Raw genomic sequence first — 72089 nt, 5'->3', positions numbered from 1 at the left:
AATTCCTGGAGGTTGTTCCAGTCTCCATGGAATTCCTCCACTTTATTATTCCTTTGAGCACAATAGTATTCCATCACCAACATATACCACAATTTGTTCAGCCATCCCCCAATTGAAGGGCATCCCCTCATTTTCCAATTTTTTTGCCACCACAAAGAACACAGCTATGAATAATTTTGTACATGTCTTTTTCCTTATTATCTCTTTAGGGTACAAATCCAGCTGTGGTATGGCTGGATCAAAGGGCAGATAGTCTTTTAAGTGCCCTTTGGGCATAGTTCCAAATTGCCCTCCAAAATGGTTGGATCAATTCACAACTCCACCTAAAATGCAATAATTTTCCAATTTTGTCACATCCCCTCCAACATTCATTACTTCCCTTTGTTGTCATGTTAGCCAATATGGGAAAAACTTTTTAAAAAGCAGAATTGGCCAAATCGAAAAAAAATACAAAAAGTAACTACAAAGATTGCCTTAAAAGGCAAAATGGTCATATGGGGAAAAGAAGTTTAAAAATTCATTGAGGGAGAGAACTCTTTTAAAAGTAGAATGAAGAAAAGAATGGAAAATGAGGTAGAAAAGCTAACTCAAATAAAAAAATAATGCCTTAAAAATTAGAATTGGGCAAGTGGAAGTTAAGTTAATCACTCCATGAGACATCAAGAAACAGTAAAACGAAATCAAAAGAATGAAAAAATAGAAGAAAATATCAAATATCTCATTGGAAAAACAACTGATATGGGAAATAGATCAAAAAGGTAATTTCAAAATTGTTGAACTACCCAAACACCAAATAAAAGAGAGCCAAGACATCTTATTTTAAGATTATCAAAGAAACTACGCTGATAGTCTAAAGCCAGAAGGTAAAATAGAAATTGAGAAATCAATTGATCATCTTAAAGCAATCCCAAAATGAAAACTCCCAAGAAAATTATAGCCAAATTCCATAGCTCTGAGATGGAGAAAATACTTCAAGAATCCAGAAAGAAATAATTCTTAATATTGTGGGGCTAAAGTCAGGATAGCACAAGATTTAGAAGCTTCTAACTTAACAGATTGTAGAGTTTAAAAGTCCAAGGAGGATGAAGGACTGCAACCAAGAATAAACCACCAAGCAAAACTGAGTATAACTCTTTATGGGGGGTGGGGGGAAGTGGATATTTAATAGAAGACTTTCAAGCTTTTCTGATGAAAAGATCAGAGCTAAATATAAATTTTGACTTTCAAATTCAAGTTTCAAGAAAAGCATAAAAAGGTAAACATTAAAGAGAAATCATAAAGTATTTAATAAAGTTGAACTCTTTATATTCTTATATTAAAAGATGATACTTGTAACTCCTAAGAAAATTATCATTAAAGCATTTATTAGGAGTATATATATAGAGAACATGGGTGGACTATGATGTGATAATTTTTTTTTAAATAAAGTTAAAGGGTAGGAAGAAGAGATACACTGGGGAAATGGAAAATGGAATGGAATAAGGGGAAAAATTATCCCATAAAAGAGGTGAGATAGGGAGAACTTTTTTTTTTTTAATGGAGGGGGACAATGCGTGAACCTTACACTCATCAGAATTATCACAAAGAGGAAATAACATACACACTATAGGAATGTAGGAAAGAAAAGGAATAAGATAAGATTGGGGGTTGTTAGAAGAAATAGAAAATTAAGGGAAGCAGTAATCAGAGGCAAAAAAGACTTGAGGATAGGCAGGAAAATAGAATGGAGGAAATGTAAATGTGAATGTAAATGAGATGAACAGAATCTGACCATGTTTGGTTCACAAAAATCTTACTTGAAACAGAGAGACACAATAAAGCCAACAGACTGGAGCAGAATTTATTATGCTTCAGCTGAGGTTTAAAAGAGAAAGAGAGAAAACTATCATGATCTCAGATAAAACAAAAACAAAAATACATCTAATTAAAAGAAATAAACTTAGAAACTACATCTTGCTAAAGGGTACCATAAAGAATCAAGTAATATCAATATTAAACATATATGCACAGAAATGTATCGTTCAAATTTTTAAAAGAAGCATTAAATGTTATTAATAAGATTATTTTATTATAAATGAGTATTTATAAAAATAGAAATAATACCTAAATTAGTTTACTTATTAAGTACTGTACCAAACTATCAAAAAAATCTTTATAGATCTAAAAAAAAATTATTTGGAAACACAAAGGTCAAGAATATCAGGGGAATAAAAAAAATGCAAAAGAAATTGGGCTAGCAGTACCAGATTTTCAAACTGTAATACATAATGGTAATCAAAACAAATTGGCATTGATTAAGAAATAAAATGGTGGATCAGTGAAATAGATTAGGTACACTATATATATATATATGTATATATATATAAATGACCATAGTAATATAGCATTTGATAAAAATTCAAAGTTTAAGAAAGGAATTCATTATTCAACAAATTTTTTTTAGAAAACTAGAGAAAGCTAGATATGGACAAACAACTCATACCCAATTCCAAGATAAGATCAAAATGTTAAATGATTTATAAATAAACAATAACATTGTAAGCAAATTAGAGGAAGCATGGAATATTTTACCTGTCAGATATATAGATAAGGAAAGAACTTATGACCAAACATTAGACAGAGAGAAGAATGAAATATATAATGGATAATTTTGATTAAATTAGAGTTTTTACACAAACAAAACCAATGAAGCCAAGATTAGAAGGAAAGCAAGAATCTGATAAAAAAAATTTATAACAAGTTTCTCTGGAAAAGGCCTCATTTCTCAACTCTGTAGAGAACTAAGACAAATTTATAAGAATACAAGTTATTACCCAATTGAAAAATGGCCAAAAGACAGTTTTCAGAAGAAATCAAGGTTTTATATGTAGTCATGAAAAATGCTTTAAATATCTATTGATTAGAGAAATGCAAATTAAAACATCTCTGAGGTACCACCTCATACTTATCAAATTATCTAATATGACAGAAAAGAGAAATGACAAATGTTGGAGGGGATGCGGAAAAATCAGGACACTAATGAACTATTAGAGTTATAAACAGATAAGGGGAAAGAGATATGGGTGGTTATTGACCTAGATATCCCATTACTAGAGTTAGGACCTAAGGCATTCTTGAGAGAGTAAAAAGCTGAGTACATATAAAAATATTCACGCAAGTTTTCTTATGACAACACTGGAAATAACAGAAATGCAATGAATGGGGGAAATGGCAGAGAAGATTATAATATTCTAATATATTGGATTGTATTATGTTATTAGAAATTACAAATGGAAATATAAAGAAAATAAGGAAAACATTAATAGACTAAAAGAGAAAAAGAATACATTAAAAAAGACCAAATTAAGAGGAAAAAAGTATCTAAGTAAAATAAATCAAAAGAGAACTCAAAAGCAGAGGTTTATATTAGCATACAAATATAATTTATATATTTCAAACAAATTTTTAAAAATGTAGAGTGCGTGGTTTTGCACATAATTTATGCATTTTAGTTAATTTTTTGTTGATAGTTGTGGTTACAAAGTAAAAATTAAATTTAAAATAAAAAAGAAATAATGAACAGAATGGTTTCAGAAAAGACATATGAACTGATACAAGGTAAAGTGTAAAGACTTGTAAAGATAATGATTGTACACAGTAACAGCAATATTGCAAGAATAATCAACTGTGAATGACTTAGCTATTTTCAGCAATTCAATGATACAAGTCAGTTCTAAAGGAACATACTCTTTTTTATATTCTTTATTTTTTGTTTATTTTTTTTTATTTTTTCCTCCATGTTCTCTTTTGTAACATGGTAATATTGAAATTTTTTTTGTGTAACTGTGCATATATAATCTCCATCAAAGCATTTGTCTTCTCAAGGAGTGGGGATGGAAGTGAGAGAGGGAATGAATTTAAAATTGAAATGTTATTTAAAAACATGTTAAAATTTGTTTTTACATGTAATTGACAAAAAAATAAAAAAATATTATTTTAAAAAGTTATTAAATGACAGACACCATATTAAGCTTTTGAAATAAAAGAATGTAAAGCATATGGCCCTATCCATAACTAAATCACATAACTAAATGGGGAGAAAACATTAAAGTCTATGTGCATACAAGAAATATACAATATTAATGGAAGACAGTCTGAGAAAGACTGGAGTAGAAGTAGGAAAAATCAGTAGAGGCATTTTGTAAAATGAGGTATTGGCCAGGGAAGCCAGGAAGCAGATGTAAGAGAGATGTAAGAGAGAATTCCAGGTATTAGGACAGCCACTGAAGAGGAGTGGAGTTTGTAGATGGAATGTCATGTATGAGGAACAGCAGGTAGGTCAGTGTCACTGGCCTAGAGGGAAGGAATGAGGGAGGGAAGGAATGAAGGAGGGAGAGAGGGAGGAGGGAAGGAAGAAAGAAGGATTAAAGAAGGGAGGAAGGAAGGGAGGGAGGGAGGAAGGATGCTGCTATTTGTTATGACGTTTTCTCTTACATTAAGCTTAAATCTTACCCATCTCTGACTCCCACCTATTGCTTCTAATTCTGTCCTCTGTGTGCTTACAAAGGGACTTCTGGTCAGTAGTCCATAGAGTGTTACATAGTGATCTTTCCAGACTTCCTGAGTTATGTTTAGTGTATCGGAGAAGTAAAATATTCTCCAAAATTAATTGGGGGATTTTCTAGTGAAAATCGTTGACATAAGGGCTTGATTTATTTTAGTTGAATGGGATGAAATGGAATTGATTTGTTGGTGGGTAGAAAGGCCTAGAGTCTGTAAAATTCTGTAGGAACAGCAGAGGGCATTAGAGGGTTTCTCCTAAAATAACTATGCAGGAAATGGCCAGTTAAGATCCTCCAAGAAGATTGTTCTTTGCAATGGGACAGGCACTAAGAAAAAAGGGAGGGAGAGAAGGAAGGAGGGAGACAAATAAACATACAGAAATGGATAGACACAAAGATAAAGACACAGAGAGACAGAGAAAGAGTATCCACAGGTCAGGATAATGAGGTAATTGACTGAAAAGGCCCAGGTGTAGAAAAGGACCAGAAAAATTCAGGAGGGGAAATCTTAAGACTCAGGGAGGGATTCTGAATCACAAAAAGATGTTACAAAAGACAAAGAAGCAATCTAGGACTGCATGATCTCTGCATATGGAACAACTTTTGGAAACAGAAAGACCATGGGGATATGTAGGAGGAAGATAAGAGATTAGTCTTGACTCTACCATTTCTTGCTATGGATAATCATGGACAGGTTATTTCCCCATCTTGGTTCTTGATCTCCTCACCTGTAAAATGATGAGGTTGGATTAAATAATTGCTATGGCTTCTTCCTAGAGCCAGTGAAACAATTTAGGATAAAATCCAATTGTCCTTCAAGCTTTGGAGGATTTTTAACTTCGTTAAAAATGTTTTTTTTTAAGTACAAATAGAAATAATTTTTGACAATTGTTTTTTGACATCTTTCAATTCAGATTCTCTCCTTCCTTCTCCCTCCCCAGGCAATAAATAGTCTGATATAGGTTATTTCAGTGCTTTCATGCAATACATGTTTCCATATTTCTCATGCTATGAAAGAAGATATATACCACACATACAATAAAAAAATGCATGAGGAAAATAAAGTGAAAGATGGTGTTCTTTGATATGCAATCAGAACCCAACAGTTGGCTTTAAATATCATTTTATCATGAGTTCCTTGGGGTTAACTTAGAATATTGTTTTGCTGATATTTAGTTTAGTCCTTCACAGTTGATCATCATACATACAATATTTTTGTTACTGTATTCACTGTTCTCCTGGTTCTGCCCATTTACTTTTCATCACTTCATATGTCTTTCCAGATTTTTTGGAATTCATCCTGTTCATCATTTCTTATAGTGGAATAGTATTTTGTTACAACCATGTACCACAACTTGTTCATCCATTCCCCAAATGATGGACACATCCTCTTAGTTTCCAATTCTTTGTCACTTCAAAAAGAGTTGCTAAAAATATTTTCATATAAGTAGGTCCTTTTCCCTTGTCTCTTATCTCTTTGGAATATAGACTCAGCTGGGTCAAAGGAAGGGTATGTACAGTTTTATGGCCTTTGGGGAGTGGTCACATATTGCTTTCCAGAATGGTTGTATTAGTTAGCAGTTCCCCCAACAGTGTATTAGTGTTCCAATTTTCCCCATATCTCCTCCAACATTTATCATTTTCCTTTTTGGTCATATTAATCCACCTCCAAACCTTACCTAATTTGGATGTGACATATCAATATTTGATGTTGGTGTTTTGGGTATTTTTTTCTCTTTAGACATCTCATGGTTGCGAAGTTTTATTTACATTAAACTAAGAATCTGCTTCTTTGCCAATTCCACCCAATTTTCAGGGGGCTAGTAAAATAAGTCTAACTACTCTCCAAGAACAACCTTCAAATATTTGAACACAAATTTCATATTCACTTATACTCAAATTTTCTCTTCTCCATGCTAAAAGTCTTCAGTTCCTTGGATAACGGATTGTACTATTAATGTTTACCTAAAATGTGGTTCCCAGAAATAAACACAATGCATCAGTAGTGGACAAATAATAATTGGACTATCACAACCAAAATCATCGCCAGGCTTCCCCCAACTTGGAATACAAGGGATTACAAAGGAAAATCAAATAAATTAAAATATAGTGATTAAATATTTTAAAAAAGAGTTCAGGAACCTCCATTTAAGAACTCTTGCAGTACATCTATCTATATTGTATTTATCTCATTTGTTATTTGCATGCTTTTTCCTAACATTAGAATATGAGAATCGAGAATGTCCTCTTACAAAAGGGACTATTCTGCTTTAATATATCTAATAATTAGTACAGTATTAGGAAAATAATAAGGACTTAATAATTCCTAAGTGACTAATTGATGATAAATGAATGAGTGATTGAGTGTCCACCATTACATAGAACAGACTTACTATGAGCTAGGCACTACAGCATAGAGCTTGCCCTTGAACTTACAATTTAGGGCTATCATATCATGAAGACTCTGAACATTTAAATGGAAGTTTCCTATTGAATTTTTTATTTCCTTCAATACTTTTTGAAAGAGTTAGCATTTAAGTCTAGAATTCTATAGATCTTCATTTGTAAAATGATTGGCTTAGAGTCCAGAACTTCACAGGTCTCTTCCATCTCTTTTATTCTCTAAATCTTTAAGTCTAATAGCTGCCCACGCTTGCTTACATAACATTTTTATGTTCATATGGTGATTTCTTCACAACAGTTTTATATAAAAGAACTGTTATATCCATTTTATAAATTTTGTTTCACATACAATGGAAATAATCTAAACCATTCAAATAAATTGTTGAACATAAAAGTAGGAATTGTAAAACAAAAATAGAATTGATACTGACTATAATTTAATCCAACAGTTTTACTAATGTAAATTAATTGCCACAACAAAGAGACTAAAAGAACCTAGAAAGTACTTAGTCAGCAAAAGATGACTTACTTGCCAAAATGAGAGAAATCCCAGCCAAATGCAACACCAGGTTAGAACATAAACTCATCTGTAAAGTTTTATGAAGAAGAAGATGAATGACTATAAGTAGTACTATTTCATAAAGTACAGAGAAGCTGTGGGATGATTTTTTTAAGTTTAAAGAACTATTGGCAAGAGAGCCAACTAAGCATAGTTATTTAAAAAGCAATTAAGGATGAAAATAAAAGGACTAAAAATGGGAAAAATGGGAACAGTTTACCAAAAATTATTATAAAAAAATTTTCTTCATCAAAGACAACAGAATTATAACACCTAAACCTTAATGTCTGTTCCAGATGCGTTTATAGAGGAAATCAAAATAATAAAGAGAAAAAGAAGGAAGGAGCAGCCAGATTGGAAAAGGTCTATCTAGAAGAGACCCATGCTGAAGTGACACAATTGTGAGACTGTATAGAGACTGCTTTAAAAAATATCATAAGGAGGAGAAGATATCATAATTATGTGTGGAAAAAACTTAGGCCATGTGAATGCCAATAAAAGCCAACTAAGAGATCATTAATATATATATCTATTTTCACATCTATATAATATCTTTATGAGAATCATCCATAAACTACTCAAGGGCATTTAAAGTGAGGCTATTAGATGGAAACAGAAAGTCTTTCACAAGTGATATTCAACAATGAACCACGTCTTTACCATTTCATATTGAACAGAAAGATGTAGAGAATATGCTGATTTTTAAAAAGCAATTGATAGTGTTACAATAATGTGCCTTCTTTCCATAGGTTAAAATCATTCAAGATTCCTTGGGAAACACAACTGACAGCTCTGTTCAAAGACCTCATTATGAAGATTAAGTGATACCTAAGACCAGGAGATGTATCCTTGATAAATATACTTGCCACTCTAATGGATGACATCGAGGAGAGACTTAAATTTGATGAGGGATTCCTATAAGGATCTCTAGATGTTTTTACTTTTGGATGACAGTGTCAAATGCATGAAACCCAAGAACATCGCAAAAACTCTTGAAAGAAATCTGGAGACACTCAAAGGAATTTGACCTGCCTACCTACATAAGAAAGACCAAGTAGATGAAGAATGACTGTTACTCAGACTCAATTATGCTTTCGTAAAGATGTCTTAAGAGCTTGTTCTTCAGAATATAGATATATACATGCATACACACATGTGTGTATGAATACATATTTACATACCATTTATATATCTGTATTGTGTATGGATATACACATGCACACATATGTACAGACAATACAAATAAAAAATGTGACAGAGTTGGGTTCATATTTGAATAGGAAAATTGGGTTAGATTCCCTCTTGGAAAATGAAAAGTTTCTTTATTGAATGCAATCTTTCCAATGAAATCAAAGGCCCAGGTTTATCAATCCTAACATTCTTACTACATGACAGAAAAACATGGACTACAACTTCCTTCAAAGAATTACAAATTAGTATCATGGGTAGATAAAGTAAATCATGGATCAATGAGGAAGTCCAAAGATAAGGTGGAAGTTAAAGACATCATCAAAGAATTTGTATGATAGGAAGAGAAGATGGGCTTTTTATGTGATAAGAAAAAAAGATGATAAATGGAGAATCAATGTACCCTAATGGTACTCTCACAGATTAAGGAGAAAGCAAAGAAGGCTGCCAGATAATTGTGCCATGATATTGGCAAAAGTTCTTCAGAATGGGTAGGAATGGATGGGTTCCTGTAGATATCAGGGTAGGTGATCGTGGCATTAAAATTAATGATAGCACAAATTCAGGATGGATGGGTACCTAGTTGTATCATGGCAGGGAAGGGGTGGGATATGAACTGATGAAATCACAGATCTCAATATTTCACAGTGTGGGAAATAGGACTTAAAGAGATTCAGTGATTTTTTAAAAAAAACTATCAAGCTTATTAAATGTTTGAGCTGATCCTTGAACTTTTGTCTTTTGAAATCCAAGCCAAGGGTATTTTTTCTTACTATATTCTGTCCATCTTGCAGATAATGCATATCTCTTTTTTATTCTCACTGCTAGTAGTTGAGGAAGGAGTGAAGGGGCAGAACAAACTAGTTTAAACCTGACCTAAATTCTGGTTATCCCAGTACCCCACTGTAATTTAGTCACTAGTGGAGAGTTTCTAACATACTGAAGATTTTGCCTTGGGTGCACTTTGACATAAAAGAATTATTTGACCAAACCTAAGCATGTTGCCCAATGCTCAAGATTGTAAGATTCAAGTCACATTCAAATATGCAAAATGAATGACTATTACAGAGATATGCTCTTTTCAGCTGTCTCATTGATTGATGTGGATCACTACACAACTTAAGAGGCCACAATGAAGACAGCTGGGTGAAAGAATTGACTACTCTGAGATCCATATTCAACTAGAACTTAATTGTCTTCAGGTCCTTCCATATTAGCAAAAGTAGGTAGTAAATGGCCAAAGTTCAAGATGAAGTTCTTATTGAAGAATATAAGAATATATAAGGCAATTTCTACCTCCTGCTGCATGCCCAGTCTCTCAAACTAGATGTGAAGAACATCCAGCAAAAAGTGGACCAACACTTCCAGTCAAGATGGCAGCTTAGAGAAAGCTAAAGTTCAGAGCTCCAGAAACCCTTCCTTACTGATCTCAAACTGAATGCTCCTAGGGCACCGGAATTCAAAACAAACAACATAATAGACCCCGGGAACACTCCTCCTGGACCTGGATCAAAAGGTACAGCCCCCCCAAAAGTCAGAACCTGAGATCACTCGGATCTAAGGGGTAGGCAAAAGGAAGGTCCCAGGACCCATCCCCCCCAACCCAGAGTGCTGAATCCAAGGCAGCAGCAGGAACCTCAGGGCAGCCAAAAGGGCCTCAGGAGCTGGCTATTCTGAAGGCCGCATCCTGAAAACAACCTGACCCAGTCGTGGGGGTACCCAGACAGCAGGGAAACAGAGAGAGACAGGGGGAGCCTGTAGCCCCCTGACCAGTTCCTTCCATGAGTCTCACCAAAGGTCCCTGCCTCAGGGCATACTCAGTCTGAGGATAATCCTATCACCAGCCCTTGGAGCTCCAGGAAGCCACAGCCCCTCCCCCTCAGAGTACAGGCTCCTCTGGCCAGCAAAAACATTGAAATACATCTGAGAGTGTCATGCCAGACACAGAGCATAGAAGTAAGGCAACAGAGAAGAATCGGGAGGGAACTGAGGAGGGTAGTAACACAGGAACACCAAAAAATCAGCAATTCTGGGCTTCCTGGGGAAGACAGACCATTTGCCTGGGGCTAAAGCCACTGAACACCAGACAGATAACAGAAGAGCGAGCACCCCTCACTCAGATAGAGATGGCAAACAGCACAGAAGCAAAAAAGCCTCAAAACAACAGGAAAAACAAGAAGGGGGCAACTTAGGACACATTTTATGGAGCAAAAATACAAAATTAAGAGGAGATAGAAGAGGAAACACAAGCAAATGCGCCAAAACCTTCCAAAGGAAATGAGAACTCTCCACAAACTTTTGAAGAATTTGAATCGAAAATGATAAAAAAGATGGAAGCCTTCTGGCAGGAAAAGTGGGAATTAATGCAAAAGAATTTCACGCAACTACAAACCGGTTTGACCAAACTGAAAAGGAAAACCAGGCTTTAAAGGTCAGAATTAGGCAACTGGAAGACAACGAGCAGGTAAAAGAGCAAGAATCAATAAAACAAAGCCAAAAGATCAAGAAATTAGAAGAGAACATAAAATATCTCACTGACAAGGTGACAAACTTGGAAAATAGAGGAAGATGAGATAATTTAAGAATAATTGGACAACCAGAAAATCCAGAAATAAACAGCAAACTCGACATCGTAATACAAGATATAATCAAAGAAAATTGCCCAGAGATTCTAGAACAAGGGGGCAATACAGCCACTGAACGAGCTCACAGAACACCCTCTACACTAAATTCCCAAAAGACAACTCCCAGGAATGTAATTGCCAAATTCCAAAGCTTTCAAACAAACAAAAAAAAAAACCCTACAAGAAGCCAGAAAAAGACAATTTAGATATAAAGGAATGCCAATCAGGGTCACACAAGACCTTGCAAGTTCCACTCTGAATGATCATAAGGCATGGAACATGATTTTCAGAAAGGCAAGAGAGCTGGGTCTTCAACCAAGAATCAGCTATCCAGCAAAACTGACTATATACTTCCAAGGGAAAGTATGGGCATTCAACAAAATAGAAGATTTCCAACTTTTTGCAAAGAAAACACCAGAGCTCTGTGGAAAGTTCAATATTGAAAAACAAAGAGCATGGAATACCTGAAAAGGTAAATATGATGGAAAGGGAAAAGGAGAAAATTGTTATCTTTTCATTTATTCAAACTCTCTTCTATAAGGACTACATTTATATCAATCTATATAATATATATTAATATATAGAAAATGTAATGTGTAAATAGGGGGAAAAGAAAAATCAAATAGAACAATCTTTCTCACACAAAGATTCACACGGGAAGGGGAAGGGAAGAAAACTCCTATAAGAAGGAGAGGAAGAGAGTTTTTACTTAAACCTTACTCTCAGGGAAATCAACTCTGAGAGGGAAAAACACCCAGATCCATTGGGATCTTGAATTCTATCTAACCCAACAAGGGTAGGGAGAAGGGAAAACCTGGGGGGGGGGGGAAGAGGGAGGGAAAACAAAAGGGGAGGGAAGGAGAGGGGGGAGGGGCAAGGAACAAAAAGGGAGGGGCTAGAAAGGGAAACATATCAAGGGAGGGGACAAGGGAGGTTAGAGCTAAAGAAGAAAGGTTAGAATTAGGGGAGGATATCAAAACGCCAGAGAATTCACAAGTCACAATCATAACTTTGAACGTGAATGGGATGAACTCACCCATAAAACGTTGATGAATCACAGAATGGGTTAGAATCCAAAACCCTACCATATATTATCTTCAAGAAACACACATGAGGCAGATAGATACCCAAAAGTCAGAATTAAAGGATGGAGTAAGACCTTTTGGGCCTCAACTGATAGAAAGAAGGCATGATATCTGATAAAGCCAAAGCAAAAATAGACCTGATTAAAAGGGATAGGGAAGGTAATTATATTTTGTTAAAAGGGACTTTTGATAATAAGGAAATATCACTAATCAACATGTATGCACCAAGTAATATAGCACCCAAATTTCTAATGGAGAAACTACTAGAATTGAAGGAAGAAATAGACAGTAAAACAATATTAGTGGGAGATTTGAACCAACCATTATCAAATTTAGATAAATCAAATAAAAAAATAAATAAGAAAGAGGTAAAATAAGTGAATGGAATCTTAGAAAAATTAGAATTAATAGACATATGGAGAAAAATAAATAGGGACAAAAAGGAATACACCTTCTTCTCAGCACCACATGGCACATTCACAAAGATTGACCATACACTAGGTCATAGAAACATGGCATACAAATGCAGAAAAGCAGAAATAATAAATACAGCCTCCTCAGATCACAAGGCAATAAAAATAATGACCAGTAACGGTATGTGGAAAACCAAATCAAAAATTAATTGGAAATTAAATAATATGATACTCCAAAATCATTTAGTTAGAGAAGAAATCACAGAAACAATTTATAATTTCATCAAGGGAAATGACAACGGCAAGACATCCTTTCAAACCTTATGGGATGCAGCCAAAGCAGTAATCAGATGTAAATTCATATCCCTGAGTGCATATATTAACAAACTAGGGAGAGCAGAAATCAATCAATTGGAAATTCAAATAAAAAAACTCAAAAGTGATCAAATTAAAACCCCCCAGCAGAAAGCCAAACTAGAAATCCTAAAAATTAAGGGAGAAATTAATAAAATAGAAAGTGATAGAACTATTGATTTAATAAATAAGACTAGAAGCTGGTACTTTGAAAAAACAAACAAAATAGACAAAGTACTAGTCAATTAAATTTTAAAAAGGAAAGAAGAAAAGCAAATTAACAGCATCAAAGATGAAAAGGGGGACATCACCTCCAATGAAGAGGAAATCAAGGCAATCATTAGAAATTACTTTGCCCAATTATATGGCAATAAATACAGCAATCTAGGCGATATGGATGAATATATACAAAAATACAAACTGCCTAGACTAACAGAAGAAGAAATAGAATTCTTAAATAATTCCATATCAGAAAATGAAATCCAACAGGCCATCAAAGAACTCCCTAAGAAAAAATCCCCATGGCCCAATGGATTCACAAGTGAATTCTATCAAACATTCAGAGAACAGTTAATCCCAATACTATACAAACTATTTGACATAATAAGCAAAGAGGGGATTCTACCAAACTCCTTTTATGACACAAACATGGTACTGATTCCAAAACCAGGCAGATAAAAAACAGAGAAAGAAAATTATAGACCAATCTCCCTAATGAATATAGATGCAAAAATCTTAAATAGGATACTAGCAAAAAGACTCCAGCAAATGATCAGAAGGGTCATCCACCATGATCAAGTAGGATTTATACCAGGGATGCAGGGCTGGTTCAATATTAGGAAAACCATCCACATAATTGACCACATCAACAAGCAAACCAACAAAAATCACATGATTATTTCAATAGACGCAGAAAAAGCCTTTGATAAAATACAACATCCATTCCTATTGAAAACACTAGAAAGCATAGGAATAGGAGGGTCTTTCCTAAAAATAATAAACAGTATATATCTAAAACCATCAGCCAATATCATCTGCAATGGGGACAAACTAAATTCATTTCCAATAAGATCAGGAGTGAAACAAGGATGCCCATTATCACCTCTACTATTTGACATTGTACTATAAACACTAGCAGTAGCAATTAGAGAAGAAAAAGAAATTGAAGGCATCAAAATAGGCAAGGAGGAGACTAAGCTATCACTCTTTGCAGATGACATGATGGTCTACTTAAAGAATCCTAGACATTCAACCAAAAAGCTAATTGAAATAATCAACAACTTTAGCAAAGTTGCAGGATACAAAATAAACCTGCATAAGTCATCACCATTTCTATACATCTCCAACATAGTTCAGCAGCAAAAACTAGAAAGAGAAATCCCATTCAAAATCACCTTAGACAAAATAAAATACTTAGGAATCTATCTCCTGAGACAAACACAGGAACTATATGAACACAACTACAAAACAGTCTCCACACAACATAAACTAGATTTGAGCAATTGGAAAAACATTAACTGCTCGTGGGTAGGACGAGCCAATATAGTAAAAATGACCATCCTACCCAAACTTATCTATCTATTTAGTGCCATACTCATAGAACTTCCAAAAAATTTCTTTACTGGTTTAGAAAAAACCATAACAAAGTTCATTTGGAATAACAAAGGATCAAGGATATCCAGGGAAATAATGAAAAAAATACAAAGGAAGGGGGCCTTGCAGTCCAAGATCTCAAACTATATTACAAAGCAGAAATCATCAAAACACTTTGGTACTGGCTAAGAGACAGAAAGGAGGATCAGTGGAATAGACTTGAGGCAAGTGACCTCAGCAAGACAATATATGATAAACCAAAGATCCCAGCTTTTGGGTCAAAAATCCACTATTCGATAAAAACTGCTGGGAAAACTGGAAGACAGTGTGGGAGAGATTAGGTTTGGATCAACACCTCACACCCTACACCAAGATAAACTCAGAATGGGTGAATAACTTGAACATAAAGAAGGAAACTATAAGTAAATTAGGTAAACACAGAATAGTATACATGTCAGACCTTAGGGAAGGGAAAGACTTTAAAACCAAGCAAGACATAGAAAGGATCACAAAATGTAAAATAAATAATTTTGACTACATCAAATTAAAAAGCTTTTGTTCAAACAAAACCAATATAACTAAAATCAGAAGGAAAGCAACAAATTGGGAAGCAATCTTCATAAAAACCTCTGACAAAGGTTTAATTACTCAAATTTACAATGAGTTAAATCGATTGTACAAAAAACCAAGCCATTCTCCAATTGATAAATGGGCAAGGGACATGAATAGGCAATTTTCAGATAAAGAAATCAAAACTATTAATAAGCACAAGAAAAAGTGTTCTACATCTCTTATAATCAGAGAGATACAAATCGAAACAACTCTGAGGTATCACCTCACACCTAGCAGATTGGCTAACTTGACAGCAATGGAAAGTAATGAATGCTGGAGGGGATGTGGCAAAGTAGGGACATTAATTCATTGCTGGTGGAGTTGTGAACTGATCTAACCATTCTGGAGGGCAATTTGGAACTATGTCCAAAGGGCGATAAAAGACTGTCTGCCCTTTGATCCAGCCATAGCACTGCTGGCTTTGTACCCCAAAGAGATAATAAGAAAAAAGACTTGTACAAGAATATTCATAGCTGCACTCTTTGTGGTGGCTAAAAATTGGAAAATGAGGGGATGCCCTTCAATTGGGGAATGGCTGAACAAATTGTGGTATATGTTGGTGATGGAATACTATTGTGCTAAAAGGAATAATAAAGTGGAGGAATTCCACGGAGACTGGAACAACCTCCAAGAAGTGATGCAGAGCAAAAGGAGCAGAACCAGGAAAACATTGTACACAGAGACTGATACACTGTGGTACAATCGAAGGTAATGGAGTCCTCCACTAGGGACAATGCAATGTCTCTGAACAATCTGCAGGGATCTAAAAAACACTATCCACAAGCAGAGGATAAACTGTGGGAGTAAAAACACCGATGAAAAGCAGCTGCTTGACTACAGGGGCTGAGAGGAAATGACTGTGGAGAGACTCTAAATGAACACTCTTGTGCAAATACCAACAACATGGAAATGGATTTGAACCAAGAACACATGTGAAACCCAGTGGAATTGTGCGCCAGCTATGGGAGAAGTGGTGGGAGGAGGATGGGGGGAGGAAAAGATAATGATCACTGTTTCCAATGAATAATGTTTGTAAATAACCAAATAAAATAATGTTTAAAAAAAGTGGAACAAACTTTCCTTGAACCATGGGCCTTCCAACTCTAGTTATTTTTGGTATTTGAAAGAATATGATGAAGAAAGTTGGCTGGGAACATGACTCCTGCTTGAAGGTTCAACTTCCACCTACTGTCATTCTTTTTTTTTGTTATTAAAATATTTTTTCAATTATTTATAGAAATAATTTTTGACAATTGTTTTCTGACATTCCACAATGCAAATTCTTTCCTTCTTTCCCTCCTTCCCCTACTTAATTAGTCTGATATAAGTTATCTTGTGCTTTCATACCTTTTTCTACCTAAATTCATCCTTTGGAGAAAAGTGAAATAGTGGAGCAGTAAATCCCATCTAATTGTGATCTATGTACCTTCCAGCTCATACTGCACTGCCGAATCTCCAGTCTCTTTTGGAAAATGAAGTGGCACCTCCTATTCAATGTGAACAATATTCTCAAAAAAAAAATGAACATTCTCACACACCTGAATATACTCTTCACTTACCAGTGATTCTAAATGCCTGTAGATCATCATCCAAACCCTATTTCACACCCTACTTCCAAATTCCTTATTCCCCTTTATCCTTCCCAATCCAAAATATCAACCAAACATCACCCAGCCCTTTCACTCTATTTCTATGTCTATTTCTATAGACAATAAATTTCCCTTCATCCTAACTCTTTTTCTCTCCTTTTTCCACCTACTTACTATTACTGAAATCTGACTCCTGTAATAATTAAAATGATTGCTGCCATAAAGTGTGGCAGTTAAAATAGTGGAAGACTTAAATTGTAGTTGATATAAGAGTGGATGAGTAAATTGTGACCACAGAAAATATGTTTTCACTACAGTGTCTTGTTTCAAATCAAATATATAAGGTGGTTGCCAGGGAAATATTCCCAATTATTCAATATACCCAAGTCAGCTGGGTTTTATAGAGATTTTAATTAATACAAATGAGGAATTAAAGAAAAAGAGAAAGAGTAAGAAAGGAATAAGTATGAAGGGCCTTAAGCCAACATGGCCTAGACTTGAGTCTTAAGAGAGAGATCAGTCAGTCCTTAATCACTCACCACAAGATCTGTCCAAGCAAGGATTCTAGTGACACCAGGCCAGCATCATCTCAGCTGCCTCCAGCAGCTCAATCCTCCCTCTGAATGTTTCTGAGCTCCTATTTAAAGGGCATTTTCTCCTATGTCACCTCCCCTAAGTCCTTATATCTACCAATCACAGTAGACGTTTTTCAAAGGACAGACCATTCTTAGTCCACAGCTAAGAAGGTGTGAATTTTTTTAGTAATTCACACCAGGAAAGCTCTGAGTAAGTTCCTCAGCTCTTTGTTCCTTGTAAATTTACAAGTTGCTTGACCTTTATAGGTACTTATCTTAAGAACTTTTTGCCTTATTATAAGTATGGGTTTAAGTACTTTTCATCGTTCAGAAAAGAGTTTACAACTTTATCTTCCCCTAGGGCAGACTTAAGTAGGTGAAGTAGAGTTCGCATATTCCTGATCTAAGTAGAGTTCACTGCCCAAATGGGGAATGATCTTAATCCAATCTTATGAAATAGGGTCTGGGAATTTTTAAGGCTCACAATCCCCCCCTGATGATCATTGGGAGACTAGTCTCCCCATTGATCATTTAACATAATCATCTTGTAGTCCTAAATGCATTTCTAACTATACATATATACACTATTCAATTTTCTAAGAGGAAATTAGAGTAGTGAGGGAGGAATAAAAAAGAAAGATAGGAAAACCAATGTTTTGCTAGGCACATTGACAGAAAGCCAAATTAGGGGCAGTCCCTTTTGCCATAAATGTGTACATTTACAATAAATGTTCAACCAAAGTTCAGTTCAATCAACCATATCCAAAGTTCATTCTTGATCTTCTTGATGTAGTATAGGTTTTCTAGCATCTTTCTGCAACAGTTCATTCTCTCGATTTAGGAGTTAGCAAGCTTCTTTCTTGAAGATCTTTTCTCGACCAAAATTCAAAATCTTGGATTTTTATGTAAAAATACAATCTCAAACAAAAAATCAAAAATCTTGGATTTTAAAATAAAATACACTCCCTTCTATGATATAGTCTCCCTGGCCATCCTTAACAGAACTGGCGGTACCTTCACGCATTCCTCTTGGCTCAAAGGTTGAGGCAGAAGAGTTGAAATGCTCTATATTTCCTACTTCCATTTCCAAAGTCTCTCTCTATGTCTAACACTCAGTAATTTCTCCTTCTTTAAGGTTCATGCTTTTCACGTCTACTATCCAATCAAAATCCTAGTAGCTATTATCTATAGAACTATAGATCACTCCCTTTCTCAATTAGTTTGGTATACAGTTCAATTTTTTTTTTTCTCTCCCAACCAACTCATCCTCATATTAGCAGGATTCAAAATACATTTTGACCCTCTCTAAACATTTTAACCTCAATTTATTTTCCATTACCTACTCCTCTACCTCACCTCAGCCATATACTACATGGTTGCAACCTTGATCTTGATATCACCTACAAATATACTACCTCCCTGTTCAAAATCATTCAATGTAATCATTCAATCAGAACTTCTTTCTCCAAAATTACAAATAATCTTTCTTGCCAAATCTAATGGTCTTTTCTCAAGCTCATTCTCCTTAATCCCTATATAGTCTTTGACACCTGTATGCATTGATCCATAAGTAAATGGGCAGAATTAGAGCAATAATATATGCAAATAATTATATTATTTAAAAAAAAAACTTTAAGTGACTTGAGAATTCTAATGAATACAAAGTCCAACCAGGATTCTGTAGTGTTGACAATGAAATTTGCTGCCCACCTCCTGAGAAAAAGTTTATGGACTCAGGATGAAGGATGAGATACATATTTTCAGATATAGCTAACTGGGATGTTGTTGTTGCTTAGCTATATGTATTAAAAGTGCTTTGTTTTTATTTCATTTTTTCAATGGAGAAGAAAAGAAGGAATGAAGAGAGGTAGGGAAGGAGAGATAGAGAGACAGAGGAAAGAAGGAGAGAAAGAAATGAGTAAGGCAACTTTTTATTTTGCTTAATGAAGAGAAAACTGAAAGATCAGATAAGGGCACCTTTGAAAGCTATACTCCTATCTTATATAGATTTTTCAGTTTCATGTATATTCCTCTTCTTCTATTATACTATGTATAGGGAAATGCCTCGTCTATTTGGTTTTGATAAATTCAGAATAAAAATAAATATTAGTTTAAAAATAAGTCCAGATTCTCCGTTTTCAAATCCATTGTTCTTTGTCAGGGAGTTTCCACCACCACCAGGCCATTTAGGCCAAATTCCACCATTCCAATGATACTGGAACAATAGGCCTCCACTGCATTGGTTATATCACTTATGAAAGTAAACCCTTCTTCAAGCCAGGTTCTATTTTTAACCTTGCAATCCCTTGGGAGAACACATTTGAAATGTTTGTTCACTTAATATTGATTTTTTTGTGTGAAGCACTGAATTTTCCCCCTCACCTTGGAATTATGGAAGCTACATTCAAATCTGTCTCAGATACTTACCATATGACCTGGGGCAAGTCATTTAAACTCTGGGAGCATTAGTGTCCTCCTTTGTAAAATGATGAGGTTAGAGCTGTGTTCTAAGGTTTTCTCTATTTGTAAACCTATGATGCATATAATAAGCATTTTTTAAAAATCAGTACTGAGTTGGTAAGTTGCAAAATGGGGTTTTTCAGAGGTCTTTTCTTTGCTCTAAGGTTCTCTATGGGGGGAAAATTATATTGATTCCCTCTGTTAACTGCTCCTGATCTAGGCACAAAGAGTAGGAACCATCCCTTATTGTTTTTAAAATTATTTTACAATTTCTGGTTATGTTTCTCCCCAATATAGCAAACCATAATTTGTAATAAATAATTTATGAGATGAAAAAGAAAAAAGAAAAGAGTTCAAAATACAACAAAAGAGGATATTATATTAACAACTCACATATGATATGTGTAAGGTCTCTTAAAAATTCTAAATAGATTTGATTTTTTAATGATCTTTATATTCCCTACAGTAACCCCATCCCCTGGCAGCAAGTCATTCCTTATAATAATGATATAAAAAAATAATAATAATAATAATAAAGACTTGATAGAGGAAGGAAAAAATTGGAATAATCAACATATCAAAAAAAATTCTAACATTAAATGTAATGTTCTATCCACAAAGCTCTGTATTTCTGCAAAAGGGGAGGTCTCCTCTACCCTCCTCTCTAAATCCTTTAAGAATTACAAAGCACCTTACCCATCCAATGCTGTGTGGTAGGTAGAAAAGGTATCCTAGCATTTGTAAATAATAGACTCAAATACAGGACTACAATCCCCACGAGCCTTTGCTCCACTTCCCCAGAATGCCTTGTAATCTCACCTGGGCCGAGATCGAGAAGGTATTTAATCTGATTCAAAGGCTTTTGAGGGCTCGTCTCTTGGACTTCCATTTTGGGGCAGGCATGGCTTTTTTTCATAATGTAGGTGAGGTTGTGTCTAGGCCTCTCTATGGCCTGGACACGTGTCTCTTATCCTGTATTTTCTTTAATCCTTAATCTTCAATAAACCTCTAAAAAATATAATACTCCTTGCAGAGAGAAACTAATTTCTACCTGCCTCAGTCTCCCCGTCTCCCCTAAATTTTAATCTTTACAGTTTTGGCGACCACTAGATTGGATGAGAACTTCTCAAATTTTTTAGCCTAGATGATGATTTTTTTTAAAGCCACGGTTCTCTGAGATGCTCTTTAGAAAACCATCTTGATCAGCTCCTCCAGCTCCTGCTTCTGCTCCTGGCCTCTCACCTGGTGCCCGAGCTGCGCTCAGGCTCCCGGCCCGACCCACCCCAGCGGTCTGTCTCTCACCCATCTGGCCTCCAACCCAGACAGCTCATCACCCCAGCCCCAGACCCACGAGCATGACCCCAGCCAGCTCATCACCCAGATCCTTGGAGCAGATTGCTGAGGACTCATTGGGACCAGCTGGTAACAGTATTGGCCACGTGGGCGGAGGGGAGAGATGAGAGGGAAAGGAGAAGAACAGGCAATTTTCCCTTAGGGTAAGCCTCTGAGCAAACAGGGGTGAATTGGCTCCACGTGGGTGGCCTGGGCTCTACGTGGACTGGGGCAGGAGGAGGGATCATATCAGGGGAGAGGGGAAAGAGAGACTAGAGGAGAAGAAACAAATATTTTCAAACAGAAACCTAAAAAGCAATGGGTTTAAAAGGATACCTTTTGACTGTTCTGGTAATAGCATTAACTTCACCTGCGTGTCAGGGAGAAGATTCAACTAACTTTGAAGGGGAAAATGGGTGGCCCAGGGAACTGGGAACCAGGCCCAGAGATGGGAGGTCTCTAGTTAAAATCTGGCCTCAGATACTCCCCAGCTGTGGGGCCCTGGATGGGTCCCTTGAATCCCATTGCCTAGCTCTTACTACTCTGCCTTCTGACAATAGAAATTTAAATGGATAAGAACCCCCAAGGAACTTTGAAGAGACTAAAGGCTATGTTCTAAGGCATTTCAGACTCCAATGGTTTATAAAAATCTCTGTATTCTATTGCATTTTTTGTTTAAGGTTTAACTTTGTGATTTTAAGTTCATATATTACTGGATTCAATATTATTCTGCTTGAACTGAAGGTTGATTGAATTTATTTTGAATGTACTGAGTTTTGAAATTCTGTTGTTTTTTCCCCTATAACTGTGCTGAACAAATATCATTGTGAATAAGCCCATTTATGAAAAAACAGCTTTTTTCTATTTTGCCGAGGATAGATGGACTTCAGAACTGGTTATAATTGTATTAACAACCTTTGGAAATTTTAATGTGCTAAATACCTCAAATGATGTGATTTTAAGGGTTTTTTAAATATGATTTTTGGAATTTTTTTTACAATCTGGTTATTTTTGCCAATTGTAGCTGAAGTGAAATTTATTTTATAACCCCCAACCTTCCCACATGTGAATGGAAGTTGGGCAGTTATTCTCAGGGCATTTGTATCCCTAAAAGCCTCCAAAAAGGAGCATCCCTTTATTTATACTCTTCAGCTCACTATTTTACTTGCACCAGAATGATATCTAGATTTCTTGATTATGTTCTTAACCCAAGATGAGTTTTACTTTGTTAAAAAATATGTTTATTACCAAGGTTGAAAGATTGCTATGTTTGTAAAAATTATGACAAATGTCCATCAATTCATAGGTTTTAAAAATTTCATACAGCAACTTATGTGAAATATGAAAGTGTGTTTGTTTGCTATTGTAATTAATTGGGCTATTGAGAATTTTGGGGAGTTTGGTAACTACATATTTGTACTACTGTATTTTTAAAAATGAAAAAAATTGTTAACCTTGTTCAATTCATTTGCCTTCTACTCACAGTGGAGCATGGCCAGATATTAAGAGGAAATGGATCTCATTTTTGGTGAGAAAGCCTTGTATTTTATATTTTCTTAGCTGACACAGAGTGTCAATGATTATAAGCTATATTTTTGAATTTTTTAAAGTTCTTTTATTATTATATTTTTCTTGCATGTGCAATATACTTTTTTCAGGTTTTATTTCATTTTTTCTCTCCTTTTTATATTTGAAGCACATGTCACCAGCATTAAGATTTTCTTTAACCTTTTGACTTTTCAGTAATACAAGTTTAAGATACATGTTAGAGCATGCCCAAAAAGCTTGTGACTATAAAAACGATGCCACTAATTATTTAAATAAATTATGGGACTCTGCTTAATGATTCTGTCTGATTCCAGGACAAGAGATATACACAAGAGCCATTTCATAGGGCCAAAGAAAAGCCAATCCAGGATGGATTGATGCACTTCTAGGCCAATACAAAGGTCTTGAACCTAGTGTGAAGACTCGAGGTTACTATGTTTATCATTGCTAGACATAGGCTTTCCTTGTGTCCACACTCACTCTGAAGATACTCACAGACGAGTATCCCCGAAACCTTGGCTCATATAATCTGGTCCCCTTTTCTGCCTTCCATAATGTGGTACCTTTCTGTAGTCCTGGCTACTGACTGGGTAAATGCATAAGTGCTTAGATCATTTTAATTGGGCCCTGATTGAAGGACCTGTTATAGATTTATTTTTCTTTTACTTGGAATTTTTACACATAAGACTTTGATAGTCTATATTTTCATCCAGAAATTTTTCTTTTCTTTTTGATTTTTCTGATGTCTTTTTAATATCTCTTGCCAATTGATTCATATACCTCATACCTCAGCCATGCATCCCTAACTGATTCTGTATCTTTCAATCACCCACAACACGGGGAAATGTAAAAAAATATTATTGTAAATTGCAAAGTTTAAATTCCTTTTGAGAAGAATTTTAGGTAAAGAAGATGCTACATCTCTGAATCCAGAAACTGAACTGTTGGAGAAGGCACCATGAAGAAGCCTCCAGACCACAAGCTGCACAAGATCAAAATGAACTTTGGGTGTGGTTGATTGAACATTTATTTGTATGTATACTTTCATGCCAAAGGGGACTTCCCCCTAATGGGCTTTTTGTCAATGCGTTCAGCAATTATTGTTTTTATTCTTTTTTTCCTTTTTTTCTCTTATCCTCACATTATTGTAATCTTTTAAGTTGATTATGTTTTTATGATCCTTTTGGGGAAAAATTAATTTTTCCAAAAATGATCACACGGGGAATTGTAAAAAATAGACTCAAATACAGGACTACAATCCCCACGAGCCTTTGCTCCACTTCCCCAGAATGCCTTGTAATCTCACCTGGGCCGAGATTGAGAAGGTATTTAATCTGATTCAAAGGCTTTTGAGGGCTCGTCTCTTGGACTTCCATTTTGGGGCAGGCATGGCTTTTTTTCATAATGTAGGTGAGGTTGTGTCTAGGCTTCTCTATGGCCTGGACACATGTCTCTTATCCTGTATTTTCTTTAATCCTTAATCTTCAATAAACCTCTAAAAAATATAATACTCCTTGCAGAGAGAAACTAATTTCTACCTGCCTCAGTCTCCCTGTCTCCCCTAAATTTTATTCTTTACATATTTAAAACTTAGATACCATCTAATATGACTTCTGCAACTTGAAGGTTAAAAAAAAATACCTGAAGTTTAACATGACTTGCCTAGAATTGTATAGATAGTATCAGAAATGGACCTTGAACCCAAATTCCTGCATGCTAGATATAGGCTACTTTCTGTTATATCATGTTAACTTTAGGAAACAGCTAAAAAATAAAAGGACAATTGTTGGACTTGGACTAGTGATAGAGGAGCTCTGAATGAGGAAAAGAAGGATAGACATCAGCAAGAAGATCGTTTTGATTTTAATTAGACATATATGAGAGAGATGGCTGGAAATCAGACAATCTTGCAGAATCAAAGCTGCAGGGGGAAAGAACAGGGAATGAAGAATTTGTTTTTCTTCTCTGGAAGACAGATAGGAGTTTATTTTTTAAGCATCTTCAGTTATGTCCAACTTTTCATGACCCCTTTTGGGGTATTCTTGACAAAGATACTAGAGTAGTTTGCCATTTCCTTCTCCAACTCATTTTACAGATGAAATAGGATTAAAAATCATACAACTTTTAAGTGTCTGAGGCTGGACTGAATTCAGGAAGATGAGTCCTAGTACTCTATCCACTTTGCCACCTAGCTGCCCAATCCTCGAATTAAAGAATAAAACAGTGCTTTGGAGAGACCATAGAGGACGTGAAGAGCATAGGACTTGAAGCTAAGACAACTGGTTTCAAATTCTACCTTTGAAATTTGCCAACTCTTGTATATGTGGATAAGCCACTTTACCTGTTCTAGATCTCTTTCCTTATCTGTTAAATGATAGAACTAGCACCTACATACTTCATAGTGCTGCTATGAGGCTCCTATAAGTTAATATAGAAGTCCTTTACTAGTCTTAGAGAGTTACATCAATGTCAGCCCTAGTTGTTGAAGAATAAAATAAGGCAGTGAGAAATATGATTAGAGGAAAGCTAGAAAAAATGATTTCTTTTATCTTGTTTTTAAATAAGTCTGCTCTTAGAAGGGATGATTTCTTCCGCGTGTGTGTGTGTGTCTCTGTGTGTGTGTGTATGTGTGTGTGAGTGTTTTAAGAGAAAAAAACCACAGAGGAAGAACTGAAGTGGAGACCAAAGCAAAGGAGAGGGGAGAATTCAGGTGGCAATCAAGAAGCTTTGTCTTCAAATCATCTGTGGCTAGAAACAAAATTTTATTCAGTCAAGTAGACTTGAGCAATTGGGACAATTTGATAAGATTGGGGTTGAACAAGCACTGATCAGCGTTGAATGGCAGTGACAAAAACTCTTTAGAAGTATGTGTGCACTTAGATGGAGCTATTAGATGGAGATAACAGGCTTAAATAAAAGGATAAGGAAAGTATAGAATAAGAGCAGTCAAAAATGCAAAGGGTTATAATAGGTTATGGGTATAGGAGAAAGTAGGGAATTTCTATACAAGGTACAGATGAAGAGGAAATAGATTAGAGGCATAGGGGTACCCAGTGAAAAGGCATAGAGAAGGGAGGTGGGGAATTGTGTAGGAAGAACTACAAGGACAGTATGACTTGACTATAGAGTCTGGAAAAAAAAAAGTAATAGATAATGAAGCTTTAAAGTAAGCCATAAGCCAGATGGAGAAGGACTTTAAAAGACAAAGTGGAGAGTTTTTATTTTATCCTAGAATCAATAGAGAGACACAAATTTGTTGAGTAAAGGAGAGTAATGTGGTCAGATCTACACTTAAGGAAATCTACTTTAGAGGCAATGCAAAGGATGGATTAGAGTGAAGAGAGCTTTGAGTCAGAGACCAATTAAAATGTTATTGTAATAGCACAAACAGGAAGTTATAATGAGGGGCTAACCTAAGGGAGTAGCTAGGTGAGTTACAGAAAAAATACAAATACAAGAAAGGTGGAATTAGAAAAGACAAGATTTGGCATATGAATGGAACCATGTAGAATGAGAAAGCAATGAAGCTAGCAATAGCTCTCAGACTATTTCTTTGCTCAGTATGTGGTGGTGGCTAGGAGGTGGGCTCTAGTCTACAATGGGCTCCTAAACAGTTATGGATAGGAGCATAGTCACACATGATCTTCCTGGTTAAAGGAAACAAGGGATAGCTGGCCTGATGTTGGGTTCATCTGACAGAATAGGGAAAAAAACTGTGGGTTTGGAGTCAGAGGACCTGTGTTCCAGAGACGTGTTTCCACCACTTACTGTCTATATGCCCTTATGTCAATTATTCACTCTGACCTCAGTTTTCTCATTTGTAAAATAAAGGGTTTGAACAAGAGAGCTAACTATCTCTTAAAGCTCTAAATCTATGACACTGTGAGCCCCTCCCGTAATCCACACAATGTAGCCCTTGGAGCATATGTAGCAAAGTATGCCCTAGAATTACAGTAGATCAGCCAGGAACAAACTCTGAGATAATATATTAAGAAATCACTGTGGGGGCAGCTGGGTAGCTCAGTGGATTGAGAGTCAGGCCTAGAGATGGGAGGTCCTAGGTTCAAATCTGGCCTCAGACACTTCCCAGCTGTGTGAACCTGGGCAAGTCACTTAACCCCCATTGCCTAACCCTTACCACTCTTCTGCCTTGGAGCCAATACACAGTATTTATTGATTCCAAGATGGAAGGTATTCTAAGCCAGACGGGTAAAAGTGGTTCTTGAAGTGAGCTTTGAAGGAAACAAGAAATTGGAGGTACTAAGGGATATTTCAGGCATAGAAGACAAAACAAAAACAGAATTGAGAGTTGTAATGTTGTAAGTAAGAAACTGTAAGAAAGCTGGTTTTCTTAGACTGGAGAATGTAAAGAATACATAACGAGGCTGGAAAAATAGGTTGGAGCAAGGTTTTGAGTGTTTATAAGTATTTAACAGAAGAATCTGTATTTCATCTTAGAGGAGACTAAGGAGTATTCATACAAGTTAGGAGGAGAACTGTTAAGATTAAAATTTAGTTTCTCTGCTAAAAGTATTATACTTTTAGAGGTTTATTAAAGATTAAGAAATAAAGAAAATACAAAATAAGAAAAAGCACATGCAATCTACATTTTGCCTGCCTGGTAGAGAGCCACATGTGCCCAGAAGCGGAAGCCGAGAGAGCCACGTGTACAGTCAGTTTAAATACCCCTTTTTTTCTCGGCCCAGGTGAGGGTTCAGGGAGATTAGAGGGAATTCTGGGAGCTAGCAAAAAGTTCCAAGGACTTCTGGGAATTGAAGTTCAGGGTTCAAATCTCCATTTTTCCAGAACCAAGATAGAGAACAGTGTCAGGAAAACCCAGAGAAAAGTATTTCCAGGAGGGGAGGATGCTCAACATCAACTGCTGCAGAGATGGCAAGAAAAGATCATTAAGATTTAGCAATTATGTCATTGGAACTTCCAGAGGTGAAGCCAAGATGGCAGAGTTGAACAGAAAAACTCTGAGTCACCATAAGAATCCTCTCCAACTGGTATTAAAATATCACCACAAAATAAACACAAGAGTACAATTGTCATTGGTAAATTTAGAAAAAGTAGTTTCGGTTAAAGGATGAGAATTGAATAAGAGAAAAGGGAATAGATGCATCAAGAATAGACAACTTTTTCTAGGAAACTGGCTGTGGAAGAGAGGAGAGGTCTAAGATCATTTTCTGAAAGTGTAGTAGGGTCAATTGAAGACTTTGTTTCATTTAGTATGAGAAGACTATGTTTCATTTAGTATGTATGTTTGGAGGTAGCAAGAAAGGAATAATACATAGGGAGAGATTAATGTTTAGATAGAGAAAGGAATCTGATGAATGTGATGGGAATGGATGAGGTCAAAAGAGGCTGACCTCATTGAAAAGAACCATCTCTTCAGCAGCAACTGGAGTAGAGAAGAAAATAAAGGACAACATCAAGGGGTTTTGAGATGTAGGGAATAGACTAAGAGGGATTCCCTGGTCTTGCATATAGTAGATATGCAATAAATATTTTTGAATGAAATTATAATAAAGGGGGAAGGAAGAAAGATCTTACCTAGTTTTTTTTGAGTATGCCTCAATGCTTTTATTAAGAAACAACAATTGGGTTTTGTTGGAATAAAAAGGCAAAAGCAAACACATTTCCTCTCCCATGTCTTAGAAATCCCTACGGTTGAATTGCCAAGAGTGACTTTCTTGAAAGCTAGAATTTGTAAGACTTAAATCAGATGTGGCTTTAAAACCTCCTATTAAATTTCATATGAGTTATTCAGAAAATAAGCCATACACAGCTGCTCTACAGAAGGCACTATTTTATCAAGAAGCTTCTGGTGGCAGCCCAGATCACTAGAGCAAAGCTGGAAGAACTTGAAATTTATATGACTGTATTAGATACCAACATATCTATAAAGATCAAAACACATTTTCCATGACTATGTAGCAAATGCAATGGGCACCCAGGAGTTAATATATCTGAAAGATGTGAAGAAAAATATTGGAAAAGACTTTTTTAATACCAGCTCCTAAAAGACACTGAATAATTCCTAGGATGAGATATGATAGATGGACTTGCAGAAAGATTTATATGACTAACTGTGAGCTGAAGGGCAATATTCAATGGTTTGCTAGCCATATTCTACTTAAAAAAGACTTGAAATTATTTGAAAGACAAAGTCAAATAAATAAATTAAAAGGTATTGACTTACCTTACTAATTTATAACAGTACTGTATCTTTTATCAAAGTTCCTTACCAAAAGGAGCACACAATGAAAGAGCAAAAGAATTCAAATTAAAGGAATGAATTGATTTTTAACATCCCACAGAGGAAATAGAAACCAACTCTGAACAATATATGGCTTAAATCCAAATCCCAAATCCTACATGAGCTTGTCATTTTCTCTATTGGCTGTTAATTTATTATTTACTGGATGACACTCTCCTTTCCCCAAAACTTTGAGAATACGGACTCCCTACTCCAATCCTTCACATTAGAGTAATGATAAGGAGGAGGAGAAAGGTAGCAGAACAATAGACATATAACAATTTAAAGATTGAAAAATACTTGATACACATTATCTCATTGAATTGCTATATATGAAGAAACATGCCTCTTCCTTGCCCAAACTGATCACTGTTTCATTACAGTCTTTCTGGTGAATACATCTGAGCCATCTGAGAACATCTGCCATAAGTACTCTCATTTCCCACCTTCTGCACCTCAAAACTTCTCTAGGTCCTTATCTATGCTTTTTTGCTCTGGTCTCAGGATGATGTAGTCCTTCTTATCCTGCCTTAACAAATCCTTTCACTCATGTCCTTGATCTCAGCCTCTCTGACCCTCTTAAACAGTGCATCCAATTGATTATTCTCTCTCTGTCATTAATCCTCAGGTCCCCTTCATGACTGTCTCCTTTCCCTTAGCTTTTAAAGACATCTCTGGCCTCTCCTCTCCTTAAAAAAGAGGAGAGAGCAAAGGTGGGAGGCAGGAAGAAGTGTAAAGAGGGATGGAAAGAAGGGGTAGTGAGTGAAAGATTGAATCTATATCATTTGTATTTCTGCATCAAATAACTTCTATACATGCATGAAGAGATTGGTTTTACTTCCAGAGGAAAAGGTGAAAAGGATCAAGGAATGCCTTTCCATTATAACCAGGTTAAGAGGGAGAATTCAATGGGAGGGAGAATTTGAAAATAAAGAAAGCTGTAACCTGTATTAGGAGTTTAGAGGGTAGAAGAATATTCAAAGGGATCCATCAATCAACAAGCATTATTAAAGACTTCCTTTGTGTCTGTTACTGAGCTAGGCACTGGGAATAGACAAATGAAAAAGGTCCCCTGGCCTAAAGAAGCTTACATTCAAATGGAGAAGGAAAAAAAAACTGTGTTAATATAGATTAGAAAACAGATATAACCAAAATACAAAGTAACCAAATTGGGGAAGATGCCAGAAGCTGAGAGAAGTTCCCCTGTAGATTGTAGAGCTTACACTAAATTGTAAAAGAAGCTCGGAGTTCTCAAAGATAAAGATGATAAGGGGAAAGCATTTCAAGCATTGACGTCACCCAATGTGGTGACCCTGAGGTGGGAGATGGATGTCTTATGATGCATAGATAACAAGAGATTGCCATGCACCATAGGGGAGAAGGTATTCATTGTCTGTGACAAGATGAAGATCTCTTCCTAGGGATAAGGGAAGTCACCAAGGTGTTAGTGAGAAAGAAGTCAACTCTAGTCACCCTGGTCATCTACCCTTAATAGCCTTGTTTCATTATTCAGAAGTGCATGTTATAATGGACAGAGCACTGGACTCATGGAGCCCATGCTCTGATGATTCCCAGTATGCCCAAAGTGTTGTACAAACTTTAGTTTCTTCAACCTTTTGGAATAATAGTAGTCTGGCTACCTACTTCACACAGTTATCAAGAGGAAAGTGATTTAGAAACCTTAAAGTACTAAATAGGGTGTCTCAAAAGTCTTAGCACAATTTTAAGCTATTAGAGCTTAAAATTATTTCATTATCAAAGCTATTTAATTCAAAGAAAAATATTCAGATCAAATCTATTTCACTATTAAAGTTTAAAACTATATTAGTGAGCCCTTAACGGGTATTTACACACACCATTAAAGCAGGAAGTTGTATGCCAAAAGTAGGTAGCATGTTTTTGTTGAAAGAGATCTGTACTAAGAAGTAAGAGTCTAGTGACAGTTCATTCACTCGTTAACTGGTGTGACCTTGCAGACATCATTCTTCTTCTCAAAACCTCCATTTTTTTTATCTTTAAAATGGGGAGAGTAATGTCACCACAGAGTTGCCATGGGAATTGAAAACTAAGAGAACTGTAAAATTTAATCCAGTATGCAAAAAATGCAAAGAATAATTATTTTGAATTGTTGATCTGTAAAAAAGGGGAGATAAACAAGCATATGGGGGTCTCTGATAGACCCAAAAGATTCAGTTGGCTGGTTTCTAGGACTCAGTATAGACCATCTTTTCAATCTGCCATTAAGAGTGTTTCAATTAAAAAAAAATTAATTGAATCCCACAAAACTCAAGTGCTATGTGGAAAACATAAGTCTTGCTCACTAATTTATTTATGCAGATTATATGTTTTTGCATCTGCTCACATGGCGATGGCAGATTCCAGCATTTATTAAATATGCCAGTGTCTTCATGTTGTTACAATACCTGTAACTTGCTAGATGAGTATAATTATTCTATTTTTACAAACTCTAATATGATTTCAATTGATGTCAGTAAGTTTTGATTGAATTTACTGCTGATTAGAGCCGATCATCTCTTTGAACAACAAGAAATTATGTTTCATTCAGTTCATTAGCAAGGCTGGTGTTCAGTTTATGAGCCATATCACCAATGGTAATTATCAAAGATAACTGATTTCTAATATGGACATTAATTACATAGATGGAGGGAAATTAAAATAGTTTACCCTAATATTTAAGAAAAATAGACTACAGACCTCGAATAAGTTTTCACTCTCTAAATTTTATTTCTTATGTCAATGGGTATAGTCTATGTAACTATAAATTGATTATTTTCACAGAATAATGAGACAGTTGTAATCCAGGTTCCTTCTTCTAGAAAACAGAATGATATAATAATTTAGAATCAATGAACCTGAGTTCAAATCCCAATTCTGGCCCTTATAACACTAAATTGCCACTACTATTACTGAGTGACTTTGGGCAGGTGATTTAACCACAGTTTTATATATCTTGGAAAGACATTGGCTGTGGACAATGAGTTTGCCCTGAACTGGACAGAAAGAAAGTAGACTGGATTATTTGGAAGTAATTGACCAATTACTCCCTGAAATAAAAGCCCATCTTTTTAAAAAACTATTCTTTCAGTAATGCTATCTGACTATGATTTATAGAATACTAATAGAATTCAAGCTGAGGTTCCCCAAAAAGCAATACAAAAAATATATTGTGAGCATGAATAGGTTGTATTGCTTTATAAGCCAAAATTGCACAAAAGGAGTGGAATAAAGGATATTATCAGACAAAGTTGTGGTAAAAAATACATGATGAGTTAGTCATATGTTGAGAATGCAGCCTGAGCTATACATCATAGCCTATGAGCTATATTGGGATCCATGAAATGTCAGGAGAATCTCATGTAGAATCTCATATCCCCTATGAAATATTTATGGAAGAATATGGACCAAAGCACCGATAACACTGCTTCGTACATAGGAGGTGGTTAATATTGATTGAATTTTCTAATTGGATTCTGACAATAAACCTATGATGAGTTAAGGATGGGAGAAAGATCCTCCAAGAATTTGCTGCTCAATTGCTCTAGCTTTCCAAAGCTTTTGCTTCCTCCCACTCCCTTCAACCCTTCTCCGGTTATGGCTCTGATAACATATTCTCCTTGACATCTAGAATCTTAAATTTTACAGGAAAAGCAAGACATGCACAAATAACTACAATATAAAATGGAATATTATAAGGATATGAGAGGTCCAGTGAAAGTATACTGTTGCTATTCAAGGTCTGGACAAGAGAGCAGGGATAAATTTATGGTATGAGGGATTGTACTTTATTAAAGAAATCACAGGTTCATCAAAGTCTAAGGACCCTTCCAGCTCCAATTCTCATGAAATCCATATGTTGCTATGAAGGGAACATGACACTTAGAGTTTGAAACTATGTAGAGTTTGCCTATAGACGTGAAACTGATTTTGGTTCATTTTAGTAGGAAGACAGAAAAAAAATGAAGTGAAAAGTTAAAGCCTTTCTTGTGATGTAACAACTAATACCCAGATCGGTGACTGCCTTATCTAGCCTATTATTTCAATCATGCTTCACTTTACTCCCTGCTCCTGAACATTTCTTTTCAACGGGCTCAATAATTATTTCTATGCACATGCTTTATCAGTATTTTTGGAAAAGATAGGAGTTTGATGACTCTAGGACCCTAACAGGGAGATACTCAATGCCCAGGTGAAGGAGGTCATTAGGTTGGCTAGATCTGAAGAGGCAGAGAGATAGAATTAATGCTCCTATTGAAAGGAATCATCCTGCCCCTAGAACAGCAACATTTGCCACCCTGGTTGCCTATTTGCCTTCATGCTAGGTCCAATTCTGCTTAGTTTCTTTTTGGAATGCCACCTTTCCCTGGGAGATCTAGGCTCATGTGGTCCAAGTGAACTCCCTACTGACATTATTAGGCCCTATATCAACTGAGTAGAATTTTTCTCTTGGAAAGAAGCAATTGTTAGGTAATATTTTCATATTTGGAAGGAAATGTTTGTTCATTCAGCCATATTTGATTCTTTATGACCCCGTGGACCATAGCAAGCTAGATCTCTCTATCCTCCATTATCTTCTGAGGTCTGTCCAAGCTCATGTTTGTTGCTTCAATGGACACTATCTATCTCATCCTCTGCCATCTCCTTCTTCCTTTTTAGAAAATGTATATATCTGTATAGTAAGGGGAATTGTATTTGTGAATGGATGGGTGGATGGATGGACATTTTTATGAGAGAACACTGATGAACACATCTTTGCTTTCCATATTTGGCCAAAATATAACTTTCTATATCAGTTCTGAGTCCTGCTACTAAGATCTTATGAATTAGATTATAACTAATATTAAAATTGTAACTAGACAATTTAATATAGTAGAAAGAACCCTGGACTTGCAATACAAGAACTGGTTTTGAATTACAAAGCTATGTGTCTTAGGGTCAAATCCTTAATCTCTCTGAGCCTCAAATTATTCATATGTAAAAAGGGGATATTCCCTGCCCTATGTAATGAAAATCCAATTAGATCATTCATGAAATAAACATCTGTTAAGGACTTAACAATATACAAAGCAACATGCTAAATATTAGAAGAGATAGTATGATGAATGACTTCAAAATGGTACAAACAATATTTTAATTTGGGACAAGCAGGATGGGGGAGTAGGGTGTTAGTAGAGAAGATCATCTGGGATGTAGCCTTGGGAGATGGGAGGAATGTGGAGCAGTGCTGGGTTTTTACTCTGCTGAAAGTGTGACTTTATCATACTTGTTCATTAGGAAGCTTATTTTGTAACTAGACAAAAGATGGATTTGTAGTGATGAAAGTGGATACAAGGAGAACAATCATAGGGCTATTGTAGTCCAAACAAATAATGATAAGGGCTTATACTAGGGTACTGATTTAGTGGAGAATAAAAAAGGAGTCAGATCCAGTATTCTAGAGGGAAAACTACAGTAATTAGAAAGTGATTGTATATCAGAACTGAGGGATTGAAAAACTGAAAACAGGTAAGAATGGCTTGGAGATTATGAACCTCTTTGAGTGAGGATAGTATTCCCTTTAAAAGGAATCTAGAAAAGGGCCACATTAATAGAGTATATGAGTTTCTTTTTGGATATATTGAGTTTAAAATTAGTTTGAAATCAAAGTAAAGATGTGCAAGGGATTGGTACCAATGTAGGACTGAAGTTTTGGAGAGAGGTTAGGACTAGACATATTAATTAGGGGATCATTTGCATGCAAGTGATCATTTTATTCAGGGAGCAAAGAGACAGAAGTTAGAAAAATTATAGGAGGGGATTACAAAGATAGAGCCTTGGAGGACACCTATGATTAGAAGGTGGAAGATTAATGACATATCAGGAAATAATACAGAGAAGCATTGGTCAGACAAATAAGAGAGAAATACCAGGAAACTAAAGGAGGAAAAAGTATTCCTTAAGAAGAGTTGGTCAAACAGTGTCAAGAATTACAGAGTGATCAAGGAGGATGAGGATGACATAAGAAAAAAAAAATAACCTTTGAGATATCTGTTTCTGTAGAGTGGTAGGTTCAGAAGCCAAATAGTAAGGGGTTGACAGAAGATTTGGTGGCATTGAAGTTTCTGCATTAATTGAAGATATATCTTCCTAAGATTTGGCAATAAAATAGAAAATCGATATAGAATGACATCGGAATACAATAATAGGATCCAAAAGGGGAAGGATTTGAGACTTTTGTTTGTTTAAAAATTAGGAAACCCTAAGCATATTTGAAGGCTGTTAGAAAGGAGCCATTAGAAAAAAAAACCCTAAAGGATATAGAAAATAATAAGGAATGGTCAAAAATAGAGGGATTCATTTTCTCAAGGAGAAAAATGGTGTCTTCTTCAAAGACTAGAGCTAAAAAGAGAGAATGGGTAATGATGAAGGTTCTCAGGTATGGAATAAGGCAAACTAGGGATCTCATGATGAATGAATTTGATTTTCTTACTCAAATAAGAGCCAAGTTTCTTTCTTAAAAGGAGTATGACTAGAGAGCAGGTAAGGGAGGAAAGAGGAAATTTTTGGAACAAAAACAATGTGATTGCATCAGCCAAGGAAGAATTCAAGGATTATATAGAAACATAAAGGACCCAATTGAGATTAGATAAGATGAATTCTTCCTGGATTCATGTGGCATGGTTTTGTGGCTTCTCTCTTCAGTACTAAGCACTCAAGAAAAAAAAAATATTGAAAAAGTAATAAGAATGATAGAAGAGAATGTTTGGGAAAAAAATATGAATGAAAACAAAATATGTTCAAATGTAGAGGAGAACTGAGGAGGTCATGTCAATTAGCCTTAATCTTCCCAATAATTTGTGTCAAAAGTTCATTTGCTCTTAAATGATGAGATTGAAGAGGAGTCAGGGGTCTAAAGAGGGAAAAAATATGAAAGTTCTTCTGGGGATTGGGATAGAGGGTCTAACTGGGAAGTTTGGTGTTTATCCCCAGCATGTGAAGACTGCTTCAGCCGAACAGATGGAAGAAACCAATAAGAAGGTTCAATGGCTGAGAGGGCGATGCAGCAAAGCACTGTGGAGTGCTTAGGGAGTGTTGGAGCACAAAAGGCAACACGGCCATCCAATGCAGCTGAGGAAGTCTCCAGGTGTAATGATTTTTCTGCCACTGGATTTTTTGTGCTGCTGAGAGAGTCTCTGTGCATCAACTTTTCCACTTAAATCTCATTCACGCACAAGTGTCTTTGTGCACTCTCATCTATACACAATAGATGAAAATGCACAAAGACAATCGTCATCCTCGGTTACCGAGAGACTACTACTCTACTCTACTATCTCTGTGTTTCCTTATCTATAAGATTAGACTAGGTACTACCTCTAATACCTCTTCTAGCTCAAACATTTTTCTACTTGTGAATTACTATATCAATGACTTGAATAAAGGATTACTAAAGAGCATTTGGAGCTCAGATGAAATTATACAACATAACTTTATCATGGACAAAATCAACACTATTTCATGATGCCACAGAATGGGAATGGAGAAATGTGATGGCAGAGGTTGTCCTTAATTGATCATGAGCAGGGAAAGAATGGCAGAAAGTCATGGGAATTTGGAGTCTAGAGCCATGGCTAAGAGATTAATGAAATAATTGACCATTGTTCTAAGATATGATAGGAAGGCTAGTAAAGTTAATGTAAGCATGGTGATCTGAGAAAATAGAGAAGATCAGAAGTTGTGACAAGGATAAAATAGGTTCAAAGAGGGAAGAGAGTTAGGTATGAAAAGAAAATGGAATTCCTGAGTTCAGTATGTTAGAAGTCTGAGGTAGGGTCATGCTGCTGAGCAGCTAAAGTGACTTAGAAAGAGCTTGAAGGAGAGGAACAATTCAAGAACCAGAAGTCTGAAGAGTTATAAGATAATAAATTTGAAAGTACACTGTAAACCAGATAGCCCTTTAAATACATTAGTGTGGGTTATACCTCGTAGTTGTGTCCCCCCCCCCCAAGCCCTCAAATAAATGCTCCCCTATAAAATGTGTAGCTTTCTGAGTGTAATTTAAAATATTCAAAATAAAGGCAGTAGTTTCTATTAAAGTGCCTTTACATGAATATGTTAAGATTAAAAAGGGAAGAAAAAAATCAGAGAAGTTACCCCCAAAAAGACTACAAAGATATAAGGGCTGAGATAGGAGACATGAGAGAAAAGATGGAGAGAGTCAAACTTTTATATAGTGTAGCAAAAATAAGACTCAAGGGACATAATTTTAATGTATAAACAGCTCCGAGGTAACAATATAAATTAATCAAGGGAATTATTCATAGTTTTAGAAGATGTTAGGCTAAGGAGCAATGGCCTGAAGCTACAGAGAGAAAATTTGGGTTAGATACAGTATGATGGGAATGTTCTAAGCAGAGAAAGTAATTAGGAAATGAAATAGACTCCCTAGGGATGTGATTGAGGCAACTTCACTGCCGGTAATCAAGGAGAAATTAGATATGATGTTAGGAAGGATAAGGAAGAAAGTAATTGTGAAGTATGCAAAGAATAGGATTGGGTGACCTCAGTTGTTATTTTACTCCTACTTAAGTATCGGTCAATCACAAGTATTTAGAGAATCATAGAATTTTAGAGTTGGAAAGGATCTATACAGATCATTTCATCCAAAGATTCTTAATATTTTTGTAATGTTATAGATCCCTTGGTCAACCTAGTGAGGTCTATGGATCACTTCTCAGAATATTGTTTTTAAATGCATAAAAGAAAAAAAAAACATAAGATTATAACCAAAACCAATTATACTGAAATAGAGTTAGACTCCAGGTTAAAAACTCCTTTTCTGATCCAATCTATTCGTTTTACAGTAAGTAAACTAAGAGACTGAAAGAGATGAATAGACTTGGTCAGACAGAATTAATGGAGAACCAAGATTCGTACCAGGTTTTCTGATAATGAGCCCAGTTCTTGTTTCTAGTTTACATAGTGAATTCCATGCCAACACAATTCTTGGTACTGATGAATACAGCAGAATAAAACAGCACCTTTAGCCTCAAAATGATCATAATTCAGTTAAGACAACGTCCCATTTCTCATTATTGTTGTTTGGAAACCAGCTCTCCTGGGAAATAGACTGTGCCAAGCTTGGCAGAAACCTTCTAGGTTGAGAATTCTGCTGACCATGGTATACTTTTCTGGTGAGAAGCTCTAATTCACTTCCCACTGTGAATTCCTTAAGAATGTGCTTCTCATCAGAAAAGAACGCCACCACGAGAAATATTCTTCAGTGAAAAACTACAGATATCTCATATCTTACAGTGGCTTATATATCACTTCTCTGCTGACACCAGTTTGATGATTCCCTATATCCTACACAGTAAAGTTCAAATTCCTTTAACCAGTCCTTTGGGACCTTTCACAATCTGGTACCATTTTATATTTCCAATCTTATCTTGAACTGTATCTACTTGGTACTCAAACTGTTTAGAAATGGGAAGCCCATAACCAAATATGGCTCACCAAGTTCAAGATGGGAAAGAAAAATAGAAAGGACCCCAGTAGACTCAAACACATCTTAGAGCAGGCTATGTATTTCTTCATTAAGTGGGAGAAGCCACCATTAGCATTAAATGGACACTGGAAAGGGAATGGTTTCTATAACAAAAATGTGGAACAAATTGTTTGCTTGTTTGTTTTTTTAATGCAGCAGTTCTGAAGTTATAGGACCTGGCTTCTAACATCACATGTGAGCTCTACTTTCAAAGGGACTGTGGAAAAGTTATTTAGCCTCATTGGGTCTCAGTTTCCTTAATTAGGATGGGTTGAACTAGAAGTTTCTCAGGATTCTTCTGGAGAATTTGAAGGCTTATTTGATCCACTTTCATTCCCTTTCTTCACCTGATCTCAGGCAAAATGTTTTTTTTTTCCTTTTAAGTCAGGACATAAGTGGTACACTAGGTCTGGATTTAGGAAGTTCTGAGTTCAAGTCTAACCTCAGAAACTGTGTTTCCCTGTGTTACCCTGGGCAAATCACTTAAATCTCAGCTTCAGTTTTCTCATCTGTAAAATGGTGATATGAATAGAGTTCACCCTACTTGAAAGAGTGCTGGTAGCCAAATATTTCTCTAAATTTTCTGGTTGATATTTGATTGCTACTTTCTAATAATTAATTAATACAAAATTATACCTCAAAATATTGTCATTCAAGTCCAAGTTTTCACTGAGATGAACGGAATGCTGTGAATTTAGCACAGGCTTTCCTTTGACTATAATTCATCCATCTTTGTCATAGGAGAGACCACAGCCTAAGCCAGTGTCAAGTATGCATTCTTATACTTTCAGCCTCTATTTTTCCTGTTTGACAGAGAAGCTTAGTAAGATATTTGTATTTCTTTAGCAGAGTGAGGAGGTAGGAGATTTAAGCACTGCCAAAAAACTCAATCATTCTTAAATGTTCTTTTTATTATAAGTTGGGCAAAGATTATGAATTCATTGGCATGGGGAAACTCCACTTAAAATATGGCACACTAGAATCCCTAGAAATATGATGAATAGGTCAAGACTAGTCAGTTGATAATGACTTTTCCCTTTTTTTTCAGGAACTTGGGGGAATTTCCAGATTACATCTCATTAGTCTTTAGTGGGTTCCTGGCAGATAGGATAGAAGCACAGTAATTATTCTTCTTTTATATCTAGATAAACAACTGGTTGATTATTTTTTCTTTAAAAAAAAAACCTTGCCTTCTGTCTTAGAATCAATACTGTATATTGGTTCTAAGGCAAAAAGCAGCAAGGGCTAAGCAATGAAGTTTAAGTGACTTGCCCAGGGTCACACAGCTTGGAAGTATGTGAGTCCAGAATTGAATCCAGGACCTCAAGTCTCCAGAATTGGCTCTCCATCCACTGAGCCATTTAGCTGCACCCTCTCCCTATTTGACTTTAATTGAAACAACTTATCAAAGTCAATGGTAGAATTCAAATGAGTGCCTTCACTTCCAGAGCACAAATCAGCTTACATTTCTGGTTCTCCATTTCCCCTTTCATAAGATGTTAGCACTGGACTATGTGGTCTCTCAGGTATTTTCTAACTCTAAAAATACAATGATCCTGGCTCCCAGTTCAGTTACTTTCTACAGTGTCCTTTATGTAACTGCTCTTATTTTCACAGGTTGCCATAGAATGTTCAAATCTAACTTCTTTCATAAATGCATAGCTTGACTCCCCAATTACTTTTTGCAATTTGGGTGAAGATTCTAGAAAAGATTTTCTTGTTTTTCTTTCTATTACATTCCCCATAGTGCTAAACAGTATTGTATATTTATTAAATGTCTGTAGAATGAATAAATATTTTCCAAAAGCAAGTATATGTGATTTTGAGCACTCTTCGTTGTTTCGGATTATCTGTACCATTGTTCCTCCATAACAAAGTGTATAATCAAGAATTATTATTCAACAGCGACACAATACAAATGTCACCAGAGTGACAGAAGGTGCCAATTATCTAAAAGTAATTTCTTTTAGGATTATGTTAAGAGATTCCAGAACTTTGTGCAAAGGGATCATTCTATGGTTTAAATCTATTTTTATTGGTACAATTATGTCAATAATGTCATAAATTCATTCCCATTAAGCATAATGAGTTCATCCAACTCTACTCATAATGTAAACCATCTGTTAACGTGACCTTTCAACTGTGCTCTTTGGGGATGATGTCATAAGGCTGGTTGATTTGTGCCTCCTCTTATGCACCAGGGACCCCAGGTCAGCCAAGACCCAGAAGGGTGTAGAGAGCAGTAGTCATCAGCCTCCTTGAAATGGTAAAAACCAACTCCAGTTACTTAATTTAATTATTCCTCCCTTAAATCTGTGTTTCTAAAATTGGCTGGTGTTATATATTTCCTTTCTCTCTAGGCAAAGTACATCACTCTTTTTTTAGAGAGCCAGGGGAGAGTTTTATGATCCCCTTCCCTAAATATTATTGATAAAACTAGAGTTTCTGTCAGAGTAATGCCTTCTTCCTAGCAGCTTTCACTTAGTTTGAAAGACTAATTGTGTCTTAATCACACTCATAGACACAAGTCCACACTGACTAATCTGCTATCAATAGTCATTATCTTTTGCCATTCTCCATGACTCAGTCCTCTCGGAACAGCTCCCCAACTAGCCCCTGTCAAGAAAAGGCTTACCAGGAACTTAACCTGCGGTCTAATTTTTGTATACTATTTTGAAACTCTACTTCAGTATAGTTGGTTTCCTGTGCAATTCTAGGCATTTTATTCTGTATATTTTAAAACATTATTCTGAGAAGGAATCCATAGGTTTTACCAGCCTACTAACAGGTTTCATGACACACACACACACAAAAAGGTTTAGAATTCTTGGTCTGAAGAAATCTCCATGTACTTTTGCTCTGCTTAAAACTGAGTAAATGGAGTAAAAGATATTAATAATGACAATAGTAGTGGTAGTAGATCCAATAATAGCTGGCATAGTAGTAGTTACTATTGCTATATAAAGGTTTAAAGTTGATAGAGCTTTTTATATACATTATTTCACTTCACTCAATTCTTATAACAACTTTGCAAAGTGGATGGGTGATACTAAACCCATTTGCAAGAGAAAACGGGCTGGAAAAGATTGATTTTCTCAGTGTCAATCAGCAGCTTGAGACAGAATTCAAATTCAGGTCCTCCTGCTGTAAATCTAATATTCATTCTCATTTTCTCTTTCTCCCTACCAGCCAAGGTAGTTGAAAGAATGCTGGGCTTGAAGTTAGGAGTCCTAAAACAAATCTCAGCTCTGACACTTACTTTGTGAACATAGGCAAGCTATTTAGCACCTCTGAGCTTTTAGTTTGCTTATCTGTAAAATGGGAATAATTAAATATGTTTATTTGCTTTGATAGATCAGTGTACTGCAGAGGAAAACATTCCAAATTTGTAGTTTAAAGAGACTTTTATTTCAATCCTGCTTCCAACACTATCTGTGTGGTCGAGAGAAAGTCATATTAGTCCCTTAAGTCTGTTTCCTCATCTACATAATGGGGGTAACAATAATTGTACTATTTACTTCACAGACTTAGGGTTTGGGTCAAATAAGATAATGCATGTAAAAGTGACTTTCAAATCTCAAAAATGCTTCATAAACATCAGCTGTTATGATTATCATGTTAGTGTTGATTTTGCCAATTTTAGCCCACAGCCTTTTTATATCGTGTAGGTAACTAAAAGTTACTTGGAAAGATTTTTGCCAATGAACTTCATGCTGTTCCAGGTTGAAAAGATTTTTTAATATGTTTCTGATAAAAGATTGCATCTGTTTTCCAAAGACTAGCCCAGCTAAGTATCAAAAGCTCATCAGCAGTAGACTGGCTACTAGATGATGGATTCTTTGTCCATTACAACCCACGAAATGGATAAAAATATACCTTGATTTTTTAGTCTGGTACAGTCTCCTTCCACTTCCACAGTGATTGGTAGAATGGTGGAAAAGGAGGCAGAGTTTTCTGTGTATTGCACAATTTTAGATCCTTTAGGAACCTTTATTTTATTTTAAAAATATAACATGAACCATGAACAATGACTGTTCATGTAATATGTATAATAATGTAATATGTATATTACAATAATGAAGGGAACAAAATTTCAACCATATTGAGATTTGTGTTCATGGAAACAGAAGACAGAAATAATTTGAAGGCAAATAGAGGATCTGAGAGGGAAAAATCAAGGAGCTGATGGATTAAGTGGTACCTTAGGGAAACAGGACACAGCATTCTATGAGCAAGTCATTCATCTATCTTTATTGTGTTTATGATGAGTGTCAGCATTTTAAACACCATGAAAACAGTTATAACTTATTCACATAGTAATTTGTTCATATAGGTTTCAAAGGATGAAGAAGAGAAATTCTATAAAGACCTCAAGAATGTTTTCCAAAATGAATCAAAATATAACTTGATATTCAGTGATTTCACTCATGTGAAAGTAGACTCAGGGGGTAATGGTAAAAAATGTTGGAAAATATGGTTTATGATTAAGAAATGAAACAAGGTCAGTGGCTTGCAGATTATTCAGAAGAATCATGCTTATATTGTGAATACTTTCTTCAAAAAGAATATTGGAAAGCACTGAACATGGCAAATACTGAACAAAATCACATCCAAAATTGAAATCGTTTGCATCTTAATTGGCAGGAAATTATTCATTATAACAGTGGGAGCAATTTTAGAATCTACTGTTTGGGTAGCCAGATCATCTGCTGGTTAGAGCAAAGGTTAACATTAACATCAAACTAAAAAAAAAAAAAGGATACATCTGAGAAGCAGTCACTATAAGAAATTAAAAGTTTCAGTCTAACTAATATAAACAAGACATTGATTCTAAAAAATGGGACACAGATAAAATTAAAAGACATTGATCCTGAATATTACCAGTTTTAGAGATACTTAACTGAAAACAACCTCTGCAAAAAGGATAAAAAGTTCAAAACAAAAGAGAAGTCATCTTTGCCAGCAAGTACATTATTTCCTTGTTAAGTGGACAGAAAGGCAACTAACAGTAAGTTACATCAAGTTAGAGTGCAATTCATTAGCAAGCACTGGGGAGGAAGAGAATCAAAATTACCAAGAATATCTTCTTCTAATCAAAGAAAAAGAAATAGAGAGAAAAAATGCATCTGAAAAAACACTGGCATTAGACCCAAATAAACCCAGATAAAACCTTACATGAAACCAGAAGAAAAAATAGATTTGAAACAGATGTTGGCATTTCTAAAGCAATTTGTCTTCACAAATGACTGGTACTACTCAATTGATACTCTAATACTGTACTTCAGGTCTTATTATTCTATATGAGGAAATAGAGCTCACAAACAAAGTCAGGGAACAGATAACTAAATAAATACTGAGGATCGCCATTCTGGAGATGATATAATTTTTAAAGGCTCTCAGAAACTAATTTGTAACCTTCCTCAAAGAGCAGAATAATCAAAAGAAAGGAAAGTAGCATAAAATGTACTGATATCTAAAAAATGTAACCAAGAAGATACTGTTAATTATTGACCCATGCACCTATTTCACAGATCTATAAAATTTATAATAATGATTTATACTTATATCAAGAGAACTTTGATTAAAAACAAAAAATAGGAACCAACCACTGGTTATTATTTATAGGGACCACTTTACATCACATATCTAATTGACTGAGAAGTAGAAAGAATATAATACTACTATTTTTATTATTTATTGATTACCAAAGAAGTATTTGGTTCAATTGAGTAAAACACAACTTTAAAGACTCTTGACCAAGAAGCTGCCTCTTCTACATACAAAGTCATATAAGATTTCCTGATTAATAAAATGGGAATATTCTGTTGAATATTCCTCTTTGAAAGTTATTTAAGGCACACATTTATTTTATGCATTAAAAAACATTATTTTGAGAAGGGATCCATAAGCTTTTCAAGAATTCCAAAGGAATCCATGACCCCTGTCGAAACATCACTTTGTCCCCAATATATCGTCCCATTCCCAAGCAATCTGAGTTTCAACAGGAACCTCAGTCAAGGTGTTGGGTGTTTCTTGGATACAATGCTAAAAGTTGACACCCAGAGAAATACTTATTGGTCATTTTACTCTGGTGCTGCATTGTAGGAAGCAGTTCCTTAGCACCTTGCTAAGATCAGGACCAAAATTAGACCTTAGTCACCAAAGAGCAATGAGGTTCAGGTGGTCAGTCCCACTTCAAACCAGATGAGCATTCCCTAAGATGAGATTCCTCAGAGGGAACAGTAAAAAGGCAGCATTTAGCCTTTGCCAATATCTTAGCAATCCTCTTAGCAAGGATCCCAGGTGTTTGCATGCTCAGATGAAGAGTCTTGGCTTCCAGTTCTGTCTGTATCCCCATCCGAGTCTTTAAACTTGGCGTAACTGTCTGGATGTCAACACCCAGGTCTTCTTGACAAATATCTGTTCAACCCAGCTCTAAGGAGCCATCTGCAGCCCTTGCACAACAGCCATATGCATCCTGAAATGTTCCTACATGAGCAACTGTGACAGAGGAGAGAAGAAGACAAATTTCATGATTTTGTCTAAACTTGACTCTGGTCAAAAGTATATGCTGATAAAAAAAAAAAAGTACATGTTGCTCCTACTCTCCCTGAGATCCAAAACACAATCCCCAGCTTAAGCCCAACCACAAAATGCTAGGCAACCAAGATCTTCTTTCCACTTAGATCATTTCAAAATAAATTCTAGGCTTATGACCAACTAATTCTTTCAATGATTCACTTAAGCATTTATTAAGTCCCATTTTACAAGAAGCATCCAATTTGCAGCATCTATCCAATATATATGATACCTACTGTGCTAGACATTAAAGGAAATATTTTGATAATGTGTTGTCTGATTTCACAGATGTGAGGAGACCATTTCCTAGGATGGCTCAGGGAGCCTTATATTCCTTCTCATCCTATCTGAGTCTTGTTCATACCTTTCCATAAAGTCTCTATAGAGGTGCCATCCAATGTGGCAGAGGTCTTCCTCCAAGTCATTTACTATCTCAAGAGCACCTCTGTTACATGCATGCTGAACACCTATGATCTATCCAAAGGGCTTGTTTTCTTTCAAAATAATTTGATAACTATATTTATTCTTGTTAGGTGACCAGTCAACCTCCTTTTCTGGTAACTGATGTCCTTGGTATGGTCATTATGTCACTTTGCACATGAAAATCCTTATTGGTGACATTCTACAGTCTATTTATGTTCTATTATGCCATAATGGCAAAAATGTGTTGTATTAGCAAAATCTCTGTGACTGTGGGTGGAGAGAAAAAATGATTTAGCTAGCATTGAGAAAAAGAGGCAAGTTATGAATCAGGATCCATGTGAGCAAGCCTAATACAAAGTCTAGGTATTATAAGGGGGAGAAAGGGGTTTTATAAAAGGTTGGACTGGATTATTCAAGAGATTTATTTACAAAATATAGAAAGAGTGAAGTAAGAAATCAGAGAGAAGATAGGGTAAGATGTTGTTATAATTAAAATCAATATATCTACCAGTTATTTTTTCATAAAGTTTATTAATAGAAAAGATAGGTAAGCATAGATTTAAAATCTTTCTTATTCTAAGTCCTGATCACATGTCCTAACTTGCAACAATCTTCCTCTTTCCCTCACCTCTCTGCTCCAACCTCACATCTGTGCCAAAAGAGCCCCAAGTGGTTCTGCTCCCTTTCTTTTATTGACATTCACGGACTTTCACAGACATAACTCTGGTAGATGAAGAATGTTGGCAAACTGGGAAGCCCTTCAGGAGAGAGGAGGGGATGAACTCTCTTGACACAATCCCACTGTGATCCTTTGGGAGACCAAACTCCCCAATGGATCATTTAAACTAAAAGTACATACAATATTGTACTTTCTAAGAGGAAGCTACAATAGTTAGAGATGAGAGGGAAATATGAGAGGAAGAAAACAAAAATGATTGACAGACACATTGTGATTTTTAAATCTCCATCTTGTTTGGTGTAGCACCCAAAATTGTGCACACCCACACTACATGGGCATGTGCTAGTCAATGGAAAATCAGAAATAACTAACTTCCCACCTGGGCTATCCCAAGCCAAGCCTGAGCCATCATTGGCATGTGTGAGGTGCAGGAAGTGAGGTAGAGAACAGCCTCTAGGAGTTCGCTCACTTCCTGTGGACAGGGCGAGGGGCCAGTTTGTTCTAGGAGCTCAAGCAAGGAGGAGGCCCACAGGCAGCTTTCCTTCAGATCAGTCATGTGAGTGAAGGACTGATTTCCTTCTCTACCTTGGCCTTCCAGGCCTAAGCTCCCTCTGGCTCTGCCAGAAGGTTGAGTTAACCTTTCTCCCTTTCCCCTTCTTTCCTTCTCTCCCTCTCCTTCTTTCTTACTCCTGTTGTAATTAAACCACCATAAAACTCCATACTGACTTGAGTATTTCATTTAGGAATTTCGTAAGTGAATTCCTTGGTGACCTTAAATTAATATATACCAGTCTTTAAAGGTGATATCACTATCACAACATTGACAACATGCCAATTAGGGTATAATTTGGCATAAGAGTTTACATTCAGAATCAATATGTTCAACCCCCTACAGTTTGTTTCATTATATCCCAAAGTTCATTCTGGATCTTTTGATGCAGTGTGTGGCTTCTGCAGGCATTTTCACTGCACCTTCTCCAAAAGGATTCACTTTCTGAATTCGGACTGTTGACAAGTTTCTTTTCCTGAAATTTCTCCAAAAGATTTTAAATCTTGGATTTTAGGATAATTACACAGTCCCTCCCTGAGGAGGGTGTTGACAAACACCCAAATCATCCCAGGATACATGGCTGAATTACAAGGTATATGAAATAATTGTCAAAAGAAAAAAACAACCCTCCCCTCAAAAAATCCCAAATAAAAAGAGCAAAAATTAAAATCTGTAAAAATAATAAGTACAAATTAAGAAATAATAAAAATCTTATATGTATAAAATTCTGAGAAAAAGCATATATATACATATATATGTATATATGTATATACATATATATATATATATATATATATATATATATATATGTCACAAGTCCTCGAATTACTAGCAAGGCCCATTAAATTGATTTGTTTCTCACAAGCCTGTAGAACAATTGCAGCGATATAGCACTTTACCCATTTGCAGCCAGGACTACAGAAAACTGCCAAACTATAAGAGAGAAGGGAATAAGTTTTAGCAACAAATGGGAAAAATCATTCCCTGGTCTGATTTTACCTCTACTGTCAGGGATAGGAGGAACCAGGATGATAGCCAAACTTCAGTACTTGACTGACTTGACTGAGAATATTTCACAAGGAGTGTAACAGTGCAAGGAGTGTTGCATCTTAACATATGTCGAACTTCAAAACCTCAAGTCTCAAACTAGGTTCAAGTTCTTTTGCATTGGCATAGAAGTTCAATAATCCTCCCTGGATTGGTTTGGTACTTTTTGACCTCATGTTACTTGGCACTGTAAATTGACTCTTTTTGTTCCCTTCTGGAATCAGACACAATCATTAAGCAAAGTCCCATAACATTTATCAATATATGGCAGGTTTTGATAGTCTAAAGCTTTTGGGTATGCATAGTCACTAGGACTAATAGATACTGTAAACTGATACTGTAAACTTTATCCTGCAAGTCAAAAAACACTAATACTGATATCATGTACTTCAAGTATTGCCAAGGATAAGAAAAAAGGGGGTGAGGGGATCAAATATCCTATTGCAAATATAAAGAAGAAAAAAATTATAATAAAAATTATAATTTCACAGTTTACATTCCATGTGACAATGTGTTAGTCAATCACAGGCATAACACAAAAGATGCTCACTCAGAAATTAGATTTATTTCCCTTTTAACTTGGTCAGGAGCCACAGTATGAGTATACATGATTTTTTCACAAGGTAAAAAAGCCTTTTAAAAACAGTAGTACAACAACTAATACATATTCGAAGAAGTACCAAAATCTCCAAAATTATAAGAGCCCATTTTAGTACAACTGTAAACAAACCCACTACCATTAGGATTCACATGAGTTTTTATATAGCCATTGCTGTATAACATTCAAAAAAACCTTTGAACTCATGAATATTTGTCACAAGTTCTAAAGATCTAGCCCATCTTTCAACCTTGGATGAGATATTTTTAACAAAGTCTATTTTTACCATCATTCCAAGATTTGGTAGGAGAAACCAGAAAAACCTCTGTACTGAGGATGAAAATCTTTTGGGTCCAAAAATGTCACCAAGAATCTAGATTAGTCTGGTAGAAGGGTAGAATAAGCTGAAGAGTTAAAAATATAATAAACCCATTTTTAAGCTACTAGGCTTCACAAGAAAAACAATTCCCACCTCCCAGATGAGATTATAACCCATTTCAGGATAACTAAACCACTTGGGCACCTCCCTCCCTCTTGGTATGAAACTGTAACAGTGTAACAGAACTGTCTCCAATATTTCCCACCCATTTTCACATGGAGCCAAGGACTAAATAGTGAAAATCAGATGTGTCATCCATTACATTTTCAATAAATGCAGAGATTGGAAAATACAACAGTATCATTGCACTCTACTTCAAGTACAAATGGACCCTTACCTCCTGTTACAAACAACTCAGAGGCAGGCAAATGATCAGTCAGAGGTAGGGATGCTCCCAGATATCTGAAAATCACTTTTGATGACCCGTTAAAATCAAGTGAGATTATTAGATAATTAAATTCTCCAAAACTTTTATACAGATTGAAACCAGTTTGATAGAGTCCATCCATCATCCCTGTGTGACAATTGAGAAAGGCAAAAAAGGAACAAAAGGCTGTTTATGGACTTTTAACAATGATATGTTATTCAGTACAATCATAGGGGAGGTACAAATAAAGAAAGTGTAGCAGAATATTTCAATTTTGATAACTTATGAAGTGGTTAACAGTAAATTACATACATCTTGTTTTTAAAATTGTTTTATAGAGACTTCTTCATTCTGGGAAGGGGAACAAACTGAAACAGCTAACATCAATAAGGCAATGGGGTTTGAAAAGGCTTAAAATTCATCACCAGACTCTGTGAGGTTCCTTCCCCTCTCGAGTGCCATTAGTCATCTAGATTCCTTTGTTCACACCTCTGGGGTCCCCCAGATTGAGAGGGGATCCCACACTGAGTACGGATGTTTGGGTGTGAGTTTTGATTTCCCTCATCGAAATTACTATTCCTTCTATTATTATCATTATGCCTGTAGCTTCTATTCCTATTTTCCTGATTTCTCTTCTTACAATTAATAATTACATGACCCACCTTTCCACAAAAAAAGCATGTTAGTAGTTGTTTTGCAGATTCTTGTAAGGAAGCTATGATCTCTCCTTGCTTTGCCTTTCCAACTATTTTGGTTAATTCTTTTATTTCCTTCCTCAATGTCTCCACTAAAGTAGCATTCTCTTTATACTTCTCTCCCTGTTTAGCAGTTAATTACCTTATTGTTTATTGTTGTCCTTAATGTTTCCATTAAATCAGTGTTCTCCTCCTTTTCCTTATGTCCCTCAAAAGCATAAAGTGCCACTCTTCAATTTTTCAAGATCCATATTAGGCCAGTTTGGACAGCTACTCATAAAATAATTCTTAACTACCTTACAACTGTTTTTACAAATTGTATTCTAATTTGTCTAATATCTGTTTCCCTATCAAGATCCAATTCTATGTACCTTCCTCCCAGCTCAATAAACCTATCCATAAACTGAGAGGGGTTTTCATTATCTTCCTTTTTTAGATTTTCAAATTTAGTCCATTTACCAGGCCTATCAGAACAAGCTCTCATTGCTTTTATTAATGCATTTATAGCCTGGCATAGTTGTAAGTAATCTTGCTCTAAATTTGGGTTCCATTTGGGATCTTCAGTTAACCAACTAGGTGTTCCCTCTCCCTGGGCCTGATTAACAAGAGAAGGAATTTTATTTCTTTCCCTTTCTGTTACCAGGGCCTGGAGCAAATCTTCCACATCAATCCATGTGGAATTACATGTGTGGAAAATGCTTTCGAACTTATTTATGAGCAGTATGGATTAAGTTTCAAAAGAAAAAAAAATTCTTTTAATCTCTCAATGTCCTGTGGAAAGAAAGGTGTATGATGTCTAATGTTTACTAAGTCTCCACGTCTATTATACATAGGAACATCTCTAAGAGGAAATAGGCCTTTATTCAAATCATCTGTGGTTACTGCTGCTTGGCCTGTAGTTTGGATTTCAATGGAGTAGGCTGTAGTGAGGCTAGTAGGAGAAGGGGATATAGGTGAATGGAGAGCGAGTAACTGGTCCAGGTGTGGGGAGGCAGGGCAAAAGAAGCAGGGGTGAGGTTGGGGGTGAGGAGGAGAGGAACAGGGGTGGGGCTGGGGGCAGGGTGGAAAGGAGGGGGGTAGGATTGGGGGTGGGGTGGAGAGGAACATGGGGGAGAGGAGGAGTGAGGACATCAGGGGCAGGACTGGGGAGGAGAGGAGTAGATTGGGTAAGAACTGTGTTCTAAAATCATTCATTAATATTGCATTTAATTAATTTTATTTAATATTAGCTTTGTTCAATTTTAGAAATGTTTTAATTCAATTCAGTATTATTATTTCACTATTAATAATTCTTTTATTTAAATGTATTTAATTTAATGTTATTATTTTGGATCACTAGGAGTAGTAGGAAAGGTATAGTATAGTGGTAGTCTCTCGGTGACTGAGAATGACAATTGTCTTTGTGCATTTTTATCTACAGTGTACCCTCATGTGGCTTTGAAGTCCAAAGGCTGAGGCGCAGAGTTTGTGGCACATGGGGCATGGGACGCCAGTTGTTATGGGAGATGAGGTTGTGGCCTGGTGTTGGTGTTTATGCGCAGCAGCAAGACGTCGACGTCGCTCATCTTCAAAGGTGGTGGCGGCATGGTTAATGTGGGTTCACCAACTGCTTCTGTCAGAGGCAGCGAGTTCTAGTCGCTTTGGTGTCATGCCAGCCCACTTCAAGTTGGACTTTAGCTGATCCTTGTATCTTTTCTTTGGTCAGCCTTGTTTCCTGAGTCCAGCTGACAGTTCACCGTAGAATACCTGTCTTGGTATTCTCTGTGGGTCCATGCGGATGACGTGTCCAGACCATCGTAGCTGGGTTCTGAGGACCAGGACTTCGATGCTGGTGGAGTTGGCTCTGTCGAGGACTTCCCGGTTGGTGATTCGGTCCTGCTATCGGATCCTCATGATTGACCGGAGGGAGCGTTGATGGAATTGCTCCAGCTGTTTCATGTGCTTCCGGTACAGTGTCCATGTCTCACAACTGTACAGGAGCAAGCTGAGGACCGCTGCGTTGTACACTTTGAGCTTCATGGCAGTGCTTACACCGCTGTGTTGGAGGACTTTGCAGCATAGCCGCCCGAGTGCCTGGCTGGTCTTTTGGATCCTGGCATTGATTTTCTTTAAATTCCCTACAGTTTTACTTCTCACCTCAGGGGGTGGCACTATAACTACATTTAGAGGGTAAGATACTAGAGGTTAGGTGTTTCTTTAAAAAGCAGAGAGAGAGCAAGGATGGAAAGGAGAAAGGAAAAAAAATCCCCAAAACACTTCCTTGTAGTTCAGTCCTTTCCCCTCCCCCAGAGATAAAGCCAGTAGCCATGTTTTTTCAAAGTTGCCTGCATTGCTAACTGCCAGTGACTCACTTAATTGGGGCCAGATTTTTAACCCAGGATCTCCTGTCTCCAGGCCAGGCTCTCAATGTACTGAGCTAGGGAATTCCTAATGCCACAGGCACTCTGCTCTAGCCCCTCACCATTGAGTTCCAAAGTTGCAGGGGGCTGAGTACTAGAGTCTCCTCATTTCAATCTCCCACAGCCTGGAAGTAACCCCAGGATTAGTTAGCACACTGTGTTGTGCTGAATGCAACAGGATCTAGGAGTCTGCATCAGCTTCCCAGCCAGTTTGGTATACTAGAAAAAGTACAGACTGACACCAGCCTTTGGTATGCAGAAGGCTTGGGCTCTGTTCTCATTCAAGCTAAAAGAAATGGGGGGGGGGGGGCAGGTGTCACCGCATGGGAGGGAAGTACTCACCAATCTGGGGTGATAGGCTTGAAAAGAAAACTGCAGCTTCTCTGTCTTGGCCAAGGTGTGTCTCTAATATCAAAGCAAACAATCAGATCAGCTAAAAATTCCCCTATGCCTTCCCAAGAACTAACTCAAAACTTGTCTCAGAAGAGAATTAAAAATCCAAATTAAACCGAGGTGGTTGCCAATTTGTTATACTTAAAATTAACATAACTACCAGTTATTATTTTTCATAATGTTTACTAATAGAAAAGGTAGGCAATTATAGATTTAAAACCTCTTCTTTATTCTAAGTCCTGACCTTGTGTCCTGTGACCTTGTGACCTGCAATAATCTTCCTCTCTCCCTCACCTCTCTGATCCAGCCCCTGTCCTTGCCAAAAGAGCCCCAGATAGGCTCTACCCACTTTCTTTTCTTGAAGTTCACAGACATAACTCTGGTATGTGAAGAATGTTGACAAACTGGGTGGCCCTCCAGGAGATGAAGGGGTTAAATTTCCCTTAGCACAATATCTAGCCTATGCACTAAGTATTTTGCTCTGACCCTTGGCTCAACACAAGCAGGGGAGTTTATTCCTTAGCCAGAGAGGCCTCGGCTTTGAGTTAAGGACCTGGGGATACAGGGAGCCTCTCTCAAGAGGATAGGTCTCTCCTGAGGCTGGTCTATTCAGAAAATTCTGGAAAGGAGTCAGCTCTTTCACTCACCACGTGTCAGCCTAAAGGAAGAGATTTAAGAATAGTCTCACCAAGTATAAGTCTCAGGTCCAGTCAGCAGATTCTTTACCAGCCTCCAACTAGAACTCATAACTCCAAAGAATGAGAGCAGTCAAAAGTCCCAAGCACAAGAACTCAAGAACTCTCAGAAGAAGTCCCAAGCCCGAAGAACTCTTGAAGAACCTCCCCACAAGAAGTTGTAAATCCCTTTTAAATACACTTTCTTCTGTGTCACTTCTTATGCCTTCCTCCACTTTTACATCTACCAATTACAGATGAAGCTTTGCTTAGGACTGCCCAGGGGGCAGACAGTTTGATTCTGATTTGTCACCCACTATCACACACGTGGGTCACCGACCTCCCCCACTCAAGTGTGAATGGGATGTTTACACTTTTGGTAATTAAATATAAAAAATGGGCAAGGGAGTTTATTTAATTTTCACAGTATCAACAAAACAAAAATAACAAAAGCAAGGAGCTGAGACAAACTGGGAATCTCCTATCCACATAGGTTCGTAATAACAGACTCTTTATTCTCCATCATTCATATATAATGTCTCCATATCTGTCAATTCTATCTCTACCTCATATATGTGAAATATATTGAAAAATGAAATGAAAGGATTTAGTAACTAGTTAGATATGGAGAATGAGTGAACATGTGGAGTCTAAGGTGACACTGATTTTGGAAGCCAAGGAGACTTGGATGATGGTAGTGTCCTAAGCAATGAAAGGAGGGAAATTCATAAGAAGTGAGAACCTGAGGGAAAGATAATGAGTTCTGTTTTTAGAGGGTATGAGGTGCTTTTGGTATATGGAGATGTCAAAAAAGCAATTGATGGGTGATATAAGATGGTGGCTAAGAAGAGAGACTAGGAATATATATATATATATATATATATATATAATAGAGAGAGAGAACTATATCTTTTTTTAAATAAAATAAAATTTTATTTTTCAATCCATATTATCAATTTTCAATCCATAATAATCCATATTATTTTGGTCTTATTCTTCCCCACGTTGAGAATGGGAGGGGGGAGGACCTATTACAAACATTTTAGTCAAACAAGATTACTTTCCTCATTATACATGTCTAAAAGAAAAAATATACACATTTTAAAAAACATATCAGTCTGTACTTTTGAGTCTCTCAACTTTCTATCAGGAGGTGGGGAGCATGCTTCATCATGAGTCCTCTGAAATTGCTGTTTGTCTCTAAAGTATTATCACTGTGCCTTCTACTTTCTTGGTTTTGTTCACTTTACAACAGTTCATACATGTCCCCAGGTTTTTTGGAAATCATCCCCTTTATTTCTTGCATCATGACAGCATTCTGTCACATCCATACATTGTAACTCATTCAGTTATTTCCCAAAGATAGGGACCCAGTAAGATTCCAATTCTTTACCACTTCAAGAACTAGAAATAATTTTGTAAATCTTTAGGGTTTGTTTTGCTTAGGACTAATTTTTCCCCTGATCTACCTTCCTTCTAATCTGCCCCCCACTTTCCCTTTTTTCCTTTGCTTTTTATTGTTGAGTAGAATGTATTTCTGTATTCAGCCTTGTATGTGTGTATTCTTCCATCCTTTGAGCAATTTAGATGAGAGGGAAATTCAAGTGTCAACCATTCCCCCCATCTCTTGTTTGTATAGATGTCTATTTATATAAAATAATATTTCCTAATTTTATTTTCTCCCCCTCCCCTGCCCCAACACGACTGTATTCTCCTTCTCTTTCTTTTCATTCTTCTTTTAAGATCCTTAAGATATAAGAGAACTACTTTCAGGTCCTCAGACTAATTAGATTCCCTCTATGATCCTTGATGATGATACAGTGCAGAAGGGACACATGTACCATCTCCCTGTACTAGAATGGAAGTAGTTTGTCCTTGTTTCATTCTTTATCATTGTTCTTTCATATTTACTTTTTGTTTCTCTTAACATCTATGTTTGAACTTCAAAGTTTCTATGTAGCTCTACTCTTTTCATCAGGAATGCTTAGAAGTCCGCCTCCCCTTTTTTTTTAAACCTTTGCCTTCTGTCTTAGAATCAATTCTAAAAATACATTCGAGGCTAAAGAGTGGTAAGGGCTAGGCAATTGGGGTTCACACATCTAGGAAGTTGTCTGAAGTGAGGTTTAAACCCAAATCCTCCCTGCTCCAGGCCTGGCACTCTATCCACTGTGCTACCTAACTGCCCTCTATTTCAAAAAATGAACACTATTAAAGACTAATAAACTGATAAAGAATGAAATAAGTAGAGCCCAGAGAACAATTTATACAACATAGTAAAAACAAACAACTTTGAAATCTATAAAAACTATGACCAAAACAATGACCATTCATGATCTGGGAGGACCAATGATGGTACATGCGATAAATGACAAGGAGATGGTGGATTTAGGATGCAGAAGATGTATTTTAGTAGACAGGCACTGAATTTGTTTTGCTTGGCTATTAATATTTGTTTAAAAGAATGCTTTTCTTTTTATAGGGAGGAGTTCAGAGGGAGAGAAAATAGATTTCTGTTCTTTTTTAAATATTTAGGGGTGGGGAGTGGAAGATGCAGAATGTTGCATTACTTTCAGATAAGGTCACTGTATTATTATTAGTTTTAATCCATTGTTTTACTTTGTTACCATAGACTCCTCATGGAGTGGGGTAGATGTGCAAATATTTGTAATGTAAGAATAAAATACATCAATGAAACTTCCTTAGGGACCATCTGGTTGTGGCCTCTGGATCTTTCTCTTCTCCACTCTTTCTTTTTTTTTTTAATATTTTATTTGATCATTTCCAAGCATTATTCATTAAAGACATAGATCATTTTCCTTTCCTCCCACCCACCCATAACCAATGCGTAAATCCACTGGGCATTACATGTTTTCTTGCTTTGAACCCATTGCTATGTTGATAATATTTGCATTAGAGTGATCATTTAGAGTCTCTCCTCTGTCATGTCCCCTCAACCTCTGTATTCAGGCAGTTGCTTTTCCTTGGTGTTTCTACTCCCACAGTTTATCCTTTGCTTATGAATGGTGTTTTTTTTTTCCTAGATCCCTGCAAATTGTTCAGGGACATTACACCGCCACTAATGGAGAAGTCCATTACGTTCGATTATACCACAGTGTATTAGTCTCTGTGTACAATGTTCTCCTGTTTCTGCTCCTCTTGCTCTGCATCACTTCCTGGAGCTTGTTCCAGTCTCCATGGAATTCCTCCACTTTATTATTCCTTTTAGCACAATAGTATTCCATCACCAACATATACCACAATTTGCTCAGCCATTCCCCAATTGATGGGCATCCCCTCGTTTTCCAATTTTTGGCCACCACAAAGAGCACAGCTATGAATATTTTTGTACAAGTCTTTTTATCCATTATCTCTTTGGGGTACAGACCCAGCAGTGCTATGGCTGGATCAAAGGGTAGATATTCTTTTGTCACCGTTTGGGCATAGTTCCAAATTGCCCTCCAGAATGGTTGGATCAGTTCACCACACCACCAGCAATGAATTAATGTCCCTACTTTGCCACATACCCTCCAGCATTCATTACTTTCCTTTACTGTTATGTTAGCCAATCTGCTAGGTGTGAGGTGATACCTCAGAGTTGATTTTATTTGCATCTCTCTGATTATAAGAGATTTAGAACACTTCTTCATGTGCTTATTAATAGTTTTGATTTCTTTATCTGAGAACTCCCTATCCATGTCCCTTGCCCATTTATCAATTGGAGAATGGCTTGATTTTTTGTACAATTGATTTAGCTCATTATAAATATGAGTAATTAAACCTTTGTCAGAGGTTTCTATGAAGATTTTTTCCCAGTTTGTCGTTTCCCTTCTGATTTTAGTTACATTGGTTTTGTTTGTACAAAAGCTTTTTAATTTGATGTAGTCAAAATTATTTATTTTACATTTTGTGATTCCTTCTGTGTCTTGCTTGGTTTTAAAGCTTTTCCCCTCCCAAAGGTCTGACATGTATACTATTCTGTGTTTACCCAATTTACTTATGGTTTCCTTCTTTATGTTTAAGTCACTCACCCATTTTGAATTTATCATGGTGTAGGGTGAGACATGTTGATCTATTCCTAATCTCTCCCATACTGTCTTCCAATTTTCCCAGCAGTTTTTATCGATTAGTGGATTTTTGTCCCAAAAGCTGGGATTTTGGGGTTTATCGTATACTGTCTTCCTGAGGTTGCTTTCCCCCAGTCTATTCCACTGATCTTCCTTTCTGTTTCTTAGCCAGTACCAAATTGTTTTGATGACTGCTGCTTTGTAATATAGTTTAAGGTCAGAGACTGCAAGGCCCCCATCATATGTGATTTTTATTCATTATTTCCCTGGATATCCTTGATCTTTTGTTGTTCCAAATGAATTTTGTTATGGTTTTTTCTAAATCAGTGAAGAAGTATTTTGGTAGTTCAATGGGTATGGCACTAAATAGATAAATAAGTTTGGGTAGGATGGTCACTTTTATTATATTGGCTCGTCCTATCCATGAGCAGTTAATGTTTTTCCAATTGCTCAAATCTAGTTTTAGTTGTGTGGAGAGTATTTTGTAGTTGTGTTCATATAGTTCCTGTGTTTGTCTCCGGAGGTAGATTCCTAGGTATTTTATTTTGTCTAAGGTGATTTTGAATGGGATTTCTCTTTCTAGTTTTTGCTGCTGAGCTATGTTGGAGATATATAGAAAAGCTGATGGTTTATGTGGGTTTATTTTGTATCCTGCAACTTTGCTAAAGTTGTTGATTATTTCAATTAGCTTTTTGGTTGAATCTCTAGGATTCTTTAAGTAGACCATCATGTCATCTGCGAAGAGTGATAACTTGGTCTCCTCCTTGCCTATTGTAATGCCTTCAATTTCTTTTTCTTCTCTAATTTCTGCTGATAGTATTTCTAGTACAATGTCAAATTGTAGAGGTGATAATGGACATCCTTGTTCCACTCCTGATCTTATTGGGAATGTGTCTAGTTTATCCCCATTGCAGATGATATTAGCTGATGGTTTTAGATATATACTGTTTATTATTTTTAGGAATGACCCTTCTATTCCTATGCTTTTTAGTGTTTTTAATAGGAATGGGTGTTGTATTTTATCAAATGCTTTTTCTGCATCTATTGAGATAATCATGTGGTTCTTGTTAGTTTGCTTGTTGATGTGGTCAATTATGTGGATGGTTTTCCTAATATTGAACCAGCCCTGCATCCCTGGTATAAATCCTACTTGATCATGGTGGATGATCCTTCTGATCACTTGCTGGAGTCTTTTTGCTAGTATCCTATTTAAGATTTTTGCATCTATATTTATTATGGAGATTGGTCTATAATTTTCTTTCTCTGTTTTTGACCTGCCTGGTTTTGGAATCATTACCATGTTTGTGTTTTAAAAGGAGTTTGGTAGAACTCCCTCTTTGCTTATTATGTCAAATAGTTTGTATAGTATTGGGATTAACTGTTCTCTGACTGTTTGATAGAATTCACTGGTGAATCCATCAGGCCTTGGGGATTTTTTCTTAGGGAGTTCTTTGATGGCTTGTTGAATTTCATTTTCTGATGTGGGATTATTTAAGAATTCTATTTCTTCTTCTGTTAGTCTAGGCAGTTTGTATTTTTGTATATATTCATCCATGTCACCTAAATTGGTGTATTTATTCCCATATAATTCGGCAAAGTAATTTTTAATAATTGCCTTAATTTCCTCTTCATCAGAGGTGCAGTCCCCCTTTTCATCTTTGATGCTGTTAATTTGCTTTTCTTCCTTCCTTTTTTAATTAGATTGACCAGTACTTTGTCTATTTTGTTTGTTTTTTCAAAGTACCAGCTTCTTGTCTTATTTATTAAATCAATAGTTTCTATCACTTTCGATTTTATTAATTTCTCTCTTAATTTTTAGGATTTCTAGTTTGGTTTTCTGTTGGGGTTTTTAATTTGATTGCTTTCTAGTTTTTTCATTTGCATTTCCAATTGATTGATCTCTGCTCTCCCTAGTTTGTTAATATAAGCATTCAGGGATATGAATTTACCTCTGATTACCGCTTTGGCTACATCCCAAAAGGTTTGAAAGGATGTCTCGCCATTGTCATTTTCCTCGATGAAATTATTAATTGTTTCTATTATTTCATCTTTAACGAAATGATTTTGGAGTATCATATTGTTTAATTTCCAATTGGTTTTTGATTTGGTTTTCCATGTACCAATACTGATCATTATTTTTATTGCCTTGTGATCTAAGAAGGCTGCATTCATTATTTCTGCTTTTCTGCATTTGTGTGCTATGTTTCTGTGACCTAATGTATGGTCAATTTTTGTGAATGTGCCATGTGGTGCTGAGAAGAAGGTGTATTCCTTTTTATCCCTATTTATTTTTCTCCATATGTCTATTAATTCTCAATTTTCTAAGATTTCATTCACTTCTTTTACCTCTTTCTTATTTATTTTTTGATTTGATTTATCTAAATTTGATAATGGTTGGTTTATGTCTCCCACTAATATGGTTTTGCTGTCTATTTCTTCCTTCAATTCTCCTAGTTTCTCCATTAGAAATTTGGGTGCTATATTATTTGGTGCATACATGTTGATTAATGATATTTCCTCATTGTCTAAAGTCCCTTTTAACAAAATATAATTACCTTCCCTGTCCCCTTTGATCAGGTCTATTTTTGCTTTGGCTTTATCAGATATCATGATTACCACTCCTGCCTTCTTTCTGTCAGTTGAGGCCCAGAAGGTCTTACTCCATCCTTTAATTCTGACCTTGTGGGTGTCAACCCGCCTCATGTGTGTTTCTTGAAGACAACATATGGTAGAGTTTTGGATTCTAATCCATTCTGCTATTCATCTACATTTTATAGGTGAGTTCATCCCATTCACGTTCAAAGTTATGATTGTCATTTGTGGACTCCCTGGCATTTTGATTGCCTTCCCTAATTCTAACCTTTTCTTCTTCGGCTCTACCTTTTAGTCCAGTGATTTACTTTGAATCAGTCCCCTTTGTCCCCCCCCTTGATGTTTCCCCTTTTAGTCCCTCCCTTTTTGTTCTCTCCCCCTCACCCCTCTCTTTCCCTCCCTTTTTCTTTTCCCTCTCCCCCTTCCCCTCAGTTTTCCCTTCTCCCTACCCTTGTTGGGTAAGATAGAATTCAAGATCCCAATGGATCTGGATGTTTTTCCCTCTCAGAGTTGATTTCCCTGAGATTAAGGTTTAAGTAAAAAAAAAACCCTCTCTTCCTCTCCTTCTTATAGGAGTTTCCTTCCCCTCCCCTTCCCATGTGAATCTTTGTGTGAGAAAGATTATTCTATTTGGTCTTTCTTTACCCCATATTTATACATTACATTTCCCCCATATGTTAGTATACATAGATTGATAGAAATGTAGTCCTTATAGAAGAGAGTTTGAATAAAAGAAGAAGATAACATTTTTCTCCTTTCCCCTTTCCTTAATATTTACCTTTTCAGGTATTCCTTGCTCTTTGTTTTTTGGTATCAAACTTTCCACAGAGCTCTGGTTTTTCCTTAGCAAAAAGTTGGAAATCTTCTATTTTGTTGAATGCTCATACTTTCCCTTGGAATTATAAAGTCAGTTTTGCTGGGTAGCTGATTCTTGGTTGAAGACCTAGCTCTCTTGCCTTTCTGAAGATCATGTTCCATGCCTTACAATCATTCAGAGTAGAACTTGCAAGGTCTTGTGTGACCCTGATTGGCATTCCTTTATATCTAAATTGTCTTTTTCTGGCTTCCTGTAGGATTTTTTTTTGTTTGAGAGCTTTGGAATTTGGCAATTACATTCCTGGGAGTTGTCTTTTGGGGGTTTAGTGTAGAGTAGAAGGTGTTCTGTGAGCTCTGTCAGTGGCTGTATTACCCCCTTGTTCTAGAATCTCTGGGCAATTTTCTTTGATTATATCTTGTATCACGATGTCAAGTTTGGTGTTTATTTCTGGCTTTTCTGGAAGTCCGATTATTCTTAAATTATCTCTTCTCCCTCTATTTTCCAGATCTGTCACCTTGTTGGTGAGATATTTTATGTTCTCTTCTAATTTCTTGGTATTTTGGCTTTGCTTTATTAATTCTTGCTCTTTTACACGATCGTTGTCTTCCAGTTGCCTGATTCTGGCCTTTAAAGCCTGGTTTTCCTTTTCAGTTTTGTCACACCAGTTTTGTAGATGCGTGAATTTCTTTTGCATTATTTCCCACTTTTCCTCCCAGAAGGCTTCCATCTTTTTGGTCATTTCTGATTCAAATTCTTCATGGGTTTGTGGAGAGTTTCCATTTCCTTTGGAAGGTTTCAAAGCATTTTCTTGTGTATCGTATTCTATCTCCTCTGTATTTTGTATTTTGGCTCCATAGAATGTTTCCAAAGTCTCCCCTTTCTTCTTATTTTTCTTGGGATTGGGGGCTTCTGTGTTTCTGTGGAGTTTGCCATCTCTGAATGGGGAGGATTAGCTTTTCTTATCTCTTTCTGATGTTCAGAGGCTTTAGTCCTGGGCAGATTGTCCGTTCTATAAGCTTTCCCTGAGTTGAACTGAGTATGCCTTAAGGCAGTGACTTTCACTGGAACTGGAATGAAAGGATCCGGCCAGGGGGTTACATTCGCCCCCGGTTCTCTCTGTTTCCCTGCTGTTTGGGTGCCCCCTCCACTAGGTCGGGTTGCTTTCCGGAAGTTGCCTTCAGAATAGCTGGCCCTGAGGCTGTCTTGACGCCCAGAGGGTTACTGTTGTTTCAGACGACCGTGCTCTCTGAGGGGGGAGGAGCCGCGGCTTGCTGGAGCTCCGAGGGCAGTGACTTTCACTGAGACTCGGATAGACGTATCTGGCCTGTGAGGCTGTCTTGCAGGGCTTGAGGGTTGCTGTTGTTTCAGAAGACCCTGCTCTCTGAGGTGGGAGGGGCCGCAGCTTCCCTGAGCCTTGGACTCTGTGCTCCTACCCCTTAGGTCCAAGTGTTCTCGGTTTCTGGCTTTTGAGGGGGGCCATACCTTTTGACCTTTTGATCCAGGTCCAGGTCCAGGAGGAGAATTCCCAGGGTCTATGCTGTTGATCGTTTTGAATTTGAGTGCCCTAGGAGCCTATAGTTTGAGATCGGTCGGGAAGGGTTTCCAGAGATCTGAACTTTAGCTTTCTCTGAACTGCCATCTTGACCGGAAGTCCTTGAGAGAACTATATCTTGAAAAAAATCTATACAGAGATAATAAATGAACTCACAGGAACTATTGAGATGCTCAAGTGAGAAAATATTAAACAACAACAAAAAAAGAGGTAGGCTCAGGATAGAGCCATTGAGAACAGTCAGATTAGTAAGCATAACATGGATGAGGATTCAACAACATGGATATAGAAGCAATAATGAGGAAATAGAAAAATCAAGAGAGAACAATAACTTGAAATCCAGAAAGATTTTATCTAGAAGGATTGGGCAGTCAAAAGTATCAAATTCTACTGAGAGGTCAAGAAGGAAGATGAATGTGAAGTTAAAACATTAGATTTAATAATTAAGGCATCATTCAGAGTTTTGACGAAAGCTATTTCAAATGAATGAGGAGGGTATGTGGCAGATTGTGAAGGACTTAGAAGTGAAAGAGAAGAGAAGTGGCAGTATGGAGTATAGATAGCATTTCTTGAGGAGTTTACTCAAGAAGGAAAAAAGAGATAAAGGACAATAACTGGTAGAGATGAAAGGACCAAGTAAAGGTTTGGTTTTTTTTTTTTTTTAAGAATAGGGAAGACATGGCAGAGTCAAGATGGTGGCAGCAAAAGTTCAGACCTCTGAAAACCCTTCCTTACCAATTACAAACTAAATGCTCCTAAGGGACTGAAAATCAAACCTAACAACAAGATAGAGCCAAGGAACCCTCCTGCTGGACTCAATTTAAAAGGTATTCCCCCAAAATCTGGAGTTTGAGAACACTCCAGTTTAAGAGGAAGGAAGAAGGAAGGTCCTGGGACCCCTCCCCCACCTAGAGAACTAAGCCTGCAGTGACAACTGGAACCTCTGGGCGGGCAAAAGCGCTGGTCTGGAGGGAGTACCTTGTGGGCAAAGCTTGCCAGGCTCAGAGCATCCAACACAGGCAGTGGGGAAGCAGTTAGAGAAGAAAAGCAGAGTTCAGAGCAGAAGGCATAGTTGCAGCAGCAGAGACACTTCATATTGCCCCCCCTCCTTCCCGAGGTTTTGACCTCAGTGCACATTGAGCAACCCAGCTGGGCTTAATCCCACCAAATCCTTCAGAGGGCAGGAAAGCTCAAGCTCCAAAACCCCTTCCCCACAGACTGCTGGACTTAACCCCATCAAAGCCTCAAGAGGGCAGGGAAGCTCAAGCTCCAAAAACCCTTCCCCACAGACTGCACTGAGAGATTTACTGACAAATTCCAAGGCTGAAGGCAGAAAGAAAAGCAAAAACCACAAAAAAATTAGAGGAGCAGGAGCTAAGGCAATAGCAGGAAGTAAAGAAGGAATGAATGTGAACAAACAACAGAAGAAGAAAAAAGAAATTACAATCAATAGCTTCTATGCAGGCAATGAACAAAGAGCAAACAGAACAGAGAAGGATGAGGGAACTCCAAGCAAAAAACAGAAATCCCAGTGAATTAGATACAGGCTCTGGATGAAATCAAAATACATTTCAAAACACAATTAAAAGAGCCTGAAGAGAACTAGGAAAAGAACTTAAAAACTAAGATTAATCATCTGGAAACAGAGGCACTTGGACTAAAACAAGAAAATAGTGTCTTGAAAGCCAAAATCAACCAGTTTGAAAATGAGGCAAAGGAGATGAAAGATGACCTTCAAAGAAAATCAGACCAGAAGGAGAAGGATGACCAAAAAGTCAGGGATGAAGTCCAGTCTTTAAGAACCAGAATACAACAACTAGAAACAAGTGCCTTCACAAGGCATCAGGACACTATAAAACAAAATTAAAAGAATGAAAAAATTGAGGAAAGTATGAAGCACCTCATTCACAAAACAGAAGATTTAGAAAATCATTCCAGGAGAGAAATCTTAAGAATCATTGGTCTACCAGAAGACCATGACAAAAGAAAAAGCCTAGACATCATACTACAGGAAATTATCCAAGAAAAATGCCCCAATATTCTAGAACAAGAGGGAAAAGAGAAGATTGAAAGAATCCACAGATCACCTCCTGTACTCAGTCCCCAACTGACAACACCCAGGAATGTTATAGCCAAATTCAAGAACTACCAGACCAAGGGAACAATATTAAAAGCTGCTAAGAAATAGTCATTCAGATACCATGGAACCACAGTGAGGATAACACAGGACCTGTCTGCATCTACACTGAAGAACTGAAAGTCATGGAATATGATATTCTGGAAAGCAAGGGAACTAGGCCTACAATCAAGAATCAATTACCCAGAAAAACTGACAATATTATTACAGGGGAATGTATGGTCATTTAACAGAATAGAAGAATTCCAAGCATTTGTAAAGAAAAGACCAGGCCTGAACAGAAAATTTGATGCCCAAGCACAGAACTCAAGTGAATCATCAAAAGGTAATTAAGAAAGAGGGAGGAGGGGAAGAAAAAGAAACAAAACAAAAAAACTCACTTTTTTTAAGAGACAATAAGTTAAAATAATATGTATCCCTATAGGAAAAGAGGTCATTGGTAACTCTTAAAAATTGTTATTATCACCTGAGCAGCTAGAAGAATTAAACTTAGAGGAAACAGTGACAAACTGTATAGGATGAAATGCCAAGGCATATATATAAAACTAGAGCTAAAAAGAGGTTAATACTAAAATAATTGGGAAAAGAAACAAAAGGGGGTAAATTTATATGTCACAAAGGAGCTCACAGCGGGAGGGGGAGAACATCAATACACTGGAAGGGTAAAGAGTTTGGAGATAGGAAATACTCAACTCTTATGTGCATTGAAATTGACTCAAAGAGGGAAGAACAATCAAATCCATTGGGGGCAGAGAATTGATTTGTTCCCTATAGGGAAGTAAAAGGGTAAAAAACTGACTGGTGGGGAGGGAAGCAGTACAAGGGAGGGAGAGGATGGTGGTAGTGTAAAAAAACTGTAAAGAAAATAAGGGAGGAATAAGAAGGGAGGGGGTAGAAAAGGAAGTAAAATAAGGGTGGGAATTAGGGGGCCTGATTAAAAACAAAACATTGGTGTAGAGGGAAATAGTGAAAGAAGAAAAGGCAGGACTAGAATTAGAAATCAAAATGCTGGGAAATACACAGCTGGTAATCATCACTCTGAATGTGAATGGAATGAACTCACCCATAAAATGCAAGTGATTAACAGAGTGGATTAGAATCCAGAACCCTACCATATGCTATCTACAGGAAACACACATGAGGAAGGAAGACATACATGGGGTAAAAAGAAGGCAGGAGTCGCAATCATGATATCTGACAAAGCTAAAGTAAAAATAGATCTAGTCAAAAGAGATAGGGAAGGTAATTACATCCTGATAAAAGGCAGTATAGACAATGAGGAAATATCAGTACTCAACTTGTATGAACCACATGGCATAGCATCCAAATTTCTAAGGGAGAGACTAGTTGAGATCAAGGATGAAACAGATAGAAAAACTATACTAGTGGGAGACCTGAAACTGCCTCTATCAGAACTAGATAAATCAAATGAAAAAATAAATAAGAAAGTTAAGAGAAGTGAATGAAATTTTAGAAAAATTAGAGTTAGTAGATATGTGGAGAAATGTATATAGAGACAAAAAGGAATACATGTTCTTTTCAGCAGCACATAGTACATTCACAAAGATTGACCATGTACAGGGCATAAAGACATTGCAAACAAGTGCAAAAGAGCAGAAATAATAAATGCAACATTTTCAGATCACAATGCAATGAAAATAAAAATTAGTAAGGGTACATGTTGAGGTAAATTAAAAAATTAATTGGAAGTTAAACAATACGATTGTCCAAAATCGGTTAAAGAACAAATTATAAAAACAATTAATAATTTCATAGAAGAAAATGACAATGATGAGACATACTTTCAAAATCTATGGGATGCAGCCAAAGCAGTACTCATGGGGAAATTAATATCCTTGAGTTCAAATATTAACAAATTAGAGAGGGCAGAGGTCAATGAATTGGGCATGCAAAATTAAAAAAAAACTAGAAAGTGAACAAATAAAAAATCCTCAGATGGAGACTAAGTTAGAGATCCTAAAAATAAAAGGAGAAATTAATAAAATTGAAAGTCAAAGAACTATTGATTTAATAAACAAGACTAGAAGCTGGTACTTCAGGAAAAAAAAAACAACAAATAAAATAGACAAAGTGCTGGTCAATCTAAATAAAAAAGAAAAGAAGAAAACCAAATTGGCAGCATCCAAGATGAAAAGGAAGACCTCACCTCTACTGAAGAGAAAATTAAAGCAATCATTAAAAATTATTATGCCCAATTATATGGCAATAAATATGGCAATCTAGGTGATATGGATTAATATTTACAAAAATATAAATTTCCTAGGCTAACTGAGGAAGAAATAGACTACCTAAACAACCCCATATCAGAAAAAGAAATTGAACAAGCCATCAAAGAACTCCCTAAGAAAAAATCCCCAGGTCCAGATTGATTCACAAATGAATTCTATCAGACATTCAAAGAACAACTAATCCCAATATTATACAAACTATTTGACAGAATAAGCAAAGAAGGAGTTCTACCTAATTCCTTTTATGACACAAATATGGTACTGATTCCAAAGCCAGGCAGGTCAAAAACAGAGAAAGAAAACTATAGACCAATCTCCTTAATGAATATAAATGCAATAATCTTAAGTAGAATGCTAGCTAAAAGACTCCAGCAACTCATCATGATGGTTATTCATTCTGATCAGCTGGGATTTACTGCAGGAATGCAAGGATGGTTCAATATTAGGAAAACCATCCACATGACTGACCATATCAACAAGCAAACCAACAAAAATCACATGATTATCTCAATGGATGCAGAAAAAAACTTTGACAAAAATTCAACACTCATTCCTATTGAAAACACTAAAAAGCATAGGAATAGAAGGGCCTTTCCTAAAAAATAATAAACAGTATATATCTAAAACCATCAGCAAACATCATCTGCAATGGGGACAAACTAGAAGCCTTTGCAAAAAGATCAGGAGTGAAACAAGGATGCCCATTATCACCTCTATTATTTAATATTGTACTAGAAACACTAGCTTTGGCAATTAGAGAAGAAAAAGAAATTGAAGGTATTATAAAAAATTATTAATATATGACTTTCATTTTTCCTGTTTAGAATGAGATAAGACCACTAAGAGGATGAGGTAGAGGATTCTATGAGAGATGTGAGGAGAGATAAAGTTTGCAATAGCCACTGTAGAGAATAGGATAGTGAATCTTTTAAGGAGAAATAGAAAGCTTACCTTGTTGCAGTGAGTACCCAGATGACGTTAGATAACATTAAATTTGTAGCAGATGCAGGCAAATCTAGTTTCTCAATTTCCCCTAACTTTAATTAAAAGCATATGAAAAAGAGCCGAATTGGATGGTAGGAGTAATCCAAGGTTGAAATTTGGTTAGTCATGATCATTAACAGCAAAAGAGAGCAAGGATCTCAGATGTAGAGGACAGTATAGAATTAAACTAGTTTTACTTAAGGATTGAGAAAGAGAAAAACATAGAATATAGCCTGTGAAGAGGTAATGGCAAGAAAAGGTGAAGCACAGAGAAGTTTAAGATTGGGCAGATGATGAACAGGGTTTTGAGTCAGGACAAACAGAGAATATTGGGTTGATAAAAAAAGTTCTCAGATAAAGTTATTTTGAAGTTAGTTAACATGGAATTGGAAAACTAGAGAGTGATGGTAAGTTCAAAAATACAACCACTTCTGTAACTGAGAGTGGAATCATTCTATGACATTGAAAGCAAGTGCCTGGCAAGTGTTTGAGAAAAGAAGAATGTCTTTTTGGTCAATACAGAATGGTCACCAGGAGTATGTAGGAAGGAATTCAGATAGTCTGAATTTCAAAGGAGGAAGGGTTGTTGAGTACACGGTGAGGGGCATGGGAGGGGATAGAATAAAATCTAGAAGTGACAAAGATGACCAAGGACTTTCTGACTCCTCTATAGAGATGAATGAGTCAATTACTGGAAAGATAATCAGTATAACTATAAGGGAGTCAGGTCTGAATTAGTACCAAAAGAAGAAAGGAGTAAGAAACAGAGTTTTAAGATGAAATTAAGTTTTTCATTTCAGGAGCAGGCATTCCAGGTAGCACAATTATCTCTAAGTTTATTTTCTCTCCATTAGACTGTGAAGTCCTTAAGAGCAGGAAATATTTTTTTTTATCCCCCACACTTAGCAGAGTGTTTAGCACATAGTAGGTTCTTAATAAATATTTGTTGGCTAAAACAGTAGAATAGAGAAGCAGATCAGAAGCGAGACATTTCAGATGGAGGATCCAAGTGAAAGGAAATAAGGGGACCGGCAATTAAAGATGGAGTTTATGGCTTATATACACTGGTGTCTGACAATTCAAAATCATTGGGAGGGAAAAGTATGGAGTATGAGGATTAACTCCAGACAAAATATCAGTGGTTAGAGAAAGATCCATTAGAGAGGCACGAGAAATAGAAACTCTTTAACTTGACATAAAAGGCTTTCTAGCATCTGGCTTCAATCAACCTTCCTAGCCTTATTTCACATTACTACACCCTCCATCATATTCTCTACATTCCAAAAAAACTGGTTGACCAGCTATTTCCTAAATTTGACATTTTCTCTCTCCTGCTTCTTTGCATTCATATCAGCCATTCTTAGAATGCCTCCCTTTCCTTGCCTCCATGTCAGAACTCTTACGTTCCTTCCTGTTTCAGCTCAGCCACCACCTCAGTGAAGCTTTGCCTGATTTACCCAGTTGCTAATGGTTCTCAGGGTCACATACTGTGTTACTTTACCTTTTTAGACCCATGCCTTGACTATAATAAGTACTTAATGAATGTGTGCTGAATTGACATGGATTGATCTTTGAGTTACTCATAGCTTTGTTATTTCCAAGTTGTATTCTATATTTCACAGTCATTGGCTGATTACTAGTGGTGAAGAAATGAACTAATATTATATACATTGACTGACAATATAAATGAAAAGCACTAAAATAAAATGAACCAATTAATTTTAAAAACTAATAAAGATATTAGAGATCAGATGCTAAAATGTGTCTCCCTCCTTTTAGCAGAAAAGCTAAAAAAAGCTAAATATTGTATATATTGTCAGATATGGTCACTGTGTCACATGTTTAATTTTTTTTTCTTTGTCACAAGAGAGGACTATCTAGAGTGGGGAGTTTTTTTTTAATCTTCCAAAAATAATGGTGACATAAAAGAAACATTTCATATTATACATAAAATTATATATATATATATATTAAAATGAACAAAATTGTGAAAATGATAATAAAAGTGATCAAATTTATCAGCAGCAAACAGTTTGAGAATTTGAAGAAAAAAATTCCCAGATGTGATACAACCAGTTTCCCTCTTGTTACTTAATTCTGGTCCCAGATTATTTGTCCATTTTAGCACCTATCCAATATACAGGTATTCCAAGAGTCTAAGTACAGTTTTAAGCCTTTTTAGTTCAAAGCTTTAAACACTCCATAGGTAGAGTAGACATCAGTATATACCTAAATAGAGGCATAGAGTAAGTCTATCTTTGGTGTTAAATAGCTGTGCCGTATGAATTCACTAATCACCTTTAGCTGTTTCTGATGCCATATCCTCCTCACCTTCTCATCTTCCTCTTCCATGGAGGAGGGAAGATAAGGGTCTGTCAATGTACTTATCCTTCTAGTCAATCAGCTTTCCTTTTCTTAGAGGCCATTGTCACTTCCTAACAAAGAAGTACACTGGGTAGGTACTGAAGTAGTCACACCAAAACATGGGTAGAAATCCTTAGAAGATGGGAACAACTGAGATCCTTGCTCTCAAAGTATACAATTTAGTGGGAATGAGAGAAATAGGACATCTACAAGTATGGTATACACAGAAAATGTCACATCAGGTGTGATGAAGGAAAAATTACTCCCAAATGAGAGACACCGGGAAGGTTTTTCATAGAGGAGATAGAATTTGAGCAAAACTTTTTTTTTAATAGCTAGGATTTCCATGAACTAAAAAGAGAGGAAACACATTCTAGGCCAAGAAAATAATGTTAACAAATGCACAATAGCATTAAACCACAGAGGCCAGATAGAGGGGGAAATAAAATATGTACAAGTTTACTAAAATGAGTAGTTTTAGCTTGAGGTAATTCTAGAAAAGTTTCAGTTTGTGGGGAACTTTAAATACCCACCTAAATTTTCCTTTTTTTAAACCCTTAGCTTCCTAAAATCAATACTAAGTGTTGATTCCAAAGCAAAAGATTGGTAAAGGGATAGATAATGAGGGTTAAATGACTTGCCCAGAGTCATACCAAATTCAGACCTAGGATCTCCCATTTATAGATCTAGTTCTAAAAACACCGAACCACCAACTGCCTCCCAGACTAAAATTTCAATAGTATTTTGCAGTAGTAGATAGTCAATGAAGGATTTTGAGCAGTGACACTGACAAAACTATGAACAATGATTAATCCAATTAGCATGATTACTACAGAAGAGTGCAATGATGTAGGGGTTAAAGATGGCAAAGAATGGAGGCAAAATGGCCAGTTAGGTAGTCCAGTTTAATTACAATAATGACCTATCTAAGGTGGTAGCAATGGGAATAAAGAGTTGGGAATAATTCAGATTTCAGAAATATACCATTTAGGAGTTGGTGAATGGAGAGATAAGAAGGGAGTGAAAGGGAAGAGTCAAAATAACAGTAATGTATCCAGTATAGGAGAGTGAATGGTGATGCTACTGATGGAAAATTAACTCAGTCATAGGTGAGGATTTGGGGGGGGGGGTAAAAGAAATAAATTCTGTTCTGAACACATGGAACTTGAGGGGCTTCTTTGATTCCTTATCAATCCTTCCTGAAGGGACAATGATGCCAATGAGAAGTGACCAAAGGGTCATTGTCTAAGATTCTGCCATAATTGCAAGTACACTTGAACTTGGATCATCTGTCTCTAGTTGGCCATACTCATTTTCTATTTCTCCATCTATATTGATGCTGCAGAAACCAGAATGAAAAGATAGGGCACTTGACAGGCAAATACTCACTATAAGGTTCAGCTTATATTAATTAGGACAAAAGGAATAAAACATACAAAGTCTTTGATAGTAGCGTTGCCTGAGAAGTAAAGCATAAGCAGCCTTGAGAACATCTGACCAAAAAATAAATCCTGCTTTTTGCAGTTTAAAATGGACTCTTGATTTCAGGGGACAATCATCACTATTTTTCAGGCTGTTGGTGGTTTTGTTATTTTATTTTTATTTTATATTCATATCTGGTTATAAGTCTTAAACACAGTAGGTATTTATAAATGTTTGTTACATTGAATGGAAGAAAGTCTTCATGTGAATATGAGCTGTTTGTTATGAAGCAGCATGATGAGTCAGCTAGGTGATCTAGTGGATAGAGTGCTGAAAATTAAATGGGAAAGATTCATCTTCCTGAGTTCAAACCTGGCCTCACTTATAAGCTGTGTGACCCTTGGCAAGTCACTTACTTCCTCATCTGTAAAGTGAGCTAGAGAAGA

The 72089-nt window shown here is 36.4% G+C and overlaps 1 long non-coding RNA gene across 1 annotated transcript; it reads right to left on the bottom strand.

Annotated features, from left to right (window-relative positions):
- Positions 1-48502: 48502 nt before the first annotated feature.
- On the bottom strand, positions 48503-53634 carry LOC103092572 (uncharacterized). Its single transcript, XR_001623045.2, has 3 exons — positions 53477-53634; positions 52738-52800; positions 48503-52152 (listed from the first exon to the last, which is right to left on the bottom strand). It is a non-coding gene; the product is annotated as an uncharacterized LOC103092572 (long non-coding RNA).
- Between the last annotated feature and the right edge of the window lie 18455 nt (positions 53635-72089).

Source organism: Monodelphis domestica, chromosome 6 (genome assembly GCF_027887165.1).
Source record: "Monodelphis domestica isolate mMonDom1 chromosome 6, mMonDom1.pri, whole genome shotgun sequence".
Taxonomy (NCBI): domain Eukaryota; kingdom Metazoa; phylum Chordata; class Mammalia; order Didelphimorphia; family Didelphidae; genus Monodelphis; species Monodelphis domestica.
This window is presented reverse-complemented; position numbering and strand designations above follow the sequence as displayed.